General features: G+C 39.2%; 1 long non-coding RNA gene across 1 annotated transcript; it reads right to left on the reverse strand.

The window, feature by feature from the left end:
* Positions 1-36,152: 36,152 nt before the first annotated feature.
* LOC142140196 (uncharacterized) lies at positions 36,153-37,495 on the reverse strand. The gene is made up of 3 exons (XR_012688327.1): positions 37,445-37,495; positions 36,421-36,523; positions 36,153-36,266 (listed from the first exon to the last, which is right to left on the reverse strand). It is a non-coding gene; the product is annotated as an uncharacterized LOC142140196 (long non-coding RNA).
* Between the last annotated feature and the right edge of the window lie 34,594 nt (positions 37,496-72,089).

A 72,089-nucleotide genomic window follows, 5' to 3' on the forward strand; every position in this document is an offset into this window, starting at 1 on the left:
GGGACGTCACTTCCTGTTTCTGCCATCCTAACCGTCCTCATGGCAATGGTCGGAATGCTTTCTAAAGAGCGCTGTGTCCCGGCAACACTGGGCAGCCGGTCGCGTGCACATATATATTAAAACAGCTTGCGGGCTAATTAATCTAGTTATTAATTAATTAGGCAGCCTCTGGGGGTACTTGTAGGGCAGGGCTCTGATTGGCGGCTGTCTATATTTAAGGCAGGGAGGGCTTAACCTCCTTGCCGGTTATAGTGTTCACAGTCTGTGCTGTTTGCTGACCTGTACTAATTGCTGTCAAACCCACCGTGTGCTTAACATTTGGCATGATGTTCTTTTCTTGAAATGCTTCACCTATTTTGTAAAACAATGTTTAAACTTCTTTTCATAGCACTCTCCTGCTTTGTAACAAACAATTTAATTTATTTTAATGTACTAAGTCAGTTGCTTATAAGAGTCTATAGTTCTTGTGAGTAACCACAATACCCCAAGATATTAGTATATTTATTCATCTCTATTATTTTTTAATCCTGCTTAATTTGATACCTTACAAATCATTGAAGTTTAAAAGCTTTAAAAATGATTAATAAATAAACTGAAAGGGTGGCCAAATTTTGCTCATGCCGAATTCACTGTTTTATTTTTTTTTAACCTTGCAGAGTTTATTGGGAGATTCAGTGAAACGTACAGTTTGGCAAAAGACATTCAAATGTTTGCATACAGTGATGCACATATAAGCAGGAGAATATGGTTATAATATATGTATATATAAAATATATAATATATATGTTGCTAAATTATTGCGAGGGTGCTAAATGTATAAAAGTTACTGTCAGAAGAATTCAGGAAAAATGTATTTTTGTGATTTTGACGATAATGTACGAAAGACATTTAATTCAATGTGTTAATAAAATAGAACCCTAGTTTATTCAGAAAAAAACTGTATAATATTCACAGGTAGACCTAGAAATAATAATAATAATAATAAAAATAATAATAATAAAAATAATAATAATAAAAATAACAAATTCCAGCAAAACCAATGCAACACAAAAGTGAAAACAAGTTCCTAGTCATTGAGGTGCAAACTATATTTGTTCATTATACTTCATGATTATTAAATAACTATAAGTTTACAATATTTGAAAATAAATATAAGTCAAATGTCAGTTCTTCTTTTAAAACATATATTTATTTTTGTTTTAATTTTATATCTTTGGTGAGATTTCTACAAATATCGCTGAAGAAGTTTAATTCTGAAGAACCTCCAGGTTACTCTACATGTACCTCAATATGGATTCTGTCTGAGTATAGCTATTACGTCAAGCAAGAAAAATAACAGTTTTTACTGGCTGAGATTTTCTGTGGAACTGCATGTAGCAACATTCATTCTAAGATACTCATGCAAAATACAGTTTTGTATATAATTTGTGGCAAATTTAGTATTCAATAGACAAATAGAACATTTTTATTTTGTAGCTAAAAAAATCTCATAGTATTCATAGCAGTTTATAAATACAACAAATTATTTGAATGTATCTTAAAACAATAGTTTTGGAATTCAGTTTGACTCTTATTTTTGTGCTGATGGAAAAATATAATGCTCTATTACAACTTTAATACAAACCCTGTATTATAAACTGAACTGAACATTCAGGAAATGAAAAGCTGAAGACTATGATAAAGGTAATGATCTCTGAAAATATATCTAATGAGTAATTTGTGGCTCAGTGGATTTCAAAAGATTATTGGTTTTGGAATAGATTCTATCAGCTTAGGAGATAATGAAAATCATTAGTGCTGTATAAAATAAAACAGACTATTTGTAATGCACAATAATACTATTCAATGGCCATTTAGTCCCTGCACAAATATAAGACTAATTTAAAATAATTGAACTGTTGTATAGTTCAGATTGCAATGTTAGGTCAAATAGAAGGTTTCTTGTATACAATAAATCTGCACACCTTTCCAATTACAATATCCGTAAACTACTTTGTTAGTTGTTATTGTGCATAAAAAAGAAGAATAATAGCCATTTCTGAATACTTATAATTCATCATAGGTAGAGCTATAACTTATATTTTGATGTAATGCAAGCACATTGCTTTGAATGAAATATTATTTGTATGCACAACTTTGAAAATATAAAAAAAAGGAAGTCTATGCAGCATATGGGTCATTTTATAAAAGTATTTTTATTTTTTTTCAAAAAATATATGACACTTACAGCTACCTGTAGTACTCTGTATTGGCACTGATAACTCACATGTGCTATTTATATTAACCTCTCTGCTCCTAAGGTATTTTTTTCTTCACATCTGTGCTGAGCCTATTTTGGTACTTTTGAGCACATCACGGTCTGACTTCAATATTACTATTTATATCTGCACCCACACAATTGATACTTTATTTTTTTTCCTAACTTTATTTTCTCAAAAATTGTATTAGTTTCTTTATAACCCAAGAATGCAAGGTTCTTTCTGCTAAAGTGGAAAATAACACATTTTTCAATTATTTTCTTAAAAAATTATGTGCAGCTCTCAAGCCTTTCCTCAAACCAAGTAAAATATAAAATAAAACAAGGTGCCCCCTTGATGATGAGACTCTCTCTACCGCCTTGTAAAAAAAGAAAATAATGTTCATAAGACTCATGGACAGTAGGAGCCAGGATACTATAAATAATACTCCTCAGCTGATTACCTGCCACTTGCTTTTCTTGCCTTCTGTGAGCAGCTGGAGACAATAGGCCAGTTACTTCTTCTCGCTGCGAGCACACAGCTATTCCAAAGTGGCAATTAACTTCAAGAGTTGCCTTGTCAAACACAAGTGAAAGCCTTTTCCAGATCTCAAACAGGAAGGAGGTTCAGTTATGGTATATGGTGAAGGACAGTTATGGTTGCCAGCAATTGACTGTCTTAGGATTTCTACAATGACTAGTACATCTTTCATCTCTCTAACTTCTGCTATCTCTCCTCATCTCACTGTACCACACTTGAAAGCTGTGGATGACAGGAAACACTTTGATACCAGATAAGAAGACAACTAAAGAGGAGGCAGAGTTATACAAATACAAAGTGTAGAAAGTTGAAGTCCTTGATACTCTCTTGATCTTGATCCAAAATGATACATTCAGGAAGAAAATAATATCTTCTTAATAAAATCCCCATCCTTTTCTCTTTACCTTCTCTTCTTCAATTCCCTGTGTGGGAAATTCCTATAGAAACATCTAATTGTTGCAAATAGAAATTATGCTGGCATTTGAAATAATTGTGTCTTATATGTCTTTTATATGTATTTTTTGTAAATAATCTGCATGCTATTCATTTATATATCTAGCTGGTTAACCAATCCATTGCTACATGCCTAATAAATCATCAGTGCCTGTATTTGCCCTAAAAATTATGTATGATCTGCCTCTAATTTGCATATGATCGCTTTGTCTTTTGCTAACCTGTTTTTGATCACATGCTTTTCACTACAGTATCTGTCAGATAAAGGTCCCCACCTGTCCGGCCATCAAATACTGGCTTCTTGGATCTATAATCTGCTCATCTTCCTTTGAGTTCTGCCTTTGACCCTGGCATTGGATATCAGTGACTTCTGGCTCTGGCAACTGGCTTTGGATAATAGTGACTTCTGGTTCTGAATACTAGCTTTGGTACAGGTGACCTTTGGGGCTCTGACTATTGGTTTTGGCTCCTATTACTTGGCTTGTGTATAGTGTGAGGATGCCGGGTTTAACATAACCTTCTGCGCCGCGCAGCTGGCGTACCGGTACCTATCCAAAGTTCAAAGTCACGCAGGCAAATATCCGAAATAAAGTTTATTTAACAAAATGGCAGCACAAAACAGCAATAAACATAGTTAAATAATAACTGGCAACAAATAACACTACAGTCTGGCACAGACGACATACAGGGTATAATGAAAACACCTCACCAATATCCTTGTCACTTTCAGGGACTGGTGTCTATCAATCCAAGCTTATCCCCCTCTCTCCTTTAAGGCTACCAGCAAAGGTAGCGGCCTTCAGTCACTGTCACTCCACTTTCGGCAGACACACAGCTCCCCAAGACCTGGAGAGGTATTTCAGGGCAACGGCAGTACTCCAGGGACTGTGCGCTTACTTGTGTGCCAGGACTCTCCTGTTTCACACTGAGGGGCTTTGGGCCTGTCTCAAGTGTGACCACTACCTTATTCGATACTGGCATGTTGAATCCTGCTGGTTGGACTGTATTATTACTTTCTTACCTGCATACCATGTTACTGTGTCATTCATCAACTGTGCCAAATGTTTCCTGCCAATCTTATCTATATTACAGGTCAAAAGTTCTAGAACACCCCCATTTGTCCAGCTTTTATTGCAATTTAAATAATTGAAGACCAGTGAATAGCATGAAATGATACAAATGTAATCAGTAGCATGCTAGAGATTAAAAAAGGTTAGGTTAACAAAAGCTGAAAAAAAATGAAAAATTGAGAACTATGCAAAAAGGTTTTTTCAGGGAATAATAAATGAGTGAACAATGTACAGCTGTTATGCAGTAATGTAAGTACATTAAGCCTTGAAAGTTGATGCAAACATTTCCTACAGTGTCCCAACTTGTTAATTACTTCATTACAAAGCCAATGTCTGTAAAACAGCAGTGTTGGAACAGACTGTTATTACACCCTCTAAATAATTTTTTGGACAATATTGTACTTTGAAAGTAGCATAATGCTCTCATAATAGTGAGGAGAAAAGCAATTAAGAAAGGAAAACAGATAAACCATTATAACCCTTACAAGTGTAAGTCCTTCTTTTAGAGGAATTGAAAAGAAATCCAAGGTGTCAGTGAGTACAGTTTCCTACACAATCAAAAGGCTCTTAGAAACTGGAAAAAAACTCTAACAGAATCAGAAAACAAGTTTCTGAGAGCCAACAGCTAGTGTGATAGACACAACACAGGGCAACAGCTTCAATGACAGCTTAACAGTGGGCGAAGGATGCAAGTCTCAGTTTCAACAGTGAAGAAACGACTTCAAGCTGTAAGTTGGACAGACAGTATGACAATAAGAAAGTCATTGCTTAGATGACAAAATAAGAAAAAGAGGTTTGTCTGGACCATGATGCAGTGCCAGTTAACTATTGAATACTAGAATAGGGTCTTATGGACTGATGAATCAAAATTTTAAATTTTCGTTTCATCACAGAGGGTTTTGTACACTGTAAAGTAGACAATAAGATGGTTCTTTAGTGTGTGACACCAACTGTCAAACATGGAGGAGGCCCTAGCAGCAGAGGTAAAGAACACAAATGGTGAATAGCAGCAGAGGTAAATAAACACACACAGGCTATGGCAGCAAAGGTAATAAACATACATGTTAAAAGCACAAACACAGATCATAGCAGCACATTTTGGGGGCACAGGCGATTTATATCAGCACAGGATACGAAAGGGCATACCACCACAGGTAAGTGACACACATAGCACATAATAGCACAGGTTATGAACAAAAGGATTTCATTCAATGTCAAGACTGGTGGTGGTGATCTGTTTATGTTGAGGGGGGAGGTTTCTTAGTTATTAAGCATGCATGCAATTAATTTAATTTCAAAACTGGTTGGGAAAAATAGGCATATTTATTAAATGTGAATATTAATTTAAATTTTGGGCTCCTTTGTGTATGTGTGTGGCATATTTATTAAACGAAAAAACCTACTGGTTTAAGGTTGGACTAGTTGCAGGAGAGAGGCCTGAATTGTTCACTCACTACTCAGCTTTCCATGCAGTGAATAGTAACTATCACTTTCCAAACAGAACCCCAACAATCTAAGATTCAGTTGCAGCATCAGGTAGTCAAAGCTGCAAGAACAGGTAGGAAAGAATAGCACAAAATTGGACACCATTTATAATATATGATGCTGGCCATACCTCCTCCGGCAGAACAATGCTGCTCACAATAGGACTTTAATAATTTTCAGCTCTAAGCCCATATGGTCATCAATCTTAACCTGGGTCACAAACCAAATCATATCAATGTTAACAGAGGGTCTTGAATCATTTCCAGACTGCATTTTTTTCAGGTCTGCATATTTGAAGATAGTTTCCTAGGCCCAAGCCTTCATCTCTATGTAATCTCTTAAATGAGAGTCACTGATTCCATGTACTATTCTGTATCTGCAAAGAGAAAATCTTAAGTCACTACATTTACTGGGTTCTGTTAGCATTTTAAATTATCTGTGTCAGTATTTTCCTAGGTATTTGATTCCTTTAAAAAGCTTTCATCTCTCCACATGTTTTATTTTTTTGCATATCACAGCATTTATCAAATGACTGGATAACGTCTTTCAGAGTGAGACAGTCAGAAGCCAATGCTGTGCATAAAGTTTGCAACCTCTTTGTCTTTTTGTCATTCAAGTAATGAAACAGCTTTTGTGTTTCTCATCACAGGAAGATATTGTGAGAGCTATATAAAAGGTGCACTCCTTTTTTGAGTGCGTCTATTCTTGAACGATGTTGGTAAAGACTAAATACAGTCTCCTAGGGATATTCACACCATTATTCAGTGAATTATATTTAACACTGTCTGGCAATTGCTCTGAATGTTTATCCCGACTGAAGATTCTGTGTGCCGACACCTAGGCCTCATTTTCATTCTGTATTGTCTTCTCTTGTTACTCTAGAGTTCTCTTCAACACTACCATCATTTTCTTATATGCTAAGTTTTTTCTGATACTTGGTTGTAAAATTCTTTTGAAATCTCTAACAGCAAACAAATGACATGTACATGTGTTTCATGTCCACAACAAGTGTCGGATTGGGGCATGAGTGGCCCACAGGGGGAATACAATGCTACAGGCCCACCAGAGGGGTTGTGACCAGCCACTAGAGAGGCGCAAACAAACCACTAGAGGGGGTGTGGCAAGCCCACAAAGGACAGCTTGCACCATAGTGTAGTATATAAAGAATGCAGTGTGCATATAAAGAGTACACTGTCTTGGCATGCCTCTTTGGGCAGAACAGTCACCAAATATCGGGATTGTCCCACTAGAATCAGAACAGTTGGAAGACTGTCCTGCTGTTTCCTACCTGTTCTTGTCACTTTCATCACCTGTGGCTGCTGGTTTCTTTAGTTGTGGCTTATCTGGATCCTGGAATGTTGGGGGCCCTATTTGGAAAAAAAATTGGCACATTTAGAAAATGCCAACCAACCTCGGCGTTAAATCAATAGCTCCCACAATTTATAATTAGGCCTTTCTTTAGCCCCAACATTTAAATAATAGCATTCCCATTTAATAAATAGATCTATATCTCTCCGAACAAACCCAACATTGAAACAATAGTATTCCCATTTAATAAATAAACCTATTTCCATTCCTCCAAACAGCACAGCAATAAATTAATAGTATTTACAATGAAAAAATATATATATTTCCTGCATCGCTTGCCATTAAAAAATCATATTGCCAATTAATAAATAGACCTCATTCTCCCCAAACTCACCCCCACATTCAATTAATAGCCCCCAAACCACCCCCTCTTAAAATAATTGTTCACACTATTAAATTAAATTGCCCCACCATCACCCCACAAACAAAAGAGCACCCATTAATTGACCACCACCTACCACACACACATTACATTACCACAATCCCACTGTGCCATCACACACACTACATTGCCCCAAACCCCCTGTGCCATCACGCACACTAAATTGTCAAAAACCTCATGTGCCATCACACACATTACATTGCCAAAAGCCCCCTGTGCCATCACACACATATTACTGTGCCCCTGCAGTATCACCACGCTGTGCCTCCTTATGATCACACTGCACCCTCCATGCTGCTTTTCCCCCATTTCACTTGGCCCCACTTCATCACACTGTGCAATGCTGCTCCCCCTTTATCACTTTGTGCCATGCTGCTTCTCACCTCGCTTCATTAATCTGTGCCATGCTGCTCCCCCCTTCATCACTCTGTGCCATTCTGCATTACCCCACTTCATCACTCTGTGCCTTTCTGCCCCCGTTCTTTATCACTCTGTTCTTTTCTGCCCACCCCTTCTTCATCAGTATGTGCCTCTCTGCCCCTCTTTCTTCATGACTGTGCCTTTCTGCTCCCCCGTCTTCATCACTCTGTGCCTTTCTGACCCCCCTTTTCATCACTTTGTGCCTTTCTGCCCCCCTTCTTCATCACTCTGTGCCTTTCTGCCTCCCCTTCTTTATCACCACTCTGTGCCTTTCTGCCCCCCCTCTTCATCACTCTGTGCCTTTCTGACCCCCCTTCTTCATCACTCTGTGCCTTTCCTCCCCACTTTTTCATCACTCTGTGCATATTTGCCCCCCCTTTTCATCACTCTGTGCCTTTTTGTTCCCCCCTCTTCATCGCCCTGTGCATTTCTGCTCCCACCTTCTTCATCACCCTGTGCCTTTCTGCCCCCTTTCTTCATAACTCTGTGCCTTTCTGCCTCCTTTTTCTTCTTCACTCTGTGCCTTTCTTTCCCTACTTCTTCATCACTCTGTGCCTTTCTGCCCCCCCCTTCTTCATCAATCTGTACCTTTCTGCCCCCCCTTCTTCCTCAATGTGTGCCTTTCTGCCCTCCTTTCTTCATCACTCTGTGACTTTCTGCTTCCCCCCTCTTCATTACTCTGTGCCTCTCTGCTTCCCCCTTCTTCATCACTCTTTGCCTTTCTGCCCCCCCTCTTCATCACTCTGTGACTTTCTGCCCCCTTCTTCATAACTCTGTACCTTTATGCCTCCTCTTCTTCTTCACTCTGTGCCTTTCTGTCCCCACTTCTTCATCACTCTGTGCCTTTCTGACCCCCCTTCTTCATCACTCTGTGCCTTTCCTCCCCACTTTTTCATCACTCTGTGCATATTTGCCCCCCCTTTTCATCACTCTGTGCCTTTTTGTTCCCCCCTCTTCATCGCCCTGTGCATTTCTGCTCCCACCTTCTTCATCACCCTGTGCCTTTCTGCCCCCTTTCTTCATAACTCTGTGCCTTTCTGCCTCCTTTTTCTTCTTCACTCTGTGCCTTTCTTTCCCTACTTCTTCATCACTCTGTGCCTTTCTGCCCCCCCCTTCTTCATCAATCTGTACCTTTCTGGCCCCCCTTCTTCCTCAATGTGTGCCTTTCTGCCCTCCTTTCTTCATCACTCTGTGACTTTCTGCTTCCCCCCTCTTCATTACTCTGTGCCTCTCTGCTTCCCCCTTCTTCATCACTCTTTGCCTTTCTGCCCCCCCTCTTCATCACTCTGTGACTTTCTGCCCCCTTCTTCATAACTCTGTACCTTTATGCCTCCTCTTCTTCTTCACTCTGTGCCTTTCTGTCCCCACTTCTTCATCACTCTGTGCCTTTCTGCCCCCTTCTTCATCAATCTGTGCCTTTTTGCCCCTCTTCTTCATTAATCTGTGTATTTATACCCCCGTTCTTCATCACTCTGTGCTTTTCTGCTCCCCCTTCTTTATCACTCTGTGATTTCTGCAACCCCCTTTTTCATCACTCTGTGCCTTTCTGCCCCCCTTCTTCATCACTCTGTTCCTTGCTGCTCCCCCTTCTTTATCACTCTGTGCCTTTCTGCTCTACCTCTTCATCACTCTCTGCCTTTATGCCCCCCCTTCTTCATCACTCTGTGCCTTTCTCCCCCCCCCCTCTTTATCACACTGTGCCTTTCTGCTCCCCCCTCTCCATCACTCTGTGAATTTCTGCTCCCCCCCTTTCTCATCACTATGTACCATGCTGCTTTCCTCCTCTTGCCTCAGTTCCTTTACGAACCTTCCTATTGGCTTCTTTAATTTCCTTTCTTCTCTTCTTGTCTTCTGTCTTCTTCTTGCGTGCTGCTCCTTTCTGTGCCACTCCTCACTGAATGTCGGGCATGATGACGTCACGCCCAACATTCAGTGACAATGGGGCAGGAAGGAGAGAGGAGGGGTATTGGCCCCGCGATGAGGTAAGTATTTAAAGGGTATCTAAAGGGGGATGTGTGGGAAATGCAAAACCTTATGACAAAAATGCATTTTTATTTTACTGTTATGGAGTCTATTTTTTGTTTGTTGCACAATATTTGTTTGTTTATATTCAATGCAATATTGTAATACATTTGTAATTCTTGTGCAGACTCTATCCATTGTCAAACCATTTTTATAAATTTTGATATTTACACATTGTTGGGGTAAAAACTTTTCGGTTAAATTTCCTTTGCCAACACTAACTACACTTTCAGACAATACACAAGACAATGAACAGGAAATCAATGGCAAATGTGGATCATCTGCGCCAGCTTATGTCCATAAGTTGCAGAAATGTGAGGTTCTTTATCAACATTTTCATTTTTCCCATTAAAATAGATCTTGTTGGATAGGTGATAATAGACTTTCTCTTCCCCTGACAGGAAGTATTGGTGACAGTTTGAATATTTGAAATGTATTATTATGTTGACAGGAAGTTGTTGTGAACACACTGGCAAGTTCATTATTTCACCTATTTCCGTTTGTTACTGAATGAATTTAATATATTCATCAAGACCCGTATTCTGAGCACAACCTGCATTCAGTATTATATGCATGTATTTAGGCTTTGCGTCCGCCAAAATTCAGCAAGGCAAGGATCTCAAGATGTGTGTGCTTTTGAAATCTGGGCCATATCTGCTGTGCTCTACTACTTCGGACGCAGCAAGATGTGTCCAATATCTATAGGGATTATAAATTCTCCAAAGAACGCACAGGAAAAAAAAGTATTGCATTATTGTTACCTGATAATAATAAAGGCATTAATGTTAAAACAGTAAAAAATAGTTTTTTGTTATATTTTTTCTGAAATAAATTTATTAGAATTCTGTTGTCTACTGAGCATAAAATACATTTTTACAGTTGTTCCTGATTGCAAACATATGTTATAGCATGCATATATATCCTGCCCAGTTCACTACCCGAAATCTGTAATAAGTAATTAAAATGAAGGATAGTAGTGGATCTAGGAAGAAATAGGTCTGCAATATTGGGTCAGTAGGGATTTTATCCGATTGAAACAGATTGGCGGTTGCTTTATCTGCAGGAGATCCAAAATAGTTTAAACTTGATGGACTGGTGTCTTTTTTCTCCAGCGTTCACCAGCTCACGGAACAGGACTAAATTCACGACTGTACCTCTCGGTTCTGGGCATGCGCAAAGAGATTTTTCGTACGATACTTTCAAAATTGGCAGATGCATGTCTTGATGATTCAGACCCTTTATGTTTATGTGCCTTCAGACTGGGAGCTGCATCTCTTTACATGACTGTTTTTTAATCATGATCACTGCTTGACATCAAAAATAGATTGATTTGTATTATGTACAGTTGTGAAATGTTATGCATGCATTTTTTCTTAATTTTAAATAGCTATATTTTATTTGTAAGTGTAAAAAATGCTATTAGAGTTAGAATGTCTTAGAATTAGGTACCATTACTGGCCAGATGTTCTTTGTTTAGTTTTAAATTTCATTAGATTAGATGATTGTAGAATGTACACTGCAGAGGAGGCATAGGAAATACAGTGTTCATCAAATGAGTAGAGCAATAAAGAAATCTTACCGTATTTATTTTTCCATCAATGGCAGCAACACTTACTTTAACTTCAAGTGACTTAGATTCACCACCAAAGAGGCACAGTACAGGTAGAAAGAAATAAAGTGGTAAAAGTACTGTGGTGCAAATTCAGTAAAAGCTGTGGGAAAGTAGTGTAGAGTAAAATATATACTCCAAGGGCCTGATTCATTAGGAAAAGTAAAGCAAAAAAATGAGTAACTTTGCACCTTGTCAAAACCATGTTGCATTGGAGGGAGACTAAATTTAAAATGTGGGGACAGATTTATAGTTGAGGTAGGGCATGTCCTAGGTCAACTATAAATTTCAGTGTAAAAATAAATCTATCAAGTATTTGTGTGCTACATGAAAAAACAGCCAGTATTTAACTTATGTGCAAAATAATAAGCTAATTTGTACCACTTGCATTGTAACATGGTTTTGTCCAGGAAAAAAACTGACTCTTTTTTGCCTTACTTTCCTTAATGAATCAGGTCCTTATCAACTTACATATGTTTTTCTATCTACACCAATCTTTTATTTATATAACATGTATTATCTATCTACACCCTGAACCAAAAATCAACATTGCTGTGTGACATGATCAATTAGCCCCACTATTTATGAAGCCTATATTTTTATATATTATAAAACATTTGGGTTTGTAGAAAGATAGATTGTTTTACTTGAGTCCTAAATATACAAATCATTATGTGGTTTTACTACGCTGATCATCTGTACATTGTTTGGAATGGTAATTAAGAATTTCTGAACAAATGTATGACTTCATTAAATCCAAATGTACAATGTATGCTATATTATTGAGTATAAACCAAACTTCATTCATAGAGATAATGTTTTTGATAGAGGAGAGGCATTATCAAAGACAAGAGTGGTCTACTAATCATTTATAGCAGACAGGGCTAGATAATTATATTGTAGGTATTCCAGTAGGCACATTTCTGAGACTAATAAGAAACTGCTATGATTCTAACACTTTTAATGTAAGATTAAAATATTTTTTTTCTAATTCTCCTAGTGTGGTGAACAAAAATAATTAGGTACAACTACTTTTCTGAAGTAAAATAGAAAGACTATAAATGTTAATAAAAGGTTTGGAATCCTTATTCCTGCAGTATGTACAGTACTATTGTGATCACTGAACAGAATGTAAGCATGTAAATAAGAACATAATCTAGAGAAAACAGCAACAACCAACACGTGCAATTAAAAAGTAAATTTATTCACTAAATTAACATAAGCAGGCAACATTTTTGTCCAATAGGGACCTCAAGCTTGTTTAATGCTCTGATTAGATTGAAGTATTGTCAGCATTACTGGATGGTGCTATTTTTTCCAGATGTGATTACTTGTGTTTAGGAAGAGACCACTTGCATACTATATTTTTCCAGACAAGTTAATTTTCCATAAAGTAGTGCTTCTTTTTGTAAGTAAATAAGAATCAAACATTCTATCATCTGAAATGCTCCTGGGAGTTTAAAATAAAAACTTGTTTGAATTGTAGATCTAACATTTATGAGCTAACCTGCCTGTATAGGAAATGCTACACAGGAAAGAGCAAACAAGAAAAGAATTTAGTGTACAAAATAGGGATTCAGAACCAAATATCAGAAAATTTATATTCAACTTCCAAAATATGTATATTTATTTCCACTGCATTTTTACTCTTTATAATAAAATGGAAAACAACCTAGAAAAGCATTCTCTGCAAAAAAACAATGTTGCACTTGCAATACATAATGGAATTGTTGCACCTTAGGTGTTAAACAGTTAGGTTATATTTAAAATAATTTTGAAAATAATAATATATTAATGTCAAATGCTCATATCTATTATATGTTACTAGGAGAAGATGTAATATTTAATTAGTAATTTCTTTGTATTGGGAATTATGATATATGATTGACAGCTGCCCATTGTATGTATTATGCTTTTGGTCAATTTTTTTTTTAATAGTGAGTATGTAAAACAGGAAGTTGTTTCTCCTTCATTAAGAAGAATGAGAAGGAGATGTTCCGCACCAAGAAGGTACAAATAATGGAAAAGGCGGGGGTACCTCCTGTACTATTAATCTCAAAAGAGAACTATAAATAGCGTGGACAAAAATATTTAGAACAAAAAGAAATGAAAGAGATTTCAGAACAAAGAAAGGTTGAAAAGCACTCCTACCCTAAAATATAACTTTTAATGTTAATATTAAAAAAGATATATGAATAAATAGAAATCTTCTTTAATCAAGATAAGGGTGTGAAATATTAAAACAAACATAAACACAAAGACATGTGTGCTAAAAACACTTACTGAGGGAGAATGAATCCATATAACAGTTGTTTCAAACAGTAGACTGGCATACCAATGTACTAGCCAAATGAAACTAATAGTCTTAATAATTTATATCCTTAGTAGTAGGAATCACAACAAGAAAGTAACAGACCACACTATAATTCATGAATGAGTCTAGATCGGCTTTCAATTTCATTACTACAGCAGACTCAGTGATCTACTATATTAGGATTAGGGATATGCACCGGCCACTTTTGGTGTCTCGTGTTTTGTGTTTTGGATTCGGATTTTCTTGCGGTTTTGGGTTCAGATTTGTTTCGCAAAACACCTGACGAAAGGTTTTGGTTCGGATTTAAGGTTTTGGATTCGGATTTATTTTGAAAAAAACATAAAAAGTGTTAAAATCAAGTTTTTTTGTTTATTTTCACTCCTACGCTATTATTAACCTCAATAACATTCAATAACAATCATTTCCACTAATTCCAAGTCTATTCTGCAGAATCAGTGAACTTTGTAATATTGCAGTACCAATGGACTTATACTGCAGGATTGTTTTTGGATATTTTTTTTTCATTTCTTTTTTTTATAATTCTTTTTTTTATAACTTTTTTTGGACTGAGCAGAACACAGCACAGCACAGCACAGCACAGCACGAGATATAGCAGGACAGAGGACCACCTAACACAACCTCCCTCTACCCTGATCAATGCCCGAGTGAAGATGGCGGCGGCTAGCGGGGAATTTATAGAATGCGAGTATCGCGAGATCCGACAGCGGGATTATGACTCAGAGCCTCGGTTTCAGTTTTGCAATTGGCGGGAATACCAGGATCTGTCTCGGATCTGTCTCGGATCGGCAACGTTCGGGTGGGCTCGGATTTCGTATATCTGAGCCCGCTCATCTCTAATTAGGATTACTTTTCCAACATTAGAAGACCCTACATAGAGCTTTTCAACAAATGTTATAGACACAGGTTTACCATTCTCTCTGTGTTCCGTTTTTTTATGAATGAGATGTAGGGTTTTACACTTGTTTAATTATCAGCTGACATAATGATCGTATTCGAGCAGAATCTGCTTAAGAGTACTCTAACATATATTAGATACTACTAACCTGATCTTTTGTATATCCCTCTCTTTTTTCAATGAAATTCAGGGCATTATACCTGCCTGTTTCCCATATATTTCCTTTGGGATTTCTATTTTGAGCACCCGGGTGTGCATTACACATGCTGTCTATTATCTTTTTTGTGCCCCTATTATTATTTTTGATATATGAGATTTAGGGTACAATATTCATTTATTTAATCCAACTGATACAACAATCGTGCTCCTTCTCTCTTTTTAATCAGATTCAGGGCATGACACCTGTTTGATTCTTTCTTGTTGTGATTCCTACTGCTCAGGATATAAATTATTAAGACTATTATAAGTTTCATTTGGCTAGTACATTTGTATGCCAATCTACTGTTTGAAACAACTGTTATATGGATTCATTCTCCCTCAGTAAGTGTTTTTAGCACACATGTCTTTGTGTTTATGTTTGTTTTAATATTTCACACCCTTATCTTCATTAAAGATGATTTCTATTTATTCATATATCTTTTTTAATATTAACATTAAAAGTTATATTTTAGGGTAGGAGTGCTTTTCAACCTTTCTTTGTTCTGAAATCTCTTTGATTTCTTTTTGTTCTCCTTCATTAATAAGGTTTTTGAAGTTTTATTGATGGCTAATAGCGAATCTGTATTTTACAACCAATACAAATGCTTATAAACATGAGAGTAAGTGTATAGCACAAATGCCTGGCATAAACCGGATACATATGCTACTGGTGCAGACTTGGAGTTCTGCATATATGCCCAAATTGTGGCTGCTTTAATTAAAGCAATTTACAGCAATAGTATGGCACATGCTGCTTCAGCATAACAGTATACAATGTCCATTCAGCAAAATGGCAAAGAAATAAATCAGAAATCAACAATTACCCCCCGGCCTGTTCAATAGCAAAATTAAATTTGAATTAAACTTTGTTCATCTATTTGTATCATCAATTCATAATAAATTTATTTGTAAACTTTTTTAAAAAATGTGTGGTGGTTAACGCTTAATCTGTGGTGTTCCCGTACTTCATTTGAATTCATTAAATAAAGCAATAAAGTAAATACAGAAGGAACTAAACAATATAATGTATAACTATAACTGACTTTCAGAATTTGATGTCTACCATATATACTATACGCTTAATAGTGCTGAACAGTATGATTGAAGCATACAGGTTAACCAAAACATTCAACACAGGTTTTGTTCTTTTATCAATAACCACTGAGTAAAATGCCACTTGTCCAACAAGCATAACTACACACCAATGAAAGAAGGGGTCACATAAATGGTCCATTGTATGAGAGATTTAACTGCACACAACATCAATAAATTATAGTAAACTACAACTTGAATTACATCCCTCAGTGCTAATAATTTGCCAATAAGAAGGAGACAAACAATATAGGGACCCACATGAATATTCTTCCATCGAAGGAAAGATATCGGAGCCAAGTTTTGCAATTAGGTAACTGCAATTAGGTAAACTTGTTAAACTCCCAGATTCAGCTGTTGCCTGTTTAATGCATCATACAATGCCAAACTGGTTTAAGTAGAAAAACAAATATGTCTTCAGTACTATAATTTCAGTCATGTGATTACAGGCATAAGTATTATACCAGCCTTTCCTGTTGAGTAGCTTTACTTCCCATTAGCAATTCATGACTCATTTTACTTGATAGCTTCACCTGGATACATAAAAATGCAATTCATTGGGAAATTCATGTCATTTACATGTCATAGTCCAAGACTACTACTATATACGTTATGTCATGCACATAAAACCACAATATATGCATGTGCAACAAAGAAAGTACCTATAAATGTCAGCAGTTTTCACAAACAGCAAATCACAATCGGTTCACTATTGTAAGTGACTTTCATCATTATCATCTGCTGTTTACACCTGCATTTGACCACCAGCAAGTAATATGGCTTGGATAGTATATGAAACAATGTCCCGATCTGCCACAGCTCACAGTTGGGCACACACACCATTCCTATGCTTAGCCTACATTAGAATGCCCCTTCCCTCTCTCCTCCTGCCCTGCCAGGGACAAGCGAGTGTATATGCCAGAATCACAGGGATCTGATTTGGTGCCTATGCATGTGGACACATTCCTGGACATGCACAGAACGGTTTCTTGTAAACTGCCATAGTACTCACTCCTCATCAAGATCTCTGTGTCTAAATTCCACATTCCACATTTCGTGGCAAGGGTGAAAAGGAAGAAGTCCGCCCATTACACTTAAAGTAAATACTCTATGGAACAATTTTGAAACTATCACTCATCTCTTAAGTAAATTATTTGTTTTTAAATATGTGTACATTAGGTACAATATTTTTTACAACTTCTTACCTCGCTCAACAGAACATAACTTTTTTTTATTTTTTCACTAATTAATGCAGTAAGGTTTTTTATAATTGTTACAGTTCTGAATTCCTTTGAACTTTAGCTGTGCCGGGGGTTGTAAACTAATAAACTAAACATAATCTTTAAATATTCATTGATTTTTAATAATTACTACTCGAGTAATTTATATTTTTCACTTACATAAATTATATTGCTAATAAGATAACTGCAAGTGGTTATTTTTGCACACTGTATTGTTTATACATATACACACTATAATTTGTTTGTTTGTCTATTTTTTATCCCACGCTATGTGACTACATTTAAATATTTGTTTATTTGATGAGAAAAAAATCTCACTGTTAAGACATATCATATTTCCAAGTTTATTTCTATTATCTGCATGATAGTATAGTATTTATCTATTTAACTATTACTATACTTATTGTATCCCTAAGAAGACAGCCAAAGAGTCAAATTAATATTAAAAGAGAACTTGTTATGACATCACTTGCAATATCAGATCATTGACCTAATATTGTTACCTGTGTGAATCCAAAATGTTCATGATATCAGATAATGAACCTATTGTAATAGTTTGGATGTTCACTAGCTCTTAACTCAAATATCACGTTAGAGGTTTTTGAACATTTTGAACGTAAAATTCGACTTGGTTTTGTACTACAGCCACTCTTCCCCAGCCTGTCTAATTTTCCACAGAAGAAGAGTAGAATTTCTCCTCTCCAAAGCCAAACTTACTACCTATTTCATTGACCCCTTTCAATCATATACTACCTCCTTCTCTTATTTCTACTGGCATATTCTGCTCATGTCATCTGCCTGACTAACAAGAGAAATAGGACTTATGTATTCATGAAAAGTTGAACAAATACAATTTTCACCTGCATTGATGAAGTTTAGACCTGTAGCTTCACTGCTTGCTAAATATATATTTACTGTATGTGAACTGGGAGGGGTATTTTGCAAGTTTATCATCATTTATTTATTTGTATAGATCCACTAATTAATTCTGCAGCACTGTGCAGAGAACTCACTCACATCAGTCACTGCCCCAATAGAGCTTACAGTCTAAAATCCCTAATTTACACACACACATAGGACTGGAAAAGGGGAAATGTAATTCCACTGCACAAAAGTGGAAGCAAGGAAGATACAAGCAACTACTGACCAGTGAGACTTATATCAGTAATAGGGAAATTGATGGAAACACTCTTAAAAGAAAGTGTTGCTGAATATTCCAAATCCAGTAACTTACAGGATCCCAAACAGCATGGATTTACTGGGGGGAGATCATGTCAAACAAATCTTATTGACTTTTTTTACTGTATGACTAAAGTAATAGATCAAGGGAGGTGGGCGTAGATGTAGCTTATGTAGACTTTAGTAAGAAATTTGACACTGTCACACATTGCAGACTGTTAAATAAATTCAAACACTTGGGATTGGATTCTAAGAGGGTTGAAGGGATAAGATATTGGTTGTAGGATAGAAAACAGAGGGCCTGAGTCATTAAGGAGAGCAAAGCAGAAAAAAGGAGTAACTTTGCACCTAGGCAAAACCATGTTGTATTGCAGGGGGGGGTAAATTTAAAAGCTGGGATAGGGCATGTCCTAGATCAATTTTAAATTTCAGTATGAAATAAAAATATCAAGTATTTGTGTGCTTGATGAAAAAACAGCTGGTATTTAACTTATGTGTAAAATAATAAACTAATGTGCACCCCTTGAATTGGAACATGGTTTGTCCCGGTGAACATTTAATCCTTATTTTGCCTTAGTTTCCTTAATGACTCAGGCCCAGAGAGTTGCAGTAAATAGAGTCCATTCACAGGAGGGAAAGGTTACCAGTGGAATACCCCAGGGACCAGTGTTTTCTAGTATCTTTATTGGTGACATTGCAAATAGTATTGAAGGGAGAGTAGGTCTTTTCGCAAGTGACACAAATATATGCAACTGGGTAGACACACCAGCAGGGGTAAAACAGGGGTAAAACAAATGACTGATGATCTAGGTAGAATACAGGAATGGTCAAGAGTGTGGCAACTACAATTTAATGTCAATAAATGCAAAGTTATGCACTTGGGCATCAAAAACCTAGAGACTAAATATAGTATTAACAGCACTATAATTGTAACTACTGTGGAGGAAAGGGATCTAGGAGTCACTATTTCAGGTGACTTAAAGGCAGTTAACCAATGTAACAAAGCAATGAAAAAGGCAAGTCAGATGCTTGGTTGCATAGGGAGAGGAATCAATAGCATAGGGAGAGGAATCAATAGAAGAAAGAAAGAACTAATAATGCCACTGTAAAGGTCATTGGTATGTCCTCATCTATAATACTGTGTTCAGTTCTGCAGAAAGATATAAATACATTAGAGACTGTACAAAGAAGGACAACTAAAATGATGCATGGGCTACAGCATAAAACTTACCCGGGAAGAATTAAAGATCTTAATATGTATAGTTTGGAGCAGAGAAGGTAAATGGGGAAAATGGTAGCGACTTTCAAATATAGCAAGGGTTTTATCAAGGTACACGAGGGAAACATTCATCAAAGGAAGAGAAGTATTAGAACATGAGTACATGCCCTGAAGCTGAAGGAAAGTAGATTCAGAGGAAATTTGAGGAAAATTACTTCACACAAAGGATAGTGGATAAGTGGGATAGCCTCCCATTAGAGGTGGTACAGGCTAATACAGTAGAACAATTTATACATGTTTGAACATAATGATATCCTTACAAAGAACTTAGGATTAAATTGGGTTTAAGGTTACCATAGGTTGCAAAATGGGCAGACTAAATGGGCCAAGTGGTTCTTATCTGCCATCAAAGTCAATATTTCTATGCTTCTATGAGAGGTAGTAGCCAAATTGGTTGATTCTCGTCCATTTATGAAAAGTCTTTGCTTATCACTCACAATGAGTGAGGTAGGCCTCCATTGCCATTACCAGCCACATTGTATTTGACAACTCAGCCTTAGGCACCTTGATTCTTATAATAAGTGATTAAAAAATAAGTCAGTATGAAAAGAAATTCTGCAGTCTGACTGGTTGCATTATATTTCATAAATAATTCATACAATTTATTCCATAATTACTATATGCTTCAAAGGCTGCAAAATCATTGACCCTTGATGTTGAAACGTCTGAACTCTTTATTGAATTATAGTTGTCTATAGATCAATAGGCAAAAACTTCTGTTTCTAGAATGGATACAGTATGTATATATAAATACATATATATATATATATATATATATATATATATATATATATTTTTTCCCCACATGTACTCTGTTGATATAATTTTCATTTTCATTTTTATTTTTGTCTGTGTAGAGCTACACATGCTGGTTTTCTGTATTTTAGTTGTTATTTTAAATATTATCCTGCAATTTCAGTTATTATAAAATAATGCATTTAATCTTGTCAATCAGTTCCATGCTTTTATCACAACTTTTGTGTCCAGCAGAAGGTTGATATGTTTTGCTAATGTACATAAAGTAAGCAAACCAAAAAATAAAATTAAACTTTGTAGCTTAAGTACTACAGAATGTTTCAAATAAAAACATGTTGCCATTTCCTTTTAACTATGCATTATTTGGATGTAACTTTACCTCTGGGCCACAATGCTAGCAATCTAACAATGTTACTGTTTCCCTGCACTAGACATTAGTTTCCCTTGCTAAGTCCTGTGATCTTATAACACCCATTAATAATTGATTGAAATATGTTCCTGGTTTCCCTCATTAGACTCCTATAAAACCCCTAGCCTCCACTGGGATCATAGGAAGTATTGTCAGTTCTTACATTATGTCAGTGACCATAACCAAGACACTTTGATCTTTTTGCTAATTCTCGGGTGATGGGTAGCAGGGCCAACTCAGAAAAAAAGTGTGGCCTATGTTGAATGTGGCATGTTGTTCAGACTACAGACCTGACACCTAGAATTTATTTTTACAGTGTAATCTTTATCTATAGTTAGTCTTAAAGCCACATGCCATGACAACAAGCAAACAATAAAATAAAATAAATCCTATCACTTTTTACTTTCACGCAAATAGTTAAACCCAAAATACGCCTTTAATTTAATTTTGCAAACACTATTGTTTCTGAGTGAGTACTGCTTTACTTTATTATAGGTTTATGTTGCTTTTGTGACAAAAATTACATGTATGTATAAAGATTTTCTGCACAGGTATTTTCCAGAATCCATGAGGCTGATGACAAATTGGACGTGTTAGATTAGCATAAAAAACAATCAACTTGCACTGCATGTTCCCACACACAATAGTGTATAAATGCATCCATATGCAGAGTTGGTAGCATCTGACACTTTGCTCACCTTATGATTGGTGAAGAGAAACAGGGGAAGAAACAGTTATACAAACACAGGCTGAGTATAGTGAAGGTGTGATTGTGTAAGAGCAAATGAGGCTGATTTATAGGGACTCAAAGATACATCAGTTGGTGTATCTTTTATGGGTGTCTGTTGGCTGGTGCAAAGATCCATTCCATGCTAATGATGATGATCATCAGCACGGACCTGTGCAGTGTGTAAAATCAAGATAAAATAAATTATTTTTAAAAAGTGTCATTCCACCCCCAATAAAATGTGTTCCCATTCATAGCCTGGGCTGTTAGTAGCAAAATTAGGTGGGGAGCAGCATGGGGTGTTTCTAAAAGACAATACTATCTGGGAGGACCCCATGCTATGGCAGACAGGGGGTCTACTTGTTCAGCACAGGGTGGAGTTTCCTAACGAAATTGGGCCTGAAAAATGAATTAATTCCCCAACTAGATAAAGCCCATTTACGAAACACAAGGGCTCTTTCCAAACCCACCCAGGGCAGTGTGTGGGGGGTAATACATTTTAAATTTATAGATCATTACTTTTTGCTGGTACACTACTGGTCCCAGCAAGCTCTTGCATGCCTAAACTATTTAGGCATGCTAGTGTTTGTAGAACTACAAATTCTAGCATACCCAAGGCAGCCAGAATATGCTACCACCTATAAAACTACAAACATCAGCACTCCTTGACATCTAGGACCCACTGGGATCTGTAGTGCACCTAGAAAAAAAAATAATGTAAAATAAAAACACACAGCGTGAAAAAATTATTTACAAAAAAAAACCTCTACCACACACCCTTGTTCACCATTTTATTGGTCACCTTTTTTAATTATGAGAATCCCTGTGATTGGCATTATCTGCGGTTAAAAAACAATTATGAATTGCAAGCAACATGTTTTTGTTACAAGCATGGGGGAGGCAAATGGTAAGTATAGTTTGTCATGTATGCTAGTGAGAAATGTGATTTTGCTAAGCTGACGCCATCTTGTTGCCTTATAGCCATTTTATTCTCTTAGAGCTCAAAGACAGCTTAGATACAGCAAGTTTGTAGGACTTTTACATTGTTTGCAATAAACTATGCCCATGTCCTTGGATGTGGCAGACAGTAGATAAACCAACCCCCCCTGGGGAGAATTCATGTGTGAGAATGTAGCAAGATCTGTGTAAATGAAGCATGAGTGGTTAAAACCTTTTGGGGCATAGTTTTCTGAAATACGTGATTTTTTGCTATATAGATATGTACTTGTAACTAATACATTAGAGCTAATTGCACACACAGAAGTTGCAGTGTCTTTTATTTTCTCTGGCTGATGAACTCATAAATTGATAAACTGACACTTACAGGTGAACAATCTGATTTAGATTCGACACTAGATATTCTGATTAATAATTAGTAATATTAGTAATAGGAAGAAACTGGTGCTGTAGTTCATTTATAATGCTGGTTGCTTCTTATATAGTGAAGTCCAACAGCCAGTAAGAGTTCAAAGCTGTAGGAGGATCCTTCACTAGAGGTCAATCATGTCACTGGTGTCTTTATATTACTGACCATAAACATTTAATTGGGGTGAATAAAGAAATTGGGGTATACAAGGCTGTATAGTATTTTAAACATTGGAGCTATTATAGATGATCTCGAGGCACAAAACCAAACTTAAACTTGGTGAATATATAGTCTTTGAGTTTGTATAATATGTTAGACACCAAATAATACACATGCTGGTCATTGGGGCTGTTTAACATTCTGGTCACCTCGGCTGTAGAACAGACTGATAATGGTCATTGGTCTGGGGGTGTATGGTATAATACAGTATACTGGAGGTTGTTTTTTTTTTATTAAATACTAAAGATGTTTTAGCTGACAAATTTGGCAGTTACTGGTCTGACTATTATAAGAATGTGATATTTTGTACACCCACTTGGTAAAAGTGGAGGCTAACTGGATTTATCTTATATTGATTGTGAATTTTTTGTAAGATATGCTATACTTTTCAAAATTGATTTGAGCTATATTGCACGGAAGTGCTTAGATTACCACACATTTGCATTATGATCTTGTCCAAAGTTGAAGAAGAAGCATTCGCTATAATAATCTATTATTTCACTACTATGTTAGAAAGAACATTTTGTACTTGTTCATTAGTACTCCGACAGTGTCCAAATACACCACCAATCAAATCACACAAAGGGGTATATTTACTAAACTGCATCTTTGAAAAATTGAAGATGTTGCCTATAGCAACCATTCAGATACTAGCTATCATTTTGTAGAATGTACAAAATAAATGATAACTACAATTTGATTGCTATAGGCAACATCTCCACTTTTTCAAACCCACAGTTTAGTAAATATATCCCAAACTGTTTTGTATTATTTTATTATATTTCCTTCAAATTTGAGCCTAGGCATGACACATACCTCTGGTTATACCAATGGTACAAATTTTAATTTTATCCCTAATATATAATAAATATTGTATTTCTTGGCTCTACAAGTTAAATCAATTAATCTTCGCAAAATGTTTCATGTGTGGTGTAGAAAATATAATTGTGTTTTGAAGCAGACAGTTGTTAAATGTTAATTAATGCATACATTAAGATAATGCAAATTAATAACTATTCTGTAAACTATAAATCTGTTTTGATCTGTAATGATTCAAAACAACCACAGGGTGGTAGGAGACACTTTTATTACAATTTGTCTGACTGATAACTGCACTTTTTCCATGGCATTAATAATGGATTTTCATGAAACCAAGGTTTTTGTATGGTTCCATTAATCATTATAATGCTATTTAACTGCCAGTGTTTCATTTTGGAGCTGTATAGATAAATTTATCAAAGGAAATTGTTGTATATATTTTACACAACACACTTCTACTTAAAATAAAAAATTGCATTTATAAAATATATTATTTTAAGATATCCATATTGTCTACATAAATTTAACAATTAAATGTGTTTCTTAGTTGTTTATTCTAATTGATTTTGTTTGCTTGGAAAGCATATTTACAAATATAATAAACTGGTTTTGTTTGTTGCCCAATTATGTACTTTAAACATTTATTTATCGTTTTTCTATCTTAGCATAAAATAGTGAGCATATTTCCCATTTCCATATTTTATTGCAGTTCAGCATTAAGAAATGAGCAAAATTTTCAAAACTGTTCAGCAAAATATTTGCCTTGTTTTACATTTGGCTGCAAAATGTTGCATGTTTTGCCAGTGGAATTTGGCTTTAAGTGTTCTCAGCCCATCTACAATCACACCAGTGAGCAGGAAGACTTGACTGTTGTCTTCCCAGTTCTATTTATATATGGTAAATTTCAGAAATGCAAATTTACAAATACAGTGCGGAATGCCGAAACAAAAGAGAAAAAGGCTTAGAATTTGCAAATACACTTTTCTAATGTTACTTATAGACTCTCATGATGCTTAACACTTTTATTATACATGCTGGGCCTGATTCATTAAGGAAAGTAAGGCAAAAAAGAGTCAGTTTTCTCCTGGACAAAACCATGTTACATTGCAAGGGGTGCAAATTAGTTTATTATTTTGCACATAAGTTAAATACTTTTTCATGTAGCACACAAATACTAGATAGGTTTTTTTTTACACTGAAATTTATAGTTGTCCTACCCTACTATAAATCTGCCATCACATTTGAAATTTACCTCCCCCTCCAATGCAACATGGTTTTGCCAAGGTGCAAAGTTACTTCTTTCTTAGCTTTACTCCGACACTGGTATGGGCGACTTGAAGAATTCGAAGATGACCTGTCCGATTAAAGTTTAATTGTGACTATTTAAAAAAATTACATTTAGTAACCACGACTATGCGACATTCCATTGCTAGTCAATTACGTCAGTGGAAAATGCGCCACTACTATGACTACTGTTAAGGGGGTATACAACGAAGCGGTGCCTGTACAATGTATATGTTGTTAAAGAAAAAACATTGTACAGGCGCCGCTTCATTGCATACCCCCAAGACAGTAGTCATAGTAGCGTCGCGTTTTCCACTGACGTAATTGACTAGCAAAGGGATGTCGCATTGTCGCGGCTACCAAACTTAATTTTTTTAAACAGCCGCCATTAGTCTTTCATCGGACAGGTCATCTTCGGATTCATCAAGTCGCCCATACCAGTGTTGGAGTTTCTTCATCGTTAAGGTGAGTACCACCGATATATATATATATATATATATATATATATATATATATATATATATAAACAACTATTTCCTCATTTTGAACACTGTCACACTTCTTGGCCCCTCTCAAATCAATGGGCAGCTAGGTCACTTACCACTTTACTTTAAACTGCGTACTGTTAATGCCTCTTTGCACACTAAACCTCATACATATGTTAACACTTATTACTGTAGATAATAAAAACACGGACACTAATGTAAATTTGGCAAATAAGGTTACAGTTTAATTAAAACAAGAGTGATGGTGGAGAAAGCAAGTTGCGAGTCAGCTAAACAACTAATATCAGAAACCAATCAGTGGATGGTCAAACGGCCCTGAACCACTGGACCCAGGAAATAATCCTTTATGATTGGTCGATGATAAACCTTGCATCAGAGTGACTACACCCTCTCTTTCACTCATAATGATGTGCCCACACAAAGCAGGACATGAGCCACCACTCAAAAGGCCCAAGCAACGCTACTTTGAAAGGGGTAGTGATCTGCAGCCAATTAGTGGAAGCACCATATTGATTGCTGACTTAAAAAAGCTGGGGTCCTTTAACAGATACACAACCTGTGTCATGTTAGTAAGCATGTTTCTGGCAAGCAATGCAGGCCTCGCCGCATGCCTAGACTGTGATACTAGCTAACTAACCCTAAATGGACCATAGAAGGCTAATAAAAATACAGTGCTAAACAAAAAGGCTTCGTAAGCATTGGCAGTGACAGTCGGAAGGGCACCTACTAATTGGCACAGTACTCTAGCATCTACTGGCCTCCTGAAATCTTTGCCTATGGGACATATCCTAGCCCACCCCTTATGGGCCCTAGAGATGAGAAAACCTTTGATAAAATCTTCCTAACCATGAAGCCGAGCCATGAACGGTATTCCTGTCAGGGTAGCCACCATGCAACACTTTTGAGGTGTCTTTCTGGTATTTAGCCCAGATAAAAAAAAGCATGTCTCTCTCTTAGTCTCTCAGCCGGGAGAAACTGCATCTGATTGCCGAGAAACGCGTCAGTCTTTGGTATCTTTGATTATTTGGCAAGTGCAGTGACCCACTTTCTGTAAACCCCGGGGTTGGATTTATTTCTTCCAATTTTTACAGACCAAGACGACTGTGAGACTTACAATTAGCTTGCTGTGGGACTTTAGCAGCAGATTATCACAATTGGAGTCAAGTACCTCTGTATCCATTTCAACAGACCAAGACGACTGTGAGACTTACAACTAGCTTGCTGCTGGACTTTAGCAGCTGATTATCACAATTAGAGTCAAGTACCTCTATATCCATTTCAACAGGTAATTCCTTATTGTTACAGAGTGTTGAGATGTGAAGTGAACATGCACACGTAGCTGTGCGGATTTCAACTAAGCCAGTTTTACTTGACTGGTAATCACCACTCTGTTTCAACAGCATTGGAGGACTCTATTGTGGCGACTCCTTAACTGTCTTACACATCATCATTATCCTCACCATTTATTTATATAGCGCCACTGATTCCGCAGTGCTGTACAGAGAACTCATTGACATCAGTCCCTGCCCCAATGAAGCTTACAGTCTAAATTCCCTAACATATGCATACAGACAGAGAGAGAGAGAGAGAGAGAGACTAGAGTCAATTTTGATAGCAGCCAATTAACCTACTAGTATGTTTTTGCAGTGTGGGAAGAAACCGGAGCACCCGGAGGAAACCCACGCAAACACAGGGAGAACATACAAACTCTACACAGATAAGGCCATGGGCGGGAATTGAACGCATGACCCCAGCGCTGTGAGGCAGAAGTGCTAACCAATGAGCCACCATGCTGCCCACTGTATAGTGCCTTATTACATGAATACAGTCCTATATAGACTGTCCATAGTGTTTGATTACATGCTTGTACAGTTATCTGTGGTCACTCTACTTTGTTGTTCTATAATTGTATGTGCTTAGGTGTATATACACCATCTCAATTATATTTATTAAATCTTATATTATTATTTTTTATTTTAAGTTTTGCGCTGTTTTATGTTTTATTCACTCCCACAGTATATGTTCAGCAGGTCCAGATCCTGCTTAAATAGCTGCAACTTGATCAAATATTATAGGTTACATAGCGCCTGTTATCTTTGGAGTACTCTCAGCAGCGAGACTGCCTTTACTGTCATTTAAGGGCAGTGTTCCTGACCCCTTGCAGTGACTTATGTACATTGTATGTTTAATTATGATGTTCACTTTCTGGGTGAAAGTGTAGAAGGTGTACCGGGACTTGAAGGCCTGGAAGTGACATCCCAGCTGCCAGGGCAAGAGCTAGGAAGCAGTGGCTGATAGGCGTTCCGACGTGGCTAGCGTGGTGGCTAGTGACATTTGGCACCTAAAGTTCCTGAATATCACCTCCTTCTCCTTAGGGCCTACAGAGCCCTCAGACACCAGTCTCAAGACCCAGCTATGCCTAGGGACGTCATACTCCGGCTCCATTACTTTAAAATGAAGTAGGCAGTTCTGTGGTCGAGAAAATGTCAAAATCTTGGTCATGTAGGTCATGTACTCCACATCTTTTTGGACGTTTCCCTGACTACTTTGGTGGAGGGACCTCAAACCTGCTACTACAGACCTGAGAAACAACAACATTCGGTACCATTGGAGATTCCCCTTATGCCTTCTTATATGGCTTGCTGTCTAATCTTTGGGGTCTCACTAAGACACAGAGATTGACAGATGTTAAGTAGCTTCCTACTCAACATTTGTCCGCTATGATATGGGACAGATGTAAGACTGGGGTCACCTCATATTCTGCAACTTTCCAGATTCTCCCATGATGGAACAATCCTAACTGCTTTGCACATGACCTTACAGCTAGAGGCTCATAGCTCACCTTCAAGACCCTCAGTGCTAATTACCCTAATCTCCTCACTTTACAAAATCCTTCTAAATTCAGCCCTGGGTCCGCAGAACAGGCATGAGATAGAATGGGAAAGGGACTTTGCCCCCCCTGCTGATGAGGATTCTTAGGAACTAATTATAGAAAAGGTCGCCTCCAGCTTTATCTCGAAACTGATAAAAGAAAACACCTACAAAGTGTATTAACGCTGGTACTACGCCCCTAATAGGCTCCTGGCTCTGTTCCCGTCTGCTGTACCAATGTACTGGTGGATTTGCGGTCAGACAGGTACATATCTCCACATTTGATGGCCTTCTCCCAAAATCTATGGGTTTTGGAATGGGGTTCGAAACCTCCTGGCCTCATTTCTGTCTTGCACTGTTCCTAAGGATCCTTGGAACTTCGCTCTGTGCCTCCTGCTCCAGGACGCTAATAAACATTCAGCAAAACTAGCTTTCCACATCCAGGCAGCAGCCAAATGCCCCATAGCCGGGTCCTGGAAACGTGCTGAGCCTTCCCATGATGCTGCTCTTAAGTCCTACATTTGGTTTAATGCAAGTATGTGAAAAATTATGTCCTACCTCCAAAATAAAGACAACATCTTCACTCAGGTCTGGGTCCATCGCTCTTCTTCCAGGGCCCCTCATCACACTCCATTACTCCAAATTGAACTTTAGCCAGTGCCCCACCAGCCTTGCATTTCATCGCCTTGCTTCCCATCCCCTTGTCTTTGATTATTATAGTAATATCAGTGTTTAGATCTTTTACGTTCTGGGCATTAAATAGCAATCCTTGTGGATTTAGGAGACTAATAAATAGGTAGAATAAGGCTTTTGTTCAGTGTTTATTTTAATAAAAATGCTTAAACAATCAGTATATGTGTTTTTTTGCTGAGAGATACTGCTGTCGAATTACGTGTTCCAACAGGCCCTGGGTACTAGGGAATGCTGTTGTTTATAATCCCACAGGCTTCAGCATGCCCTTGCAGCCATGGAAATACTGGTGCTAAAAGCTCTATAAGTGTCATCATGAACAAGCACTTACACACTAAGAATATCTATTTATGGGCCAGATTTCCTATAAAATTCTGGTCCTACATAAAAAAAGAATATAATGAGTGTTAAAGCACCTTCCTACAATTTATAAAACTAATACAGCTGCTTTACATAAATTTGAAACACAAAATAGTCTAGTTTTACATTATGACAGGGAGACACCATGCTACTGATCTATCTGTTACACTGTGGCTAGCCCAGCCTTGTGGTTGAATTGCTGCTTTACATTGACCTCTAGCTTTAGCAGTAACCAGCCTAGGCTTAAGCATTTGCGCTGGTTACTTATTAGGGGGAGGGACATCTTCTATTGGCCACCTATTTATATTACATTTTGAGTAGCACATATCTTAAGTTATGACTAAATTTAAAATAAACACGTAAGGTAGCAATTTTGAGGCCGTAGGTTTACGCCTATATTCTGGCTGCAAAATTGCAGCCTACTCCAAATCTGTACCTTATGAGGAGGACAATGTCATAAAGAGTGTGTGGAAAGATGGGTCATTTTTAAATGTACTTAGAATTTAATTTATTTAATGCATATTGGTTTCCAAAAGTGGGTGAAGAACAAACCCCTCTATTTTTATGCATTTATGGTATTCATTGATATCCAATATTGAAATAACTTGCTTTTGAAACTGACAAATTTAAAATTAAATTATTTTTATTCTTTCAAATTTAGAAGTGATGTAGGAAACGTAACCTGCTTTGACTTTTGTCTAATTATGCAGTTCTTCTTTTTTAAAATATAAATACAGTCTAGGTAATCCTACTAGAGAATTATAAAGTAGTCCCTTACAATACACATGACAGATCTATAGAAAGCTACTTGTCCAGGAAGAAATCTTTACTCTCACATAGCTAGGAGAAAAAAATTAAAAGATTCATACATAATCTTTTAAATAGTAATGCTCCAGAAGCAGAGAAAAGCTAATACAATACATGGGATTAGTGTTGTACATAACAAAGTTAAGTAAACAGGAAATATGTATAATGTACAATGTATTTTATTTAAATTCAAAGAAGACATATTATATTGCAAATGAATAAAAAGGTAAAATGTTACTACAACTCATCACCCAGTATTAATTGATGAATCTTTGCAGGGGTCCACTTAGAGGATGGGGGTTCCCCATTGTCCAGAACATTCCCACCTGCACACACTTGATTTGGGACAGTTCTGTGGTTTAGAAGGAGGAAACAGCTTCTAGGAACCTCCCAGGTAGTGGTAGCATTTTAAAAAAGAAAGCTATATTATTAGATTGTACGCTCCTCTGAGCAGGGCCATCTCTCCTCCTGTTTCCACCACTTCTAACTCTGCTCTCCAGCTACTTTGCCCTCCTCCTCGAGGGCCCTCCTCCCCCCTCTGGGGGTCTCCATGTCTTCCGCGCCCTCCTTTAGGGCCCCGTCATTTGCGGATACTCCCCCCGCCCTCACTAGCTGTGCATTGAGCATACTGAGTTACTGTGCTTTATGTTTACTGTACTGTGCTGTCTCACCTTGTATTGTAAATCGTTTTTGTCCCTGTACAGTGCCACGGACACCTTGTGGCGCCCTATAAATAAAAATTAATAATAATAATAATATATTTTATAGTTATATTTTGGCCATTCAGGAGCGCAAAATGAATGCAATTTGCGTTTTTTAAAAATGGATGGAAAATGCAAGCAGGCACGCCCCTATTCAACAAGAAGAGGATCTGCAGGAATGTTTGTAGCTGAATATGGGTGTATTTACACTCTACCTATATGACACTTGCCGTTTTTTGGGCAGACACAACACATACAATAAACACATTAACACCTTTTAATAATAGTCATTAATGAAAACAAAATAGAAAAATTTTTATTATTTTTTACATGAAATACATTTATCATAATGCATTTAAACCGACCCTATAGCTGGTCAATGTGATACAGCAGAAAGTCACATACCTGAGAGATGCCCAGAGCTTGTATCAGACATATGTGCATGCACTCAGCCTTGGCACACCCTTACTGTACATTAACTATTTGCATACACCCCTTCCCTTACCAGTTCTGCCCTTGAAGTCATAGGCTGTCAGAAATGTCTTTTGCATTTAAAGATGAATTGGATGCACTTGCGTTCACTGGTGTATAGTCCTTTTCTGTGCATGCACACTGCAATTTTATGCAAAAGATGGAACCTATCAACATTTACGTTCCCTTATGAATTAGGTCCTTTGTCTACAATCTAAGACTCATTTTTGTGGGGATTTACGCTTATTTTAATGAAGTTTGGCTTCAGCAAAATAGTTGCCACTATTTTTATTTCTTAATTTTTTGCTCTAGTTTATGAGTGTATGGTTCTAACTTATGTTTTAGCTCTAGTGTTTGCAATTTTATGCAAAAGATGGAACTTATCAACATTTACTTTCCCTTATGAATTAGGTCATTTGTCTACAATCTAAGACTCATTTTTGTGGGGATCTACGAGTATTTTAATGAAGTTTGGCTTCAGCAAAATAGTTGCCACTATTTTTATTTCTTAATTTTTTGCTCTAGTTTATGAGTTTATGGTTCTAACTTATGTTTTAGCTCTAATGTTTCTGTGTCTTTAGGAAAAAAAAAGAAAATGCAGTAAAAGTAAGTTAATAGTATAGCGTGTAATCAGCGCTACACTTATCATTTGTTATATAACTGATTGCTATATGTTCTAATGGTTAAAACATGCATACATAAATATACATTTAATGATGTGTCTGCATATATAGTGCACACACATATATGAACTTATGTCCTTTATATCCCTGATGAAGGGAAAGTTCCTTGTGTTCAGTATAACCTGGTAATTAGTCCAAATGTCAATGCAAATGATAGTCTGTTTCCAATTTAATTATCCTTGATGTACTTTAGGAGATCGTTGTGCTATAGTTCCACTTTATCCAGTAGAGTGTACCTCAAATAAACTAAAAAGTAATTAGTAAAAAACTTATTCAGATTGACAGTAGTTTTCATACGAGGACAAGAAGTTATGCTCACATTGGAATGATGATGGTGGGTAACGCTTTCTCCCTTGTGGATTTTTCGCTGAATCCATGTATGCGGATTGTGCTGAATTTGTTAGCTCAAAGCAATATGTAATGCTTAAAATATAATTTTAATATATCACATCTAAAAGGTCACTGTGTTTCCACACAATTGTGTCATATGTCAAAAATAAATCACATCCATAGAGTGGCTTCAATTGTTTCTTGCCATATTTAACAGTGTCCATTCAATTAATTGTGTAATCATAATAGCTATGCAAGTTGGTAGCTGCTTCCTTTAAAGATCATTTAAACTCTAATGGTAGTAGGCGCAGTTAGGAGATAAAGAACTGTGTCTCCAGTCTCTTAGGTGCTGGTAAATCATGTGCCCTGTATCCAACGTTTTAGCTTTAAGTTGGTAAAGCCTCAGGTATTTTTCACCTTCCCTGAGGAAGGCTTTACCAACTTAAAGCTATTGGAATTCATTGGAAACAGGACACATGATTAACCAGCACCTAAGAGACTGGAGACATAGTTCTCATTAGAGCTTACATGATATTTAGAGGTAGCAGCTACCATCTTGCATAGCTATTATGATTGCACAATTAATTGATTGGAGTTTTACAAGGGCAGGCTAGGATGGGGGGCATATGCCCCCCGGGCCAGTTCCATAAGGCTGGGTTGCCTTAGGCTGGGTCACTGGGCTACCTACATTTTTTTCCCTTTAAAATATTCCTAACAAGCTGCTGAGTCAAGTCTTGCAACGCAGGGCTAAAATGTGCCACCCCTCCCCTGCTCTGTTAAATATGTAAACTAACAATCCGGCAGATATTGTCTCACCCTATACTCTTAATGGGATGTTTTATGCACCTTCCAGTTACATTTGAACAATGAACTGCCCTTCTAAGCATAAAATTACATTTTTTAACCCTTAAACAGAAAAGTGCAACATGTAATGCTGTCTCAATGTCCACTCTCTTCCCGGTGATGACAGACCAACTCATGTCATGTAGACACTCATGTAACAGAAGTGAATGCATAGGTGGAGCTGAACACATTGCTTCATATTGAGGAAGAAAATATGTGCATGAACATAAAACATAAAAAAAAATATTAAGTGGTACTTCTATTGTATTGAACAGAATCAGCAGGGTGTACTGCAACTTTGTTTCATGGAATTGCTTACCAAAATCAAAGTGTGTCTGATAAATTACTTGACCACAGGAAGAAAGGCTTGAATCACAAATATCCTTATAAAAGTAATTTCTACAACCTTTTTTATTTATTTTGTCAACATGTTTATCTTTTGAAAAAAGTATTAAAGGTGTAATCACCTCTCACAGGAAAAACCGATATACTTAATGTGTAACCCAACTCAAAGGATTCATTATCTGGAGAGAGAGGTAGGCTAAACTGAAGGTGTATTTTAAGAAACAAATGTGCTATTTTAGAATAAGGAGACTTTGATTTGTGAATATATTACCAAGTGTTGTATATTAGTATAAAATATTATGGTAGAAAAATCCTGTGCATAAAATGTGCTGTCAGTGAAAGCCAATTAAAATGATACATACAAAATTATGCTTATAAATATCGAAAAATATCTGCATACAGTGCTCATAAAAAGGTGAATCTTTATGATTAATTCAAATTCTATTAAATCACTTTTGTGAAATTTTTTATTAGTAAAAACCCATATAGGTAAAATAATCACTAACATTTAAGAAGTCTTTTGAAAAACAACACTAGCAATAATAGAGCAGTACCTCAGATACTGACCAGCTATTTCCTGCATGTATCTGCTCAGTTGTGCTCCAGATTGTGTGATCCATGTGAAACTTTATTGAATTGGTTTTAAGATAAACCACAGCTGCTGATCAATTGGTTATTCATATTTTATGTCTGTTATGGTTTTTAAATATCCTCCATTAATTGCCATTGACCAATTTGAATGAAATAAATTTCCCTACATTTTTATGTGACCAAGTACATTCATTTGTTTTCTCATGGAGTTTCAGAAGCCTAACCAAGGTAGAATATCATTTAGTTAGAAAATCACATATGAGGGGGATGTCAGATAATTTTGTACACCTTTGTAATATGGTAAATTTAATTGGCATGGATCCTCCTTACCCTATTATCTGAAGAAGTGCTAGGACCCCAAAATGTTGAGCTTCACAATGAAAATGCACTGAACAGCTTGAAATAAATCCATAATTGGTGTATACCCTATTTTCTATTTGGATAGTTTTCAGGAAAAGTGGGAAGAGTGACATTACTAATGGGATTCCAATATTGTTAAGTGTACTGGTATCATCATCATCATAATCAACATTTATTTATATAGCACCAGCAAATTCCGTAGTGCTTTACAATTGGGAACAAACATTTATAAGACTATACTGGTTAGTACGAGTGGGGTAAAAAAGGACGTAGCTGGTGTCAACGACATGCAGGACGAGGACACCAAAAAAATGAAAGTGACTTGGGCGACTGATAATAAAAGATGACTGACCTTAAGAATGACAAAAGAAGTTCCCGACAGTCTCCTAACAAATCCCGATCACCAGTAAGAACGGCATCCTGTTTTGACATCATAATCAATTGCGACCTGTATTTCACTATTTTTAAAGAGGCAATGGTGTTTGTCATCCGACCTAACTCTTAAAGTGTAAGAGTTAGGTCGGATGACAAGCGCCATTGCTGCTTTAAAAATAGTAATATACAGGTCGCAATTGATTATGACATCAAAACAAGATGCCGTTCTTAAGAGTTAGGTCGGATGACAAGCGCCATTGCCGCTTTAAAAATAGTGTATAAAAAATGTAGTGTATATAAAGAGTGCATAGTCTAGACCCCGCTCCTTAGATCAGGACAAAGTCTTGCCCCACTAGAATCAGAACAGTTGGCAGCCTGTCCTGCTCTCTCCTACCTGTTCTTGCAGCGTTCACTAGGTTTAGGGGTTGGCTAAAATATACTCTAGCCCAGGTGTTCCATTTAGATAGATGAGAGATTTTATATATAATATATATATATATATATATATATATATATATATATATATATATATATATATTATATATATATATATATATATATATATATATATATATATATATATATATTGTATATTTTGTAATAATAATGGAACAAATAAATGTTCATATTATGTCAAACAGTAGTGCCCCAGTTCAGCGTATGCCAAATTGTTCAATTTATGCCACAATTCATAGTATTCCTCAAAGTACTGCCCCCAAACCATATTATGCAAAGAACATGCTACCCCCCCACCATGTAAAAAGGGAACATTGTCAAGTTAAAAAAAAAGCAAATAAAAAATTACAATAAAATAAAGTAAACGTGACTCACCTCTGCTTCATCTACTCTCTGTGGTCAGCTGGGCAGGCTCCAACGTCATGACGCGTGCGACTCTTAACGGTGCAGTTGACTTGCGCTTTGCAAACTTTCGACTCGGGTGTGCCCCACCTACATAGAAAAGGGCAGGGGCAGATTGTGAACTTAAAGTGGCCCTGGAAAAAACGTCTGAAAGTGGCCTCATGTAGGTAGGGCCAAATAAATAGTAGTCGGAGCCCAGTATGTGTGTGCACCCAATGTTAGTGTGTGCGCCTGCTGTATGTACCTGAGTATGTGTGTCCTGTTCTTGTCGCTTTCCTGACCTGTGGCTGCTGGTGTCTTTAGCTCAGTTGCTGCTTGTCTGGATCCAGGAATGTTAGGAGTCCTATCTGGAAAAAAAATGGGTACAAGAAAGTTAGAAAACTCCAACCAGCCCTTGGCCTTAAATAAATAGTACAAACGTTTAATAACAGCCCCAACATTAAAATAATAGAATTCACTGTGATAAATAGATCTATTTCCCTCCAACCAGGCCCGACATTAAATTAATAGTATCTGCATTTAATAAATAAACCTATTTCCCTACCTCCATACAGGCCTAGCAATAAATAGCATTTAAGTTTAATAAATATAACCATTTCCCACAACCATCCCGGCATTAAATAATTCACATTTACATTTAATAAATAGCCCTGCTGCCCAAACTTAGCCCCATATTCAATTAATAGCCCCAAACCACCCCAGCATTAAATTAACGGTGCCACCACCTCATCTTAAATTAATAGGCCCCGTTATTAAAGTAAATTGCCCACCATCACCCCACAAATAAAATAGCACACGTTAGCCACCACCTAACTCACACCCACATTACATTACCACAAGCCCCCTGCCCCACCCCCCTTTTCACTTATAATAACCCCCCCCTGTTCTCACCCCATTTCACTTATAATAAGGACCCTTGCTCTCACCCCCATTTCACCTAATAAGCCCCCTGCTCTCACCCCATTTTGTTCATAAGCACCCCCTGCTCACCCCAGTTTCACTTTAACAATCCCCCCTGTCCTTACCCCCTTTACATTGCCACAAGCCTCATTGCTCACACACACATTACCATAACACTAACACACACATTACCATAACACTAACACACACATTACCAACACACACATTAGCCCATCAGCAAAGAGTCCCTGAAAATCTTTTTTATGTCAGCATCTAGGAATTAGACTAATACTTGCTGATAACATAGAGATATTGCAATTATTGCCATATGAGAGATATTGATAGGTAGGGCTGTAATGTTTCTATACCTTCACCACCTCCAAGCAGAAACACCAGACTCCTGCTCCTCTGGGCGGCCGCAGAAAGATGAACTCCCCTGCTGAAAGTGAAAAAAAACACTACAGCGCAGGTGCAGATAGACGGCTCTCTGCACCTGTGCGGTAGGGTTTATTATCGAAGTGTCGCCGCCGCCGCCATAGCAAATGACATCTTCTCCGTAAGCTCCGCCCTAACCCCTAACGGTGGAGGGGGCGGAGCTTCGACGCGGCCTGGCCTACTGGTGAATAGTCCGGCTGTCCGGCAGGCCAGTCCGAGGCTGGGTTAGTCTGTTTCTCTGATGAGTATTAATCTGGACCCATTCACAAATTAATTTGCAACTATCTGATATTCAGCCAAATTTCAGAATTGGCAAAATCATTTGTCCATCTCTATTACAGTCATAAATAAAGAAATTCAGAATTTTTTGTGATGCTACAAAATTAATTTAGATTAGGTTAAACAATGGTTACAGAGAGGCACTGGGCTGCTGTTGCTAATAAAAACTTAGCATCATTCGAATTTCACCAGTTAGTTAAGGGGCTTATATGCTCATTAACAGTAACCTATTGAAAGACAGTAATTATATCTGTAGCATGTTGATGAGGAAGGTTGCTGCAAACTTCCAAGTCCAAAAAATATGGAATAGACCATTTCACAGAGGTCAGAATTATGGTAATACATTTTTTGAGGTCTGTGTTTTGTTACCATTCCATGAACTTTCATTTTACACTGTCATTGTATATTCACTCAATTAATCGTGCTGTGTGGTGTGTTTGAGGTAACATTGGAAACACTTAAGGCCAAATTCCATGAATAAATGTGTAAAATTTCATAACCAAAGGCCCAATGAAGTGAATATTCCTTGACACAGTATTAAAATGTGCTTCTATATACTGTGCTACTTATCTATTGCTACCACCATTATCCCTTTATTTTGTTTTCAATCCAGTCTGGCAAGTCCTTTTACATCATATTTTATTTCTGTGCATCAATAGCACTTTTGCTGATACCAAGGAGGTCATTTAGTTGGGAGATGGTGGGAACCAAAATCTAAAAGTGAACGATAGCAATTTTGAAGGAATTTGGTGGACTTTTTTGTGCAAATTGAAGGATTTATTTTAAGTTTGTTAGCCTCAGTGGGGGAATGTAGCAGTGATAATGAGGGGAAAAAGGAAACCAGGCACAGTGTAATTTCTATAATAAAATATATATACAGATCTAGCCAATTTATTATTCACCTTTATTTAGAACTTTACTAACTGGACAACATGGGAAATATCTAGATCCATTTTTATTGCTTGTAAAATTAGTTGTCTAAACACCTGTTACTTAATATATTCACTGCTATTTGCCTTTATAATCAGTCCAATTCTAGAACATCTCTATGCTTCTCTCAACTTCCTTTCAGCAACCTCTACAGACATAAGACATAGCTCATGTGCAGCTCCACAGAAACCTACAAATGACCCTTATCTCTTACAAGGTAATAGCAGCTGCATTATTAATAGCATATAATATTAGTATGTAGAGAGAAGTGCATTTATAAAACGAGGGTTAATTTGACTTGCAGTTAAAGGTTTAAACATAATCATAATTTGGAATTGCCATATGAAACATTGCACAAGCGTTCAATATTATATAAGAGAGGCGGTCACTAGGTTAAATAAGGTTCAGCATTGTCTTGTTTCTTAGTATCAACCTTACAGTTCACTATTATTAGGTTTGCTACTGATCCATTAAAATTGCAGCAGCAATCAAGGGTGAAATTGAAAACCACATTTCTCCAAATCAGTTATCTTTTCTAAAATTTATAATTTTGAATTGCTTTAAACTTAAAGTACTATTATTATAACACATTTTAAACAGTATACCTTTATACCTTCAATATGTTTGCAGCAGTTGGAGAAGTTCTGATGAATATGTCATAATAGTATTTTATTAAAATTGTAATACTGCCCAATGTATTTGGATTGACCCAGCTTTTTAAGACTTTCTGCTAGTATCTACAATGCTTTCTTGTGCACACAATCTCCTCGGACTGATGATGAATAGAACTAGTATAGAAAAGTTTTCCTAATAAAACTGCACTACAACTTTTTTTGACAACCCCAATCATTTATAACACAACAAATGAACCTGTGGAGAAACTGAAATAACTAGGATAAAGCATGTTATCTTCTGTGTCATTTAAATACTGGCTTCTGGAAAATTTCACCCTACTGAAAAGGTTAGCAATTTATCTCTGAAAGTTCTTAGTATTTTTATTTTCCTCTGGCACAGACCCTACTTCAGCTACTGTAGAACGCACTTTAATAATGTTATGTTTTATCATTGTGGCACTTGCACAATGCTTGATTGTATTTATTGAATATTTTGTATTTTAAATGTTTCTAGCAAAATCAACATTTATAATTAGACATTATATTTGGTAACTTCTTGTTACTTATTGTATCAATAGTGTTCAATGTCAAGTGAGGAATCATAATCTGATCTGCAAGTTTAATGAATGAACACAGTGCCACCATATAGGAATATGCAGTGGAAATTAGACACGTAATTAATTTTCACTGAAAAGTCACATCTTCCTAACCTGATATTTTACCTTTGGCTGCAGTGGGGGAGGACTATATAGGGGAAGCAGAGGGTGTGGTCCGGAGGTGAATGGGGCCTGACAGTTATGGGTCAATCCCCCTCTGATGCCTTCATTTCCCCCCTGAGGCCCCTGCTCCACTCTACTCTCAAAAGAGTCTTTTCTGAGCATGCGCAGGTTTGGCAGATGTGTATTGGGCACATGCACTGGACCATGCTTGCTCAAAAGATGCCCCCATTCTGCGTTATTGAGAGTAAAGTGGGGGGTCGAAGAGGAGAGAACAGCATTGCCAGATACCAACACAAAATTTGCTATGGGGTCTGGTGATACACTATTCTGCCCCTGGATGACTGTTTTATTTATGTCAGTTGGTACCTCAATATGGCTACTGAGTCCTGCAGAGCATGACCTAATTTCCAAGACCCAGCCATTAATGACAGCATTGGGTTCCGGTAAATTGGGCAGTTCCTGGCCTCCCAATCGCTGTACATAGCATTCAAAGTGAACATTACGCACAACTGAATGAGGAAGCCTAGACTTTCTCCATTGAGCACAGGAAATTCTGTAATTTCCCAGTTGTGACATGACCAGCCCTATCAGTCTTGAACCAAACTCAATGTGAAATATGCTAATGTACATAGAGCAATTTTACATTATTCTCAATTTAACCAACATATTCTAAAGTTGTGAAATGTGCTCTGCTACTGAAGTTATGAGTTACATCTTGTCAGAAAAGAGTTAAGATGTAAAAAATATGACAATCCCATTACTTCTCCAATTTTTATTTCCCGTTAAAAAATTCCCCATTTAAATATGGGCTGGTAGTGAACATGTACTCTGTCTCTTGGCCATCAAGAAAGTACTCTTTGGTTCAGCAATGTTATACAATATAGCATTATGGGGCTGATTTATAGTTAGGGGCAACCTAGACAAAGGCAATTACACAGTGGAAGCATCCATTTACAATTTGCTAGGAAGGATAACAGAGGGCGGGGATTAGCCCGAGGTAACATAAACGCTGAGGGGGCAGGTAAAAGATAGTACTGAGTATAGCAAGAGTTAACTCCACTGGGGGGCAGGGGTCAGCCAATCAGTAGGGACAAAGGGGCAGGATTACAGGATTATAGTGGGGGAAGCAGGATAAGGTCCAGGTACCAGCAGTCAGCTTCCTCTTTTGCTGTCTGGAGAGTTTGTGGTGAGGGTCTGGCCTTCTCTGAGGAACTGGTGAGTTTTATATTTTCATATATCCTCTGTGTGGTGTCTTCTTTTCCCTTCAGTCCCCTGTTCTCTGTGTCTTTTACTGTTCCATTCCTTTAGTCCCCTGTCCTATGTGTCGCTATTGTTCCATTCCTTCAGTCCCCTGTTCTCTGTGTCTTTTATTGTCCCATTCCTTTCGCTATATTCTCCCCCCCTTCGTTGTTCATTCACCTCATTCCCCTATCTCTAATTTTTGGTTCCCCTCCACTATCTAGTTTTCCCAGCCTTATTCTCCTTGGCCCCAGCACACCGCACCCCCCCTCCCTCCTCCTTTCCTATAATCCTTCCTGCCCGGCGGGAGGTCAGCGGCGACTTTGGTTGCAGCACCACATACACCCTCAATGGCCTGGGTACCGGGCACACACGCCACATCTACGGCGGCCGGTAAAGCTTCTGTGCATACGCGGCGATGCGGGCGCGTCCGCTCGTGCATGCGCGGACGGATATAGGGGCAGCGGCTCCAGGAGTGCCCGCAATCTTCCCCGCTGCAACCAATGATTTTGGCCCCGCGTTGAATACCCAAAACACTATACAGTGTTGGGGGGCACAGTTATCGTGCACAGGCGCGTGGGGACCAGGCAGGGCATGCGCAGTCAGGGCAGGGGCCTCGGCGGCCATTTTAAATAGGGGCGCTCCAGGATCCCCCGATAGTGCCCCCACTACACCAACAGCAAGACAGATCTTACAGCCAACCTCCCTTCCATTAGGCCAGTTGAGCAGCATAGCAAGAGGGGCGCGAGTGATATTAGCGGGGACCCCATACCTGCGGCCCTCAGTATGGGCAGTCCCTTAACCCACTGCAGGCCTTCAAACCCCCCCACAATGGACAGTCCAAGGACCCCTCTCCCTCCCATGCAGAGACATTTCCCCCACCCCCTCCCTCTCACATCAGCTTTGATTTGGCAGCAGCAATGTCACGCTCTGGCGTGGGTGAGGAGGTTTATAGAAGTTTTGCCAATTGGTTGGAGGGTTTCCTGGTTTCTGCAGCCTGTTATTTGGAGAGTAGACCTGAGGAGCACATGAACATTATCAAATACATTTTCTTGATACAGGGGATGTATACCTGCTCCAGAAGTCACATGTGGAGGCATTATGATGAGGCATTTCGAAGGAAACAGGACGGTTTATTAGTGATGGATTTCGGTTGTAAGGATGTGAAGGTGTGGCTAGAAGTTACTCAGCCTAGACCGGGAGTGAGTGATGCCGGGGCGATGAGACAGAGGCAACTCCCAAACAGTTTGGCCAGGGCCTGATCAACCACTAGGCTGACCAGGCTGCAGCCTGGGGCGCTGGGTCCCGGGGGGCGCTGCACTGTGGGTATTTTTTTTTTTTTTTCTTCATTCATTTTTTTTTCAGGGTGGGGGAGGGGGGGGGGTCGCCGCTGGGGATCGCCGCGGGGGGGTGGAGGGCTCGACGATCAAAAGCATTGGTGGTCAGTGGTTAGCAACACACAGCCAATCGCCAGGCTGCCTGTTGCTGTGCAACAGACAGGAAGCAGGACGTCTTCACTTCCTATCTGCTTATCTGAGGAGAGGAGCGACGCTGGCACAACTACAGGTAAGTGAAGGGGGGAACTGCCCTGCATATCTATAGGGAGGGGGGGGGACTGCCCTGCATATCTATAGGGAGGGGGGGGAACTGCCCTGCATATCTATAAGGAGGGGGGAACTGCCCTGCATATCTATAGGGAGGGGGAGAACTGCCCTGCATATCTATAGGGAGGGGGAACTGCCCTGCATATCTATAGGAAGGGGGGGGGAACTACCCTGCATATCTATAGGGAGGGGGGGAACTACCCTGCATATCTATAGGGAGGGGGGGGACTACCCTGCATATCTATAGGGAGGGAGAGGGGGGACTGTCATGCATATGTATAGGGAGGGAGAGGGGGACTGTCATACAAATCTATAGGGTGGGAGGGAGGGGCTGCCATGAAAATCTATAGGGAGGTAGAGAGGTTGATATGTATAAAGGAGGGCAGAGGAGGGGGGCTGATATATGTGACTGGGGGAGTTTTGATGTGACGGGGGGGATAGCTAGCTAGCAAAGTGGAGGTAAGGAAAATAGCTGCAAGGGGGATGGATGTAGGGTGGGGGGTAAAGAAAATGGCTGCAGCAGGGGTTAAGGAAAATGGCTGTGCGGGGGCGGTTGTGGTTAAGGAAAATGGCTGCAGGGGGTATTTAAAAAATAGAGCAGCTTTGGGGGGCAGAATCTCATGATTGTGTGGTGGTCACATGGGTGGTCTCAGCAATCACTAGAATACTAAATATTAGTGAGATGGGGCTGGTAGAGGTTTGTATTTGATTGACAACAAATATTCAGATATTGCTTATATATGCCTGTCCAATGGGGTACTTTTAGCTGGCCATAATGGAGTGTTTTGTTTTAACTAAAGGGCCTAATCATTCAGGGTTTGCATTATAATACATTTTTGCATTTTCAAAAAAGGACGCCAACTTTCCAGAAGCCAGCGAGAGGATAGCAAAGTTGCAAGAGAGAAGAGCAAGGACAGGTAAGAGACAATGGCACAATCTGTCTAAATTTGAAATGCTGGAGAATACACCTGAACATTCATATTCAGGAGTGTTCCTATACACCTATATATTCGGAGGAGGGGGGGGGGGGCGCTGCGGCCATATTAGCCTAGGGCGGCCAGAACCCTTAATCAGGCCCTGAGTTTGGCCCAACCCTTTCGAGGGAGATGTTTTGCATATAGCGGGAGTCAGTGTGACAGAGGTGTGGCCTGTAGGTTTAAGTATGGCTGTTCCACGTGTGTCCGAAGAGGAGTGGCCCAGGTGCCACAGACAGACCCTCCACAGGAGCTCCTGCGCGTTAAGGCTTTTCTCCTATTTGTGTTGTCTGAACTTGATAAATGGCTAGGTTGGTACCCCAATAGACCGGATTCAGGGTTTTTAAGGGATGGTTTTAAGCATGGGTTTTAATTGCCGGTAAGTTTAACTGTGCATACAGGGTTTCCCAGAAACCTGAAATCAGCTTTAGAGTTGCCTTTGGTGGTGCATGAGAAAGCGAATAAAGAGAATGAGTTGGGCAGAATGTGTGGTCACTCTGCTATTCCCCCAATTCAGGGCTTGGTCATTTCCCCGGTGGGTGTAGTACCAAAGAAGGAAGTGGGTAAGTTTAAGCTGATACAGCATCTGTCTAACCCACATGGTATGTCCGTGAATGACGCAATTGCAGAATCTGAGTGCTCGGTGGTGTATCAATCCTTTTAGGATGCGTTGTTGATAGTCCAGCACTACGGAGCCGGGACGTTGCTGGTGAAGCTTGATATTGAGTCAGCATTTAGGTTCCGCCTTTGCATCCATCTTCGTTTAAATACATGGGTTTTCGTTTGCCAGATGGTTATTATGTGGATAAATGTTTGTCTATGGGACGTTGAAGTGTCTTGCGCATTTTTTGAGTGTTTCAGCAGTTTTCTCCATTGGTGTGTTGTTACGGGGCGGGGCATCATTGGGCCAAGTGGGTCCACGGTGTGTCAGGAGTTGTTGTTTTCCGCTCAGTCATTGTTTAGAGTTATGGGAGTTCCAGCAGCTGCGGACATATCGGAAGGTCCGACGGAGAGATTGTCATACCTGGATATCGGAATTGACACTAGAGCAGGGTGCTGTAGGCTGCCTAGGGAAAAAGTGGCTAAGTTGAAGGGTGTTATTGACTCATTGCAGGGCAAGAGCAAGGCTCAGTTAAAGCACGTTCCATCCCTGCTTGGTCTACTTAACTTTGCTTGTCTTGTTATCCCCATAGGTAGAGTTTTTGCAGGAAGTTGGAGAGAGCTACGTTGGGGTTGCGAAAGCCCGTCATCTGGTTAGTATATCCTAAGAGAGTAGGGACGATCTGGTCATGTGGCGTTTGTTTTTGGAGAACTTCAAGGAGGTATGTGGATGTCGCCTGCCGCCAATAAGGTGGAGATTCACTTGTTTACGGATGCGGCTGGCTGGTCTGGTTTTGGGGCTTACCTGGAAAGGGAGTGGCGTGCGGCCGCGTGGCCCCCTTCTTGGCGTCAGGAAGGTTTCACTAAGAATCGTTTGTTGCTGGAATTGTTGCCAATTATTGTAGCAATGAAATTGTGGTGTAATCGCCCTAGCGATAAGAGTGCAGTTTTCTGGTGTGATATTTGGGGGTAGTGCATGCTCTCAATAATCAGAAGGCTACCTCTCCTCTGGCGCTGAGGTTATGGAGGCATTTAGTGTACAAATGCCAATCATTCAATATTACCTTTAGGGCGAGACATGTGCCTAGGTCTGATAACGGGATTGCGGACGCTTTGGCTAGATTTTATCGGTTGAAGTTTTGTCCGCTAGCCCTTGGGCTAATGAGATTGGTGTTTTATGCCCTGATTTTGTCTGGCAGATTATATGGCCGGTATAGCGGACCTTGCAAAGCATGCGATAGCGCCGGGTACCTTGTAGAAATATCAGGAGGCTTGACCGTCCTGGGAAGGGTTTTGTTCATCAAGGCTGATCAGCACCTTATATTGTCTGTTGTGTGGCATTGTTTTCATGTGGGTAAACCAAAGCCCTATATGGTGTAAGCTAAGGTATTTCCTTCTTTCTGCAGTTGCATGGTAGTCAGGATGTTACTAAGCAGGTTTTGGTTCGCAGGGCATTAAGGGGTTGGGCTAGAATATTTCCTGCGGTGGAAGACCGTCGTAGACCCTTTGATAAAGTATTGTTGGACGGTCTTGTTAACATTATCCTGGCGGTAGCTAGCGATGCTTTTGAGGCTGCTTTGTTTAGGTTGTCGTTGATATGGCCTTTCTTCAGAGCATTCAGAATAAGTAAATTGGTGGCGTCCTCCAGACTGGCGATCGAGTCGGGGTTATTTCGCTAGAATGTCATGGTAAAGAACGATAGCATGGCGTGTAAAATACATAGATCAAAGACGGATTCATTGGGTAGAGGGCGCTGGATTTCCTTGCATCGCAACAGGGACAGTGCAGTTTGTCCAGTTGGGCTTGCTAGGTTGTATCGGGACATGGCCTCCTTCCATTAAAGTAATTGGCTTAAGCACTGTGAGGGGTACCACCTTACAAGGTACCAGTTTTCAGCTGTCTGTAAAAAGTGCACTGCGAGGATTGGCTTGAATACTGCAGATTATGGGACTCATTCCTTCAGAATAGGCGCAGCTACAGTAGCGTCTGAACAGTCTATTATGGCGTTGGTAGATGGAAGTCAAAGTGTTTTAGGAAATATGTTTGTCCACCTATTGCACTTTAGCGTATTTGCTGCGATTTCGGGAGGTTGACCCATGACATAGGTTGCTTGTCTTGTTGAAAGGAGGCGCGGAGGGATTTGCCATTTTCTTTTCTTCGGGGGCCTGATTGGCTGTTGGCACCCCGGGGTTTCTGGTTTTACCCTATCTTGCACAAAACAGTAGTGTGCCTTTCCGCTATTTATTAAGTGTGTATTACGTCTCTTGTTGATGCGCATCTCAATCCATCTTACAGGTTCTCGTCAGGATGGCCAAAGTATTGGGATGGTTGGACATTCATTCGTCTTTGGGCCAGTAAAAGTGGTCCCGCTCATAACTGGGCCAGATACCCCCAGGCAAGTTCAGTTAGGTGGATAGGATGCAGGGGGGCTGCATTGGGAGTCGCTATTGAAGGTTTTAATGGATAGTGAGGTGAGATTTGGGGCGCCCTTCTGTATTTATAATCCACCTCTGGGGCAATGTTTTGGGTAAGTGTAAAGGTTTGGACACCATAGTAAGAATCATAGTGTTACGAGCCGCAGCGGTGCCCAGCCGCCGCGACTCACTCACCTGCGTCCCGGCCGTCGCTATGGCGACCGGGACGTCACTTCCGGCCCTGACCCGGCCGTTGCCGGGGCAACCAGAAGACGCTTCAGCGCTGCGTCCCGGCAATGAGAGGAAGCCGAGCGCAGCGCTCACCATATGTTCTAGCCTGTGGGCTAATTAATGCAGCCTATTAATTATGCTGGGGGCTGTGTCTAATTCAGAGCTAGGCTCTAATTGGTGGCCACTGGTATTTAAGGCAATGAGGTCTGCTGCCTCATTGCCGGTTATAGCTCCTGTGTTCCAGTCTGCTAACCTGTTAGTTCCTGTCCTGTATCCTGATATCTCTATTTGACTCCCCGTGTATGACCCTTGGCTTCGATTTGGACCTTGCTCGTGTTTCCTGTGACCCTGATCTTTGGCCTGTTTACCCGTTCTGCTATTTGCCTGTGACCCCTGACCTCAGCTTGTTCATCGATACTGTTGTCTGCTGCCGGCCCTTGACCTCTGCGTGGACCTGACTCCTCTTGCCTGGGTTCTCCCCAGCTGGTACGCACTTCACGACCCTCTGTCAGTCTGCGGCCCAGTCTGTCCCCACCATCAGGGGCTCCAGTGAACACCTGACTGGCAGAGTAGATTCCGGGTTGTGTTGTGCCGGCTGGAGGGGTTCCTAACATTATAACCGGCCCACTCACGGAGACGAGGTTGGAATGGATGCAAGTGGATCCTCACCGTCTCCGGCACAAGCCCTAGCAGCCCATGTTGAGTCCTTATATCAGATGATCCAGGGATTGGCTGAGCGTCTGTCTGTTCAAGAAGAAGCCGCAAAAGTGTCACAACCCACTCCAAGTTCCGTCTGTGAACCTAAGATGAACTTGCCGGATCGCTTCTCTGGAAATAGGTCCCTGTTTCGGAATTTCAGGGAGAGCTGCAAGCTCTATTTCCGATTGAGACCCCGCTCCTCCGGGTCAGAGCATCAAAGAGTCGGGATTATAATTTCCCTTCTACAGGGTGACCCCCAGTCCTGGGCGTTTTCCTTGCCGCAGACCAGTCCTGCCATGCAGTCAGTAGACGCTTTCTTCGAGGAGTTAGGTTTACTATATGACGACCCGGACTGTACTGCATCCGCTGAAACTCATCTACGGGCATTGAAACAAGGCCGGCGCTCGGCAGAGGAATACTGCGCTGAATTCCGTAGATGGTCACCTGATAGTGGATGGAATGATCCTGCCTTGCGGAGTCAGTTCCGTCTTGGCCTGTCGGAACAGGTCAAAGACTCTTTGGTGCAGTACCCATCTCCTACCTCTCTGGAGGATCTGATGCACCTCTCCATTAAAATCGACAGGAGATTTAAAGAGCGGAAAATCGAAAAGGAGACATCATCACCTCTATCCGGCTTCATTCCTGTTCCCACGGATGGTGAGGAACCCATGCAATTGGGGGCGTATCGTCTCTCCCCTGAGGAAAGAGACAAGAGAAGATCACAGGGCCTATGTCTCTATTGCGGCACAAAAGGCCACTTCTCCCGTTCCTGCCCGAATAAGCCGGGAAAAGAGCATGCCTAGGGAGCGAGGGGAAAGTTCACCTAGGTCTGCAGATTGTCTCCCCGAAAAACGCCGTATTGATCCCTGCACAGCTCATGTTTAGTGCTCGTTCAATGGACCTGTCCGCCTTCGTTGATAGTGGAGCTGCAGGCAACTTCCTGGACATCGGGTTCGCCCGCGCTGCTAAAATTCCGATGGTAAAACTCAAGTCCGCTATTACTGTCTGTGGATTAGATGGAGGTCCGTTACCTGGTGGCAAGATTTCCTGGGAGACCTCGCCACTACAATTAAAAATCGGAGCTCTCCATTCAGAGTCAATAACCTTCCTTCTTATCGATTGTTCATCAGTTCCCTTGATCTTGGGCCACCCATGGCTTTCCCGTCATAACCCTGTCATGGACTGGGTAAAAGGAGAAATTGTCCAGTGGAGCTCTTACTGTACACAGTCCTGCTTGTCACTGCCCCTGCGGGTGATTCAGTCTATTCCGGAGCAGCTTCCCTCACAATATCATGAGTTCTGGGATGTGTTCTCCAAGAAAGCTGCTGACACCTTACCACCTCACCGTGACTTTGACTGTGCCATCGAGCTTATTCCTGGTTCCAAGTTGCCTAAGGGGCACCTGTACTCTCTCTCTGGTCCGGAGACCAAGTCCATGCAGGAATACATTGAAGAAAATCTGGAGAAGGGCTTCATCAGGCCATCTAAATCTCCCGTAGGAGCAGGATGCTTCTTTGTATCCAAAAAGGACGGAGGACTAAGACCCTGTATTGATTACCGGGGATTGAATCTTATTAAATCAAGAATACCTATCCCCTTCCGCTCATCTCCGTATTATTTGATCAGCTGAGAGGTGCTACTGTCTTCTCAAAATTCGATCTTCGTGGAGCGTATAACCTCATCCGTATCAAGAAGGGAGACGAGTGGAAGACGGCATTCAATACGTACTCTGGCCATTATGAATACTTGGTTATGCCGTTCGGTCTTAGCAATGCACCTGCAGTATTCCAGGACTTAATCAATGAGGTTCTTCGGGACTTTCTTGGTAGTTTCGTGGTCGTCTATTTAGATGATATCCTCATCTATTCCAGATCTCTGTCTGTACATCAGAATCACGTTAAACAAGTTCTACGAAGACTGCGAGAGAACCACCTTTACGCCAAACTAGAAAAGTGTGAGTTCGAGGTGCAGAAAGTATCCTTTTTAGGTTACATAATCTCTTCTGAGGGATTCTCCATGGATCCAACTAAGGTTCAGGCTATTCTAGATTGGGTGCAACCAAACAACCTTAAGGCGGTGCAGAGGTTTCTGGGCTTCTCCAATTATTATAGAAGGTTCATTCCAGGTTTTGCGGACATCGTGGCTCCCATTGTCGCCCTAACCCGTAAAGGAATGGATCCAACTAATTGGTCGCCTCAAGCAGTAGCCTCATTCGAAAGCCTGAAAAAAGCCTTTGTCTCCGCTCAGGTCCTTAGACACCCGGATCCAGCTAAATCATTTGTTCTTGAGGTCGACGCCTCTGACGTCGGTGCTGGGGCTATACTATCACAGAAGGACCCTCATACTAATCGTCTACACCCGTGTGCCTATTTCTCCCGCCAGTTCTCTTCAGCAGAAGCCAACTATGATGTTGGGAATAGGGAACTGTTGGCAATCAAATGGGCCTTCGAGGAGTGGCGACATTGGCTGGAGGGTGCTCCACATCAGATCTCTGTCATTACCGACCACAAGAACTTGCAATATATACAATCGGCCAAACGTCTAAATCCCAGACAGGCCCGTTGGTCGTTATTCTTTACCCGGTTCAATTTCCTGATCACCTATCGACCGGGTTCCAAAAATGTCCGGGCAGATGCTCTGTCCAGAAGTTTCTTGGCACACCACGTTCCAGTTTCGAACCCAGAGCCTATTATTCCTCCTTCCATAATCCATGTTGGATTAACCCAAGATCTGAGTATCACACTTCAGAGATTCCAGAAATTAGCCCCTGATACTACTCCGGAACAACGTCTTTTTGTTCCAGTCCATCTAAGGAAGGCGGTTCTTGCAGAGGCGCATAATAGTAGGTCTGCTGGACACCCTGGAGTTTATAAGACGCTGGAGATCCTTTCCCGTACGGTCTGGTGGCCATCCTTGTCCGCTGACGTCAAGAGTCATGTCCTCTCGTGTGAAATTTGTGCCAGGAACAAAGTCCCCAGGACTCGCCCGGTGGGTCAATTGCTTCCATTGCCCATTCCTGCAAAACCTTGGACACATTTGTCCATGGATTTTATTGTTGATTTGCCACCTTCTGCAGGACATAATACTATTTGGGTTGTGGTGGACCGTTTCAGTAAAATGGCACATTTCATCCCATTAACCAGGCTTCCTACATCTCGAGATCTGTCCATTCTCTTCATACAACATGTTTTCCGGCTCCATGGACTTCCTTCCGATATTGTTTCTAATCGTGGTTCACAATTCATAGCACAATTCTGGAAATCCTTCTGCACCCTCCTCGGAATCCGGATCAGTCTGTCATCTGCATACCACCCTCAGTCTAACGGGCAAACTGAAAGGGTTAACCAAGCACTTGAACAGTTCCTCCGATGTTATTCCTCAGAATTCCATGACAACTGGTCATCTTTGCTGCCTTGGGCAGAGTTTGCCTACAATAACTCATCTCACTCATCTACTCAAACTTCCCCGTTCTACTGTAACTTCGGTTTCCATCCCAGGTCTAATTCTCTGTACTCTCTCAAATCTGCTGGTATTCCGGAGATTCATTCCACAGCTGCTGATCTGAAAGTAATTTGGGGGAAAGTTCAGTCCTCCTTGAAAAAATCCTCATTGTCGGCCAAAAAAATTTCGGATCGCCACCGTACCACCTGCCCATTCAAAGTGGGCCAGAAAGTATGGCTATCAACTAGAAATCTTAGGCTCAGACAGCCTTGTAAAAAACTAGGGCCTAAATTTATTGGGCCGTTCATGATTACCAAACAGATCATAGTAACATAGTAACATAGTAACATAGTTGATGAGGTTGAAAAAAGACACCAGTCCATCAAGTTCAACCTATTTTGGATCTCCTGCGATCCTGCACTTATATTTGAAATTAATCCAGAGTAGGCAACCGCCCATCTGTTTCAATTTTGAAAATCCCCCCAGACTCAATAGTGCAATCCAATTTTTACCCTATATCCACTACTATCCTTTATTTTAAATTAACGGTTGTATCCCTGGATACACCTTTCCGCTAAAAATTTGTCTAACCCTTTCTTAAACATATCTATTGAATCTGCCATCACAACCTTCCCTGGCAATGAATTCCATATCTTGACTGCCCTTACTGTAAAGAACCCCTTCCTTTGCTGGTTGTGAAATTTCCTCTCCTCTAACCTTAGGGGATGACCACGAGTCCTGTGTATGGTCCTTTGGGTAAAAAGTTCCCATGAAAGCTCTCTGTATTGACCCTTAATGTATTTGTACATAGTAATCATATCTCCCCTTAGGCGCCTCTTTTCTAAAGTAAACATGCCTAAACTGGCTAACCTTTCCTCATAACTTAATGACTCCATACCCTTTATCAATTTTGTCGCCCTTCTCTGAACCCTTTCTAGTTCCAAAATATCTTTTTTATAGAGTGGTGCCCAGAACTGTACTGCATATTCAAGATGAGGTCTTACCAATGATTTATACAGTGGCAAAATTACACTGTCTTCCCTTGCATCTATGCCCCTTTTTATGCATGCCAATACTTTGTTTGCCCTTGCAGCTGCTGCTTGACATTGAGCACTATTGCTAAGTCTACTGTCTACGAGCACTCCTAAATCTTTTTCCATTATAGATTCTCCCAAATTAATTCCATTTAATTTATAGATTGCGTTCTTGTTTTTGATCCCTGAATGCATAACCTTACATTTATCTGTGTTAAACCTCATATTCCATTTAGCCGCCCAATCCTCCAGTTTATTTAAGTCCCTCTGTAGAGAAGCTACATCTTGCTCTGATTTTATTACCTTACAGAGTTTAGTGTCATCTGCAAAAATAGAAACTTTACTCTCTAAACCATCACCAAGGTCATTAATAAATATATTAAAAAGGAGTGGTCCCAGCACGGAACCTTGAGGAACTCCACTTAAGACCTTTGACCAATTAGAAAATGTTCCATTTATCACAACTCTCTGTTCCCTATTCTCTAACCAGTTTTCGATCCAAGTACAAATTTTGATTTCTAGACCCAGTTCCCTTATTTTGTAAACCAACCTCTTGTGTGGCACTGTATCAAAGGCCTTTGCAAAATCTAAGTAGACCACATCTACTGTCCTGCCCATGTCTAAGTTCCCACTAACTTCCTCGTAGAAATTAATTAGATTAGTTTGACATGACCTATCCCTCACAAATCCATGTTGATTCCCACTAATAATTTTATTGCGTACCAAGTAATCCTGAATACTGTCCCTTAAAATACCTTCCAGTAGTTTCCCCACTATTGATGTCAGGCTTACAGGTCTATAATTCTCTGGTTGTGATCTCGTCCCCTTTTTAAACAACGGCACCACATCTGCTATTCGCCAATCCCTTGGTACTGAGCCTGATGAGATTGAATCTCTGAAAATTAAGAATAGCGGTCTAGCTATTTCCGAGTTTAATTCCATAAGGACCCTTGGGTGTATGCCATCTGGACCTGGAGCTTTATTTATCTTAATATTCTTCAGTCGCCTTTGGACTTCTTCCTCTGACAACCAAGTATTAATTAATGGCATGGTTTCATTTCCATTTTTATGTATTACTCCTGCCATTTGTTCCTCTCTGGTAAATATTGAAGAAAAGAACGTGTTTAATATCTCTGCTTTTTCCTTAGTATCATTTATCAATTCACCCATCTCACTTCTTAGTGGTCCTATATTATCTTTTTTAATCCTTTTGCCATTTATATACTTAAAAAACTTTTTGGGGTTTGTCTTACTTTCTTTTGCAACGTGCCTTTCATTTTCTAATTTAGCCAATCTAATTTCCTTTTTGCATGTTTTATTACATTCCTTGTACCTATGGAAGGACTCCTCTGACCCTTCAGACTTAAACAATTTAAATGCACGCTTCTTCCTTTGCATTTCTTCCCTTACCTTTTTATTTAGCCACATTGGTTTAGACTTAATTCTTTTACATTTATTTCCCATAGAATCCGGTAGCTTTTAGATTGAAGATTTCTAGTTCACTGAAAATTCAGAACACATTTCATTGTTCATTGTTGAAGCCGGTATTGTATCCTAGCCAATCCTCAACTGTGCCTGGGGGAAGTTCGAGTAAGCCACTAAGATATGTGGTTCAAAGGATTTTAGATTCCAAAAAAGTGCAAGGACAGGTGCACTTCCTGGTGCAGTGGAGGAACCGCGGGTTAGAAGAGCGATCTTGGGTTCCGCGAAGACAACTCCATGCCCCTAAACAATTGAAGGAATTCTTCAGGAGGTTCCCAAGAAAACCTGGATGTCGGGGTCCATCGACCCCTCCTCAAGGGGGGGTACTGTTACGAGCCGCGGCGGTGCCCAGCCACCGTGACTCACTCACCTGCGTCTCGGCCGTCGCTATGGCGACCGGGACGTCACTTCCGGCCCTGACCCGGCCGTTGCCGGGGCAACGAGAAGACGCTTCAGCGCTGCGTCCCGGCAATGAGAGGAAGCCGAGCGCAGCGCTCACCATATGTTCTAGCCTGTGGGCTAATTAATGCAGCCTATTAATTATGCTGGGGGCTGTGTCTAATTCAGAGCTAGGCTCTAATTGGTGGCCACTGGTATTTAAGGCAATGAGGTCTGCTGCCTCATTGCCGGTTATAGCTCCTGTGTTCCAGTCTGCTAACCTGCTAGTTCCTGTCCTGTATCCTGATATCTCTATTTGACTCCCCGTGTATGACCCTTGGCTTCGATTTGGACCTTGCTCGTGTTTCCTGTGACCCTGATCTTTGGCCTGTTTACCCGTTCTGCTATTTGCCTGTGACCCCTGACCTCAGCTTGTTCATCGATACTGTTGTCTGCTGCCGGCCCTTGACCTCTGCGTGGACCTGACTCCTCTTGCCTGGGTTCTCCCCAGCTGGTACGCACTTCACGACCCTCTGTCAGTCTGCGGCCCAGTCTGTCCCCACCATCAGGGGCTCCAGTGAACACCTGACTGGCAGAGTAGATTCCGGGTTGTGTTGTGCCGGCTGGAGGGGTTCCTAACACATAGCAGATATTGGGATAATAAAGCTACATTGGCCAGCGGTGCATCTCATCTGGTCGGGCATCATCCCTAGAATCAATTGGACGAGAGCGGACAGGTCAGCTCGTTTTGGAAAGGCTCGCAGGAAGGTTAGCAGAGCTGCGAGGAGAATATTCTTGGGGGTAGGTGGCGAGTTTATCAGCTACCTGCGCATCAGAGCACGTTTCAAAAATTCTATAGGCTTGGCCTGGGTACATTTGTCATATACAGGGTTGTCGGATTTTGTAGAGCAGATTTTCAGTGCTTTGGCTATGAGAAGTCAGTTGGTGGCGGACTTGGGTTCCTAGCAGGAACTCAGCTGTGGCGGTAAGCAGCCCAGTCAGCGGACAATTTGGTCACATTCACAACGTGGAAGGTACTCTCCCCTAAAGGGATTGGGCAATTAGTGAGAATACCCCTTCGGGGTTATGGGGCTCCGCTTAGACGGGCGGGCCTCAGCCGTACCCAATCTATTGGGGCGGAGATTATAGCTCATGGGTGTGACCTAGGGCCTGATTGGTATGCTTATATCGGCCACCTCTTTTCAATATATTGATCATTTCAATAAATTGCTGACCTTTCATTTAGCCAAAACAAGTCTCTGTGTCTTTATTTCATAGTGGTATGTTAACTCTGCCGGTAACACTGTAAAGGTAAAATGTCAACCGATAAGCGGATTATCAGTAACATCACTGGGGCATTGCCTGACAAATATTTCTGAGGCCTGCCTTATATGCATGAGGCACTGGTTCCTGGTGAATTTATGGGCTGCATCCTCCTGACTTTTAATTCTGCCTCTCAAAGTGAAGCCTCCAATTTCTATTTCTGACAGGTCTTCTTTAACTTTCTTAAAATGTTTAACATATTATTAGGTGTCTAAAATGAATGTCTCAAATAGTTTATGTATAGTTAACTTATTTACTTTAGATAATATTAATTTAACAATTGACATACAAATTAATCAAGTGCAAAAGGACTGTCTCTTTAGTACTTTTCAGTTTGTTCAGTTAATATGGTAAATACTGCACTAATCCTACACTTGCCCATCCCTTCCCTCCCCCATTCCGCTTCTCTAAATGCAAGGAGTCATAAGTGTAAGATGTTTGGTGTGAATGTGCAGTAGGAAATATATATTTTATACAACAAGAAAAGAAGATAAAGTCAACTATATATGAGGCCCATGATAAAAAATACATAGAAAAAAAAAAGGATCTCTACAGCTAATACATTTCTGATACACCCCTCTGCTGCAAACACTATAGGTGCCTCTTAGGGGTTGGGTATGCATTACCTATTACCAGTATTCCGACATGGAGAAGCCCTACAAATAAAATCCTAAATGAGAAAAAGGGATTTGAAAATAAACAGACTTACTTTAAACCCGACGCTGGACATCTTCGATGAAAGCACCATGCTGACAGCAAGTGATTCTGATTGAAGAAGTGTTCGGCACTGCAGGCTGACATCATCGCAATGTCTGTCAATAGAAATTTAAATCGGCTTCTCCATGTTGGAATAGTGGTAATCGTAAAAGCGATTACCATTGCCTCTTAGATGGTTAATCTCTTGTGGGTACCGGAGGGCTGATGTAGAGCTATGCAGTGATGATGATGACCACCTTTAGAGTTGTGGTTATATTACATCAAGCTGCAGCCATCTATTCACATTTACATTTTGAGTACTGTAGGAGAAGATCCTCATTTAATTTTAAAGGTGTATACAACTGGTGTGGAGATTTTTATATTTCAATAGATTTTATATGGAAAATGCAACTTTTGCATTTATTATTAACTGTGAAGACACTATTTTCTATTATGTATATCACACTGTATTACATTATTGTGTTACACGGGTAATGCAGCTTTCACATTTACTATTAACAATGTCAAGAGACATCTTTACTCTGCTGTTAGACTTAAGTAACATGACTGGTGAAAATATTACTATTTTTAAGCTGCATTTATCTTGAGATGTGAAAGATTTAAAATATCCAAATACGTTCCCTTTTTTGTGCTGGAAAACTTTCCTCCTATGCACAAATTGCACTGTGCTTTGGAATTCAGAGGGAGTTCTTGTGGTGGAATACATGAGACACAATAGAACATTCATCAGAGAAGTATATGTTGCTACTCTGCTAAAGTGCAAGGATGCCATAAAGAAAAGGGCAGGCAACACTCGATTAATTTACCTACTACATAGCCTAGTTTAGAACGTTATACAATAACAATTGAAAAGGTAAATTTGCATAGATGCTGATTGTAGCTTCAACAGTTACTGTGCAAATACATTAATTACTCCCTACATTTGGTAGTTTTAGTTCAATATACCTTACCACATTTATATTGGAAATCAGCGTATAGTTTCCATATGATTCCCTTTGCAGTCAGTGGAAACTTTTTTTCTTGCAACATTGAAGCCAGTGTGAAAACTCCAGAAAAAAAAAAAAACACGCAAAATCCAATTCTTAAGAGAGATAATTAGTGTCACTCATGTGAATGTCCCAATCAAACTCAATATAAATGAATGTATGTGACAAGTTGTTGCTAAAGCTATGAAGGTGACATCGCTTGTGTAACAGAAACTTCATGCATCCTAAGGAGACTCAATTATAAATATATATTTTAATGTGGCAGTTTATCTATTTCAGACGTAAGTTGTTTCTTAAAGCTTACTGTACTTTGCAAAGTGAAATTATTAAATGAGGATATGTAGAAAAAAACAAAGGAAAGAACCTAATTTTATTATGAAATGTAGATAAAGCTTGTTTATTTATGTATTTACGAGATTTTTCCTTGAAGACATTTCTTCATTTAGCATTTGAGAGCCTATTTTTTCCCTTCATATATTTTGTGTCAGTTAGTACATAGCAGGAGGTGAAAATAATTCATCCGGCTGTCTGCAAGTAAAGTAAAAGCAATTTTGGTCTTCCCATGTGGTCACTTGAGGTGCTTGTCATGTTCAAGCTAATGATAGCAGGCACCCTCAGGTTCTTTAAGTATTCATGAAGTAATTAAATTCTCATTAACATATAAATAAAAGAAAACCGAAAACAACTTTGGTAGACACCTAACATCTGTTGTAATATTTTTTGTAGTTAATGCTCTACTGAGAAGTCTAAGCACATGATGGTCAAATAACTTTTTATTTACATAGTTTTAATAACTATAATCAAACGTATCTGACACAATTATGTCATTAATCATCAATGTCTCAATTTACAGGTTTGGAGTTAAAATGTTCTCCTTTTAAATACTGGATCCACATTTGAACTCCTGGGGGGATGCTTTCTAAACTGCGGGTTTAAAAAAGTGGTTGCCTATAGCAACCAATCAGATTTTAGTTATCATTTATTTAGTACATGCAACAAAATGACAGCTAGAATCTGATTGGTTGCTATAGCTAACATTTCTACTTTTTCAAACCCGCAGTTTAATAAATATACCCCTGATACTTTCTGTTGCCAGTTTTCAAATTAATATTTCCTACACATGATAATAATAATAATAATAATAATAATAATAATAATTATAATAATACTTTGAAATTAACCAGTTTATCACATATTATTTTGAAATGTACAAATGTACAAATAGGAATAAAACTGCAGATTGCATGCAATAAAGGAATGATACAGAATTTAGATATGGTCCTGCCTAATGATTTAAAATTTTTATATTAGAAACTGTAAACAAACTGATCCAACACATTGTTAACATTTTAAATGATTATTATTACTTTATTATCTGGTTATTTAATAATTGTATCCATATAGTTTTCCACATTATTTATTGTTCTGATAACTATACATAACAGAAGATTTTCACTAACAAGCTAATAATAATAATAATAATAATAATAATAATAATAATAACAACAATAATAATAATATTTTAATTTCTTCCCTTTAATTTAAGTACATGAGGGTTGGGTGTCTCTGCACAATAATTTTCATGTTCATATTTTTTTTTCATGCTATTAAGCACAATGTTCACTAGTAAACACAATTTAGTTGTTCACAGTTTGGTATTAAAAGTCAGCAGGAGATTTCTGCAATCTTGCATTTTTTTGTTTTATTATTTATTTTTATCTTGCAACATCATGGGGTATATTTAGTAATCTGTGGGTTTTAAAAAGCCTATAGCAACCAATCAGATACTAGCTGTCATGTTGTAGAATGTACTAAATAAATGATAACTACGATCTAATTGATTGCTATAGACACCATCTTCACTTTTTCAATCCCGCAGTTTAGTAAGTATACCCTCAAGAATATTAATATACAGAGCAAAGGGGATTTGGTCCTCCCAACTTTAGTTCATCAAATATACTGTATGGAAAAGTGTTGCAGCGTAATGAAGTTCTCAGTGCACATTTTCAAAAAGATGACCTAACTCAGAGAAATACCTACATTAAATCTGTTTCTACAACTACCAACATATTGCTCACATTGGCATGTACTATAGATTCTGCTGGCAGGAATATGGCCATATGCCACACTGATCAAAACACCTGTGTATAATTCAGTGGGTTATTGAGTCAAAATTTAGGCTGTTAAAATCTGGATTGGTTTTAGTTTGATTAACCCCTAGGTGTGTTGTCAGTGCCACTTTCCTCAAAAACCCCCCCTCAGTTTAATCAGCTCCCTCTTATCCATTTTAGAACCTGAACTTCTTCCACCTAGGCAGTAAAGATATAATTACATTCTGGATAAAAAATATACTCTGGTTTCTAGTGAGGTAGTAGTCTCTCAGAGTGCTCAACTAGATACACACAGAATTGTTCTGCATTTGGTACTGACCTAGCACTTTACTAGAATAGCTAGTCTGTGGCTGCTTGCCCCCATGCCACATTAATTACATTCTTATTATTTATATTATACACATAGAAAACATTGACCTAATAAATAATTATTGATTAAAAAAATTGGATTTAAGCCTTAAGCTTTAACTATACATAGATTTTGGGTCAGTAGGTACTTAATGTCCTACAAAAGATTGTATTTATAACTGCAGGATTTTTGTGTGTGAGCGTTTTTTTTTATTTTAGTTTTTTTATGTTAATAGTACAATTGCCTTTAGTAATATGTATCAGATAAAGCTCAGTGAAATTTATAACTGTATCTGTCACCACCTCCAAGGATTTTCTTATTACATTATTCATAAATTCACATCGCTGATAAAATCACAGAGATCATTTCAAACATTATTACATCACTAATTACAAATTATTGATGTCAGTAACTTAGATAAAACAAATATTATAATATTATAATATTTGTGCTCATAATTGTGGTCCCATGAACACTATTTCTGATTTTTTTCCCAACGTTAACCATTTAATTTATGGAACATGCGGGATGTAGTGTATTTCACATTGCAAGCTACCATTATCTGCACGTTTGTGTATGTTGGAGACAATAAAAAAGAGAGGACGCCAATGCAGCTACCGCCACCACCTCCGCAATGAAGAAGGGCCACATGAGGAGGAGTTGGTCCAACAGGAGGCGGCGGAGGTTATCCACCAGGAAGCAGCAGAGGTGGTCCAGGGGAGGCGGCGAGGGTGGTCCAGGAGGAGGTGGCAGCGGCAACTGATGAGGTTGATCTGCCCCAGTAGGAGGGGGCATCTCACCAGTCCTGTTCTGGAGTCTGCCTGAACCATTTCAGCAGCCACAGGTGCTGGTGGGAGAAAATAAGTAAAAGGCAATTGTAATGTAGTGGAGATTTGGCAATTTATTTTTCAACCAGAAACCCGTTGACATGAGAAACAGTTTTCCTTTCCCATTCATACTAGAGGGCATCCTAAGTCTCTGAATGGGGAACCTGCTTCCCCCCCACTTCTTGTCTTGTGTGCAGCTGGCTATCTTTAAAATTGCAGCCTGGAGGGTGAGACTCTGCTTGACAACATTTGCAATGGGAACAAAAACCAATAATAGAGGCAAACACACACATTTATACTGACAACAAAAAATGTACAACCTCCTAGAGTGCTCCAAAAGGTGGCTGCCTAAGATATGAATCTGGAATGTCACCCACCAACCAAAAAACATAAAATCATAGCAAAAAGAGGATAAACCTCAGAAGACGCTACTTATGGCAATATAGGCAGGACTGACATTACATAAGTCCAGTACATGGTAAATAAGTCCAGTAAGAAGTGAAGTGATTCTTTATCCAAGCTACACAATGATGAATAGATATTGTGGTACCAATATCATTCAAGAAGTACTCGCAGTCATGAATTGGATGTATATGGAAAAAACAAAAAAACGGAGGATACAATAGTGTATTGCCTTCACATACATATTTATAAATATATATATATATATATATATATATATATATATATATATATATATACATATATATAAGAAAACAGAGATACTCTGCACTCTCCAAACACATAATTAATGCTATATCAAGTACTGTTCTATATTAAAAACAGGGAATGTTAGTTCCACATATTGCAATATATGTTTAAGCTGACCAACTCACGCCAAAGTCTTCCCATTCTGGTCAGTCCTAACATGATATATTGTGGCAATGGGAGTGGTTTTCCACAGGCCTCTCAGAGTGGAATTAGCTATGGAGCTAACAGTCTGCAGGTAAAATGCTGCAAACCAAGTTATATACAGGTGTAGCACTGTGCTTAAGTTCATTTATGTACAGGTCAGAGACATGTGAAAATGTAGATGTAAAATGTGATTTACTTGCATGCTTTAAAGTGTTTGTTTCCACAGCTATCAGCAGAGCTGATAAGGGTGGCTGTACTGAATAGGCGTTACAGAACACCTGAGGAGACTTCCTTTAAAGACAAAGTGGGAGTGTCGCCTGTCAGTCACCCAAGCCTGTGGGAGGAGACCTGTGTATTTAACCTTGAGCTGTGCACTTGTTAGATGTGACTGATGCTGAACTAGTTGTCCAGTCAGTAGTGAGCTGGTTTGTGTCTAGTAAGCAGTAGGGTCACCAGGAGGTGCAAGCAAGAGGGGTTGGATGCTGGTGTCATCCTGACAGAAGATGTGCCATTTATTGTGATGCAAACAATAAATATATTTGATTTAAAACAAGAAGTATTCGTGTTGCTGATATCTGCTGGGTGTTCTTGCAACAGAAGGTGACAGAAGTGCCATGAGAAGGGTGCGTTTAGTTACAATATATATATATATATATATATATATATATATATATATATTGTTTTAAAAATAAATTTTATATTGAAGGTAATACACTATTTCGCTCAGTATGTGTGCCTTAATGACAAATTGTAAATCTTCAAATAAACATTGTACAATCACAATTTATGAGCTATGTGTGTGTATATGTATACATGAGTGTGCTCATGTATGTGTATGTCTATGCAGAAACTAATCTTGGGCATCCAGGCTGGCAGGTAACACGTAATAGGTGTGGAACATGCTGTATATCATTCCTACATTTCTATGCCTATGAAGATGTACATTGAGAGATACCTCTTATTGTCAAGTTTGTGCTTGGTATGTCCTATTATTCTGGTTACTGAAAAGTGGCAATTATAATTACACAACTGGTTATATGTTAAAATGACATATATTTAAAGTATCTTAGGCTGAAGGAAAATCTAACAAATTGCTCAAGACTTGTGGTGTAGAAAATGTATAATGAAGGGGTTATTTATTGAAATTAGGAACCATTTACAGGCTTCTGGAAGGAGATCTAAGGTGGTGACAAGTGTTGTATGTTGTCAGATTGAGAAGTCTGGACAGATGATTGAGCAACTTATGTCTGAAAAATGTTTGAAAGTTTGACAGACTCGCACTTCAGTGACATCTAACAAAAGGTCTGATAGGATGTTGTCACGGTCAGTGCCGGGGTGGTTTGGGGCTAATAATTGAATACGGGGCTGAGTTTGGGGAGAAGAGCTATTTATTAAATGTAAATCATCAACTTCACCATTTATTTATATAGCGCCACTAATTCCGTAGCGCTGTACAGAGAACTCATTCACATCAGTCCCTGCCCCATTGGGGCTTACAGTCTAAATTCCCTAACACACACACACACACACAGACATATAGACATATAGACTAGGGTCAAGCAGCAGCCAATTAACCTACCAATATGTTTTTGGACTGTGGGAGGAAACCCACACAAACATGGGGAGAACATACAAACACAGATAAGGTCATGGTCAGGAATTGAACTCATGACCCCACTGCTGTAAGGCAGATGTGCTAGCCACTTAGCCACCGTGCATTAAATAATTTATTGCAGGGGATTGTTGTGGGCAATGGTTATATTTATTAAACATAAATGTTATTTATTTTATTGCTGGGGCTGTTTGGAGAGAGAGAAAAAAGGTTTAATTATTAAATGTGTATGCTATTAATTTAATGTCTTGGCTGGTTGGAGGGAAATAGATCTATTTATTAAAAGTGAATACTATTATTTTAATGTTGGGGCTGGATGGAGGCCTAATTATAAAACGTGGGTGCTAGTGATTTAACGCCAGGGCTGGTTTCATGTACCCATTGTTTTTTCCAAATAGGGCATCTAACATTACAGGATCCAGACATGCAGCAACTAATCTAAACACACCAGCAACCACATTTGTTGAAAGTGGCAAGAGCTAGTAGAGAGCAGGATAGCCTGTCAACTGTCCTGGTGGGTCAGTGCCGAATATGGGTGACTGTCTTCCTTAGTCAGGATTTGGTCTGACTGCACGGACAGTTGGGAGATTTGTCCTGCTTCACACTGTACTGCTTGCAAAGGCAGAACTGTGTGCACCTTACAGTAGTTCACACAGTATTGCTGGTGTATTTGTCTATGATTTGTCTATGATAATGATAACTATGTTTCATCATAGGGAACCCACTGTCCCTTAATCAGATGACCAATTACTTATGGCAATGTCCATTTATCTGAAAAATCTGTTTAGACTATTTTAAAGATTTTAGAAGTTTTATATTTATTATCATTTAATTCTCCTTTTAAACTTCTTTTTACCTTTCTTCAGATTTTTCTTTTCTGTACCTATTTGTTCAAAATCAAATAACAGCAATAAATAATATGTATGCATTCAATGTGTCACTGAAACTCTAGAGATAGGCTGGGAATATTATGACTTATTAAATACAAATATAGATTTTCCCTATGATGACACCATAAAATGTCGGCAGTGTGATTGTTGTCGCTTAAAATGGCAACAGTCACATTGGCGGTATTAAGGGGGCAATGCAATGACCCGGCAGGTGTTTAAAGTGCAAAACTTATTTAAACACAAAAAAATCTTTCACTATTAACCCTAGCATTGCCAAGGTTAATAGTGTTTATAGCAAGTGCTTTTTTAAATAAGGTTTGAACTTTAAACACCTACTGGGTCCTTCCAGTGCCCCCATCCATTTGCAAATATTTGTGATACAAAATGGGTCATTCTGAAGAGCTCAGACACTTGTAATATTATTAGAAAGTGGAAGCGTTTAGGAACAGCAGTAACTTAGTCATGCAGTGGAAGACCACATAAAATCACACAGCAGGATCAAGAACTGCTAATGCACATGATGCGTAAAAGTCGCCAATACTCTGCTGATTTAATAGCTGAAGAATTCTGAACTTCCACTGACATTAATGTAAGTACAAAAACTGTATGGCTGGAGCATAATGGAATGGGTTTCCGTCCCCGAGCAGCTGCTTGCAAGCCTCGCATCAACATGACCAATGCCAAAGGTCGGATGCAATGGTTTAAAGCACACCGGACTGTGGAGGAGTAGAAACGTGTTCTGTGGAGTGATGAATCACGCTTATCTGTTTGGCAGTGAGATGGGTGAGTGTCAGAATCTGCCTGCAGCCCTCTGCAATATATGCTGCTTGCATTGGCATCTCCTGCCTCCTGGACTTTGGACTTGTGTTTTATGTATTATCTGCAGTGCCTCTGTTCACCAGAGGTGCTGCTATTGTGCCTTCCCTTTCATCACTAAGGCTTAACTTGTTGTACCAATTATCTCTTGCAACTGGGCATCTCTCTACTTATACCTGCTATTCCTTAAGCTAGGTACACACTACAGAATTTTCCACCAACTTTTTATGCCGATCGATTTTACATGCGATCGATGTTCCGATCGCTCGGTCCATGGACTGCATACACACTAGCCTTGTTTAGGACGATAAAGGGAAGAGCGAACGTCCCTTTAGCGACTTTTTACAGCCATGTTGTCGTTAGCAATGACTGTAATTTCGTACTCACTGTTGTGGATCAGTCGGAAGTTTATACACACTACACAATGGAAACGAGATTGGAATGAAAATATTAAACGGTATGACCAACCAAATGAGGCGACAATTGTCTATTTGGGCAGACTTTCGACCATCGTGTCACTGCACACACTGACCCGACTTTTGAACGAGCGGTCGTATGTCGACTGATTGAGCCGATTATTGGACGAAAACCTTGTAGTGTGTATCCAGCTTTACATACCTTGCTGGTTATTGTTGTTGGTGCTGTTGTATGTTGGTGTGCTGTTCCCTGCTGTGCTCCTGGTTCACCTATTCCCTGGGATTTCTTCATATTACCTGTTCTCCTGCATCAGCCATGTTCCTGGTATTTGCTTTCTTTCCCTGCAATCCTCATTCTATATCTACACCATCCGGTGTGTACCATCCTGCAATAAACATTGTGTGTTTCACCATATTCTTGGCTCCTTGGCTGTAAATTCAGCATTGAAGTGTGACAGTGAGTCTGGGTTTGTATATGAAGTTTTAATGATTATGCGCCCAGATTGGCCTTTTTTCTTTTTCCATTTCAGAGTACTTGTTACTATCAGATCCTAATTGAGAGGTGGATCTAAAAAGGATTGGGAGGAGAAAGATTGTGTATTAAGTTTGAAGTCTAAAGAGTGGTTAATGTAAGCATATTACCACTAGAAGTGATTGGAGGATTGACCACCACTGCATGAAATTGTGTTTACACTGGGATTTTCTTCTTTGTGGAAGCTATATCCTAGTAAGAAGAATCCCATTGTGTTAGCCTACTTCACTATATGTGATTTTTTTCTTCTTTTTGTGTTTAACTATCGCCAATATTTGGGAAGAATGTAGATAAAGAAGAAAATAGAAAACTGAATTTTTCTTGGACATTTTATGCATCTACTGTGATCATTGACTGTATGTGACATTTGTTTTGTATAATAGGGAGTCAGACTGGCATGGAAACCTATTGCTCTGACACTGCTGCACTGTCAGAGTGAGTTTATATACTCTGCAGATCTGATTTTGTCACCTTCCAGCCACGATGGAGTGGGTGAGTTTTGTGACAGTACCTCCTCCCTTAAGGGTGGACCTTGAACACAATAAAAGGCTTGTCAGGAAATTTTTTGTGGAAAATATTAAGTAACTAGGGTGTATGTACATCGGTAGGTTTAACCAAGGAGTGTTTCTCTGGACCATTGCCCTTCCAATCAATTAATTTTTTTTAACATACCCCTGTATATGCAAGAGTGTAAAATTTGTTTGACCTCGAACTACTACTGTTGATTTTGGACCAAAATGGGATGTGGAGGACTACTAGTAGAGGAGAATCGATTGGAAACAACCAGTTTCAAGAAGGAAGCATGGAATAAGTTTCATGTTTGTAAAGAAGGAGGCAGCTGCAACCTAAAGGCCACATGATTGATGATTTCCAATATCTTAAAAGGACCGATAAATATAGGAGCTAACTTCATACTAGGTACCCGTAGCCAAAGGCTGCGGGTGGATAATCAGACTTTGTCTCCAGGTCTTCAATTGGGAACAGCATGCCTCCTCTTGTCACTGGAATTCTTGAATCATGCAGAGGATTTGTTTAAACTCTCATTTACTTGAACCCAGATGGCTGAAAAATTCAACTGCAGAAGGTTTGCATAAGCTGAACAGCATGACTAATTACTGAAAGCGACCATCTCTGGTGTTAAAAGCTGTTTTCCATTCGTCCTCCTCCTTTATCCGAATGAGGTCCAATTTTGAAACGACAGTGACTCCCTTGACCCGGTCGAACAGTTCAGTAATTACAGGTATTGTTCTTCACTGTAATGGAGTTCAATCCCTGGTATTCAAAGCAAAGACGCAGACCACCATCTTTTTTTTTAATAAAGAAGAAATCGGTGAGGAAGATCTTCAAATAATTCTGCGTTCTAGATGTTCTTGGCTATATTGCGCCATAATGTTGTTCTCAGGGAAGGAAAGTGAATACATATAACCCCGAGGAAGGGATTTACCAGATAAGAGATAATTTCCACCATCCCAGACTTGATGTGGAGGAAGAGTGTTTGCCCTTTGTTCACAGAATACATCAGAGAAATCCTGATACAGGGGTAGAGATAAATCTGGAAATAGGCCAGATTTGGACAGTTGGAGTAGAGTGACTACTTTCTAGATACAATGAAAAAGGCAATAGGAGGCAAGGAATAGTTCCAAAGAGGTAAAAGCGTAACTCCAAGGTAAAGGTACGTCAGTGTCTGATTTACCCATCTGACCCTATTGAAAGAACCACAGACTGGAATTAGCAAAAATACATATTGACAGGCCCCAATGCTTTATGGAGAATGCACTTTGGACAAATGAGTCCATTCTGGAGCTTTTTGGCAAGCCACATCATCTCTATCTCTATGTTCACAGATGAACAAATTAAACTTTTAAAGAAAAGAACACCATACCTACTGTCAGATGCCGTCCCCGCGCCTCCTTGCTGGCCAGGGACGGACGTCTTCCTTCCCCGCCGAAGTGCCCCGTTGCTAGGCAACAGGATACTCCTTCCGGCCGCCGTCAGGGCGCATGCGCATTCATTGCCACGGTAACGGGACGTGCGCCCTGACTTTCTGTCGGCGGTCAGTGCGTCTGATAGCCGCACAACTGCCCACCAATGAGGGCTGACTTCCTACAATTTATTGCTGGCTCTGGCACCATTAGGGTGCCAGACCAACTAGTTTACTAGCCTCCAGCACTCATATGTTCCAAAGCCTCCTGTTTGATATTCTGTGTACCGACCCAGCATTCCCTGACCTTGTTTTGGATACCCCTCTGGATTTGTGCTGTATTCTCTGGTTTGACCCTTGGCTTGCTGACTACTCTCTGTTTCCTGATTTGGTACTTCATTTGTTAGCACATTCCTAGATAATATGGTTGATATTAACTAGCTTAAAATTATGTAATACATTTATGAAATAGACTGACATATCCTATGTATTGTTCTTTGTTTTAGAATAAGATATACAATATGCAAACAATTTATCTTTATGATTTAAGCATTAGATGTAGTGTTAACTGCACATACAGCACTTTGTTCATTTTTTAAACTTATGTAGTATATAAAGTTAGTACTAGTTCTATGAGACTTGATAAGGCATATAAATATTGCAGAGTAAGGAATGCATTGGAATCTCTCTGGTGGCAGAAAAGACATTATGCACCTGCCTCCTCGATGTGTAGATTATCTTAAAAGTCATGCATATTTCATTATCTTATATAGAATTGGAATTTACATTCTTATGCATTCTTATGCTGATTTAAGGCTGTTTTGTATGCTAAATCTATTTAACAAAGTTTAGTCTAATAATTTTCCTATGTTTTTTTTTAATTAGCTGATATTCTCTCTCCTTGTGCTAAAATTTTATTAATAGAATTTTGATAACGGGATACAGATATAAATTACATTTATGGGACCACATACCACATTTAGTCATGCCTGTAGAACAGGTTGAAAGTAAATAAGCAATGATTTATATCTGCTGTTGTAACACTATAATATTAACAGTTATACATATGTATATAAAAGGACACTATATTGGAGTATAATTTAAGAATTATTATATAACACTTGATAAGCCAAATTTCCAATAACATGACAAACCAAGTGTGTAAAATTTACTTTGGCAAATTCATTTATTGATAATTATTCTATGACCTATCCTAGATATACTGAACACATGCTTCTTAAGCAACAAATAAGTAATCTGTATTTTCAGCACCATGTTAATGGAACATGTGTTTTTCTAAAGCATGTACCTATGGAAGAAAAGTGTATAGATCCACTCTATAATTAAATAATAATATAACCAGAAACATGTGTTGTTTGCCCATCATGTGGGTTTCATCATAGTAAAATACAAACTTTTCTTATATTAATGCAAGAGACTATTATACATTTGCCTATCACTACCACCGTTCATTTTCTTTACCCTAATTGCCCTGCCCTCACTATCTTAATCTAGCAGAGTCATACTATCTGGCTTTCTTCCCATACAAAACTCAAAATTCATTCACTTCTTGCCTGTGATAGAATCGGCAGCTGGTGCCACTGCTCACTTATCCAGTTGCCTAGTAACAGCAACTGGTGTCAGCCTGTCAGTAGCAGTAGGCATCATATCATTCCCGGGCACTTGCCTAGCAAAGGAAACCAGAGTTTCTGACTTAGATGCTGCTGATTTTTCTGACGTAATGGCAGTTACTAGGTAATGCCAGCTGGCATCTTTAATCTAATTATTGCTGCCAACGGACAGCATGCTGCTGTACATCATCTATTATAATTAAGGGTCTGATCTACTGTCCATCTCCTACTGGTTCCTCTCCCTTTATTAAGCTCTCTATCCCCACCTTCTGTGTTGGTGCTAGTTGGCTCTGATCCAGTATGTGAACATGCTCTACTGTGTGCCTCTGTATTGTGACTAGAACTGTGATTTGGACATTTCCTCTTTCTCCTGCCCTAGACCTTGGATTGTTTATTGAACTCTGCTTTGTATGCAGCCAGCACTGACTTCATATTTCTATTGAACTTTGCTTTTGTATGCTGCCAGCCCTGAACTCATATTATTATCAGATGCAGTTTTTGTACTGCCTCCAACCATGTTTTGCCCACCTATTATAACCTCTTAATAGCCAAGCATAATAAGCCCCTACTATTACGAGTCAAGAACTGAGGGCAACCGAGTATTCACAAATATATTGTACTCAACAAGAAATGTGGCTGCTATAAATGAATACATCATAAAGTAGTTCTTTGGGTCTCATTATCTTAGTGACTATTGTCCTAACACTCTCTACCAACATGTGGCAAACCACAATTTTTTCCTTCAGTTTTTGCGCTTGATAAAAGGACTTGTTTATTTTACATCATTTGTTTTATACCATTTATTTTTGCATCAACAAAGGTGTTGCTATTGTCTGAGAAATAATTTATTCATAAGTCAATGAATAGTTAAAGCAACCAATTATTTTATTATTTTCAGGATATTTTTCTCATTGTGAATATCGTTCTATTTGAGCATGAAAATTATATTTCATTTTATCTGAAAATTCATTGTGCTAACTCTACTCGCAGTGATATTAAATGCTATTAACAGATACAAATGTTCACATATATGAATAAGTAAAATGTACACTTATGTCAAACTTCAATAATAATCATATGGCCATATTAATTTCTTCTAGAGCCAGGGACTCTAGGGTGATTCCATCTCCAATGGCCAATTTTTTTTCTTCATACTTCTCCAACCCATCATTCGGTTCCACTTGATATACTGACATTGAATCATAAATATTTTTTTATTCAGTGCATATTTTGAACTTGCACAAGATGGTCAAAGTTTGATATTATACGATTTTCCAAAATACCTGGCATATTGACTTTGCCAATTCACAATTTATGTTAAAAATATGTATTATAAATATTTCTAATAATGCTGTATAGTTGCAGGAACAACTAGAAGTGAACATTAATAACCTAATGCACTGCAGTCCTGTCACTAAGTGATAATATGCGAGATATTCATTGTTATTACCGTGTTCCCCCGAAAACGTGTTGACAGGCTCCATATTCTGGTTTCAGGACAGAATGTAATAAAGCTGCTTTCAGTTTCGAAACTTCAGGATGGAACTGCAAAAATGATGGCTAAGGCAATGGTGGAAACCTTAGATGAGTGGGGATTGCGGGACAACATCCAAGCGCTATGTTTTGATACCACACCATCTAACACTAGAGTGAAAGGGGGAGTATGTGTGCTGCTGGAGTCTGACATTGGCCACCCACTACAAAATTTGGCTTGTCGACATCATATCTCTGAAATAATGCTGGAAAAGGTCTTCAGTATCCATGATGTTTCTAAATCTCCTAACATGGAGCTTTTCGTCCACTTCCGGGACTTTGGGCCTAGAATCGATCAAGCTTCATTCAGCACAACAATTCAAGATTGTCAGGATGAGAGCATACATCTGATATGATGCAATAGAATTTTGAAAATCATGTTCATTTATGTATCAATGCCATAATTGTCAGGGATATGCCCCTCTAGCTACTCCCTGATTAGGTATCTTGTCATATATTTCAACAGTCATACAATATATCACCTCTATTTTGTCAGGAAACCACTCCTGATGCCCTTTATCTGTCACAAACTGCCCTCTGCACACTTGTGACTTGGAAGCTTACTGTAAGGGAACACACAGGATTCCAATGCAAATCTCACACTAAACTCATCCTCTAAGGCTACAGATTCCGGTGGTCCCTTTTCCCAACACAGCCGCACGCTTCACACCTCTCAGCAACTGCCACCAGCTATGTATAAGGCCCATAGCAAACCTATGACTTAATCACCCAATTGCGCACACTCTGTTCTCTGGTAGCTATATAGTTAACCCTTCACACACTGCTTTCTAAAGAGCTAATCCAGCCAAGCAATCTGTCTCTTCTAGACATGCAATGAATTTGTTTAGAGCAATAAGGACAGAACTATTAAATTTTAGATTTAATATACAAAAAGTACAATGCTTACAGAGAATAAAAAAAACAGTTAGATAAAGATTTGACATACAAGTAAAAAATTGCAAACAGTTATAAAAACAAAAGGGATGAAAGTACAGAGCATCACTTACATATAATAATCTGTATGCCTGGGGCAAGGAGAAAAGATGGACAGTCTGTCAATTAGATTGATTCCCCAAGAAGCTGACCCTTTGTCTCTCCAGAACACAGGTTTTTAAGCAAACTCAAATGGGACAGCATTCACAAGGGCAGTGTGGATGCTAACATGGGGGCGGAAATGTCCCCTGGGTGTCACCTAAGGTTTGTTCAAACTAATCCTAAGTTTTGACCGGTCTTAGCTTTTCTCAGATATCTCCCAGAGACATAACTTTCCCTTCAATAAACCAATCATAATTTCCCTCACATTTAAATACCAAATATGATGAGACTACAACATTATCCAATCTCATCCTGAAATACATGTGACTAAGGCTGTTCCCTGTGTAGTTGGTATCTATGTTTTAAGACCCTTGTGTGGTTTTTGC

The sequence above is a fragment of the Mixophyes fleayi genome, chromosome 2 (assembly GCF_038048845.1).
Source record: "Mixophyes fleayi isolate aMixFle1 chromosome 2, aMixFle1.hap1, whole genome shotgun sequence".
NCBI lineage: Eukaryota > Metazoa > Chordata > Amphibia > Anura > Limnodynastidae > Mixophyes > Mixophyes fleayi.